Consider the following 72,089-nt stretch of genomic DNA (forward strand, 5'->3'; position numbering starts at 1 on the left):
ATCCTTGGCTGCTGTTTCTAACATTACTCTAACACAAAGCAAGCAGCAGTTTAGAGAAGCTCAGAGATAGCCATGCAAGCCTTCAATCCATAATACCCAGCTGAGAAGACATTCACACCATATAAACAGATTTTTGTTCATTAAAAAAAATCATGACCCATTTTCTTTACCTCCTATAGCATGGATAGGAGGACTCCAGTGAGAGAATACATGAGTCTAGTAGTCTTTACAGTTCTATCTGTAGAGTATGTACATGTAAATGAAGTGTTATACATTAAAGACTAAACAACTGTTAAGCAATCTTTTTGCATCTATCTCACCTGCAAACATGTAAATGACCAATTTCAAACAAAAGTCCTGTGTTGAACATTAATGGTTCACGCAATTCATTCAATCCTTGTCAGTAAATGCAATTACAATGCATTTTAAGCTTGTCTGAAATCATCTGATATCATGTTATATTAGAATATCATTGTTGAGAGAATAATCTGTACTGGAAGCAAAATGGGCATCCACACAAACTTTTCAGACACAAGACCAGGGCTTTATTCCTGTTCAATAGGTACAGTAATGGGGATATAGGTAGATGAGTCATTCATCCTTCATCATCATCATCTCCCACTCTCCCTGCAGATCTATGAACCCAAATCTGACCAATTGCAGGGAGTCTTTAGTCCCCAGATCCCTTTTAGTTCAGTGTGTTCATTCATTGGAGTCAGCAATGATAGATATACCGGTCATGGCAGATGGCCGCCCCTCACTAAGGCTAGTTCTGTCAGAGTTTTTTTCCTGTTAAAGGGAGTTTTTCCTTTCCACTGTCGCTAAGTGCTTGCTCAAAGGGGGTTGTTTGATTGTTGGGGTTTTCTGTGCATCATTGTAGGCAAGGCAAGGCAAGGCAAGGCAAGGCAAATTTATTTGTATAGCACAATTCAACAACAAGGTGATTCAAAGTGCTTTACAGAGACATTAGAAACAAAAACAAATAAAAAGCATGATTTAAAATTGTAAGGTAAGGTAATTGTAAGGTATTTATCTTACAATGTTAAACATCTTGAGGTGAAAATTGTGATTTGATGCTATAGAAATAAAATTCAATAGAAAAATTAAGTTGAGTCATTTGACTTTGTGTGCTTCAGTGTTTGAGCAGAATTGAAGGCATCATTAACTGAAATGTTACAAACATTTTTTGTCCAGGGCACATAAACTGATTTGATTAGTCATGATTTTCTTTTTCATTTCTTGCTTATTCTGTGTTGTGAGAGGCAGGTAGAGACCCTACTAGAGGGGTGAGAGTGAGCACACTGGGTCCAACAAAAACTCATATAAATACATGTATAGCTGACAATGCTTTTTAAAATTTCCTACATGTGTTCTTTTGGTTACATCTGGTATCCAGTCCTCTGAATTAAGTACTGTTTCTTTTTTAGTCAAATAATTGTGTTCTCATTTGTTGATGTCCTTGGAAGCATTCAGAAATCATGGTAGACATCACAGACCTATGTGACCACACTGGTCCACATTATTCAGAAATTCTTAATTATAGACCCTGACAGAGAGGAAGGATCTTTTAATATTAGAAATTTACAATTAAAAATTTCACCTAACAAATCATATCAAATCAGTGTCAATTAAGACAAATCCATAAAATTCCGATTACCTTCCTCACAGGATCTTAAAGATTTTTTCACAGTAATAATTAAGCTCTAGTTCAGAGACCATTTTAGATCCAGGAATCAGACTAGCCTACTACATGTATGTACACCTGAAGCACATCATAACGGAAGAGAAGAAAGTGCTAGAACGATGTATGAGTCGAAGTGTAAAGTAGTTTCAGAGGAGGGCTGGCTGAGAAACACAAAGCTCATATCCCACAGGAAAATTTATTAGTAGACCCAGCCTCATGTTCATTTTGTAAAGGCTTCTCCAGAGGCAAACATTACTTTCACTCTCCCGACACTGACATAGGTGTATGAGTGTGAGTGAGGTAGAGGAGGAGAGGGAGCGAAAGAGTGAGGATGTTCACATATTCAATATTCAGGCTGCAGATGAGTTCTGTTTTGCTCTTAGATTAAACATGGGGGAGTCTCAGGTCAGTTACTTATGACACGACTGCTCTATCCCTCACAACACACACACACACACACACACACACACACACACACACACACACACACACACACACACACACACACTCCATTCCCCTGATGCAACTATTTATAACGAGCAAACCAGGGAAGTGGAGCTTGTTGCTATCAAATCAATGATATCATGCAAGGGAAATACGTTTTCAAACAGCACATGAGAAATGTGTTTATGACAATGATGAAACCAGATAGCAGTGGTGATGGAGCAGCCTTATCCAGGCTGTAGTTTCTCTTGTGGAATTGTAATCACACTTTCCTAAAGGGTGTGCTGATGGGAGAACTTGTGATATCAGAACTATCAAAACTCCTTCCAAATTCATAGGCTGTATCCTATTGAGGCCGCATTTGTAGGCCGATTACGTCACAAATCAAATCAAATCAATTTATTTATATAGTCACAGCGACGCAACAAAGGCTGTCCAAATTCGTAGACTCCTCCAAGTGTGGCCAACAAATGCATCCTCTTTTTCCCCAGATTTGAAGGATGGGTTGGGTGTATCCTTCGTGGTCCACCATATCCCAGAATTCATAGCGTGGCCCAGCCAATTTCAGTTTCCAACAATGGCGGGAGCTACTTAGTTTTAATATTACTCTTTCTTGGTCACAAAATAAACTTTTAAGATATTTTCAGGTGAGAATGTAGCTGTATAAACTTCAAATATCTGCTCAATTTATCAAGACAAAACATATTTGCCAAAGTGCTCCGACGTTTTCGGAGACGTCTATTACCCACCAGCTCGATAGCTTACCAGGAGGTCAAGGCTCACTAGAGCTGGTGAGAACAGCCCATCGTTTTCAAACCCCTCGCGGTCTTTCGCTACTCAGGTTAACCCTCTGGGGTCGACAGACCCGCCAGCACGTCAAAAATCACATGACCAATTTAAGACAACACAGCAACCAGATGCAGTGACCCAGAATCTCCATTTCAACCTGGGTTGAAAGTGCGGACTTCAAACTATACACCAGTTTTTAAATTGTTTTGATAGGCCACGTATGACCAGAGTTTTGATAAAAAAATACACGCAATGTTTTTCTGAATAAAACTGATGTTTCCAGCGGGAAGAAATGCTAAAACGTCTTTTTCTATGGATAGCGCTAGCAAACACTCTCCACTTGCCAGTGAAATAAAGAAAAAGAAAAAACACCCCATCCCTATTAGTGGCAAAAGTGTACCATGTCGACCAATCAAAAAATGATATGGTAGTATATGGCATTTGGCCTCTGGTAGAGGACCCGAGCTTGAAGGATAAACGTGCTGGGTGTTTTATTTATATATATATATATATATATATATATAATGTTGCGTGGAGATCAGGGGCAGTACCTGTGGACTGGCAGACCGGGGTGGTGGTCCCCATCTTTAAGAAAGGGGACCGGAGGGTGTGTTCCAACTACAGGGGGATCACACTCCTCAGCCTCCCTGGGAAAGTCTATGCCAGGGTGCTGGAAAGGAGAGTTCGTCCGTTAGTCGAACCTCGGATACAGGAGGAACAATGCGGTTTTCGTCCTGGTCGCGGAACACTGGACCAGCTCTTTATCCTCTCCAGGATACTTGAGGGTGCATGGGAGTTTGCCCAACCAGTCTACATGTGTTTTGTGGACTTGGAGAAGGCATTCGACCGTGTCCCTCGGGGTGTCCTGTGGGAGGTGTTGCGGGAATATGGGGTGTCTGGCCCATTGCTACGGGCCATTCGATCCCTATACAACCGTTGCAAGAGCTTGGTTCGCATTGCCGGCAATAAGTCGGACTCGTTCCCGGTGGGTGATGGGCTCCGCCAGGGCTGCCCTTTGTCTCCGGTTCTGTTCATAATTTTTATGGACAGGATTTCTAGGCGCAGCCAAGTGGCGGAGGGCTTTCGCTTTGGTGGCCTCAGAATCTCATCTCTGATTTTTGCAGATGATGTGGTTCTGTTGGCTTCATCGGGTGAGGGCCTCCAGCTCGCACTGGAACGGTTCGCAGCCGAGTGTGAAGCAGCGGGAATGAGGATCAGCACCTCCAAATCTGAGGCCATGGTTCTCAGCCGGAAAAGGGTGGAGTGCCCACTCCGGGTCGGGGATGAGTTCCTGCCCCAAGTGGAGGAGTTCAAGTACAGTGGGGCAAAAAAGTATTTAGTCAGCCACCGATTGTGCAAGTTCCCCCACTTAAAATGATGACAGAGGTCAGTAATTTGCACCAGAGGTACACTTCAACTGTGAGAGACAGAATGTGAAAAAAAAAGCCATGAATCCACATGGTAGGATTTGTAAAGAATTTATTCGTAAATTAGGGTGGAAAATAAGTATTTGGTCACCTCAAACAAGGAAAATCTCTGGCTCTCACAGACCTGTAACGTCTTCTGTAAGAAGCTTTTCTGTCCCCTACTCGTTACCTGTATGAATGGCACCTGTTTGAACTCATCATCTGTATAAAAGAAACCTGTCCACAGCCTCAAACAGTCAGACTCCAAACTCCGCCATGGCCAAGACCAAAGAGCTTTCGAAGGACACCAGGAAAAGTATTGTAGACCTGCACCAGACTGGGAAGAGTGAATCTACAATAGGCAAGCAGCTTGGTGTGAAAAAATCAACTGTGGGAGCAATCATCAGAAAATGGAAGACATACAAGACCACTGATAATCTCCCTCAATCTGGGGCTCCACGCAAGATCTCATCCCGTGGGGTCAAAATGATCATGAGAACGGTGAGCAAAGATCCCAGAACCACACGGGGGGACCTGGTGAATGACCTGCAGAGAGCTGGGACCAAAGTAACAAAGGTCACCATCAGTAACACACTACAACGGCAGGGAATCAAATCCCGCAGTGCCAGACGTGTTCCGCTGCTGAAGCCAGTGCATGTCCAGGCCCGTCTGAAGTTTGCCAGAGAGCACATGGATGATACAGCAGAGGATTGGGAGAATGTCATGTGGTCAGATGACACCAAAGTAGAACTTTTTGGTATAAACTCAACTCGCCGTGTTTGGAGGAAGAAGAATACTGAGTTGCATCCCAAGAACACCATACCTACTGTGAAGCATGGGGGTGGAAACATCATGCTATGGGGCTGTTTTTCTGCCAAGGGGACAGGACGACTGATCCGTGTTAAGGACAGAATGAATGGGGCCATGTATCGTGAGATTTTGAGCCAAAACCTCCTTCCATCAGTGAGAACTTTGAAGATGAAACGAGGCTGGGTCTTCCAACATGACAATGATCCAAAACACACCGCCCGGGCAACAAAGGAGTGGCTCCGTAAGAAGCATTTGAAAGTCCTGGAGTGGCCTAGCCAGTCTCCAGACCTCAACCCCATAGAAAATCTGTGGCGGGAGTTGAAAGTCCGTGTTGCTCAGCGACAGCCCCAAAACATCACTGCTCTCGAGAAGATCTGCATGGAGGAATGGGCCAAAATACCAGCTACTGTGTGTGCAAACCTGGTAAAGACCTATAGTAAACGTTTGACCTCTGTTATTGCCAACAAAGGTTATGTTACAAAGTATTGAGTTGTATTTTTGTTATTGACCAAATACTTATTTTCCACCCTGATTTACGAATAAATTCTTTACAAATCCTACCATGTGGATTCATGGCTTTTTTTTTCACATTCTGTCTCTCACAGTTGAAGTGTACCTCTGGTGCAAATTACTGACCTCTGTCATCATTTTAGGTGGGGGAACTTGCACAATCGGTGGCTGACTAAATACTTTTTTGCCCCACTGTATCTCGGGGTCTTGTTTGCGAGTGATGGGAGAAGGGAGCCGGAGATCGACAGACGGATTGGGGCTGCAGCTGCAGTAATGCGGACGCTGCACCGGTCCGTCTTGGTGAAGAGGGAGCTGAGTGTAAAAGCGAAGCTCTCAATTTACCGGTCGATCTACGTCCCTACCCTCACCTATGGCCACGAGCTGTGGGTAGTGACCGAAAGAACGAGATTGCGGATAAAAGCGGCAGAAATGAGCTTCCTCCGAAGGGTGGCTGGCCTCTCCCTTAGAGATAGGGTGAGAAGTTCGGCCATCCGGGAGGGGCTCAGAGTAGAGCAGCTGCTGCTCCACATCTGATAAGGATGCCCCCTGGGCGCCTCCTGGGTGAGGTGTTCCACCGGGAGGAGGCCCCGGGGCAGACCCAGGACACGCTGGAGAGATTATATCTCTCGGCTGGCCTGGGAACGCCTTGGTATTCCCCCGGATAAGCTGGAGGAGGTGGCTGGGGAGAGGGAGGTCTGGGCCTCTTTGCTTAGGCTGCTGCCCCCGCGACCCGGCCCCGGACAAAGCGGATGAAGATGGATGGATGGATATATATACACATATATATATATATATATATATATATATATATATATATATATATATATATATAAAAAACACCCAGCACGTTTATCCTTCAAGCTCGGGTCCTCTACCAGAGGCCAAATGCCATATACTACCATATCATTTTTTGATTGGTCGACATGGTACACTTTTGCCACTAATAGGGATGGGGTGTTTTTTCTTTTTCTTTATTTCATTGGCAAGTGGAGAGTGTTTGCTAGCGGAACTCTACCTGCTGAGGTGGCTGAGGTCATTTGGAGTACAGGGAGCGCTTTTAAAGACCTTCTATGACTCTGTGGTGGCATCTGTCATTTTTTAGCGTTGTATGTTGAGGCAGCAGTTTATCGGCTGTTGAGAGGAAGAGGTTGGATAAACTCATCAGGAAGGCCAGCTCTGTTCTGGGATCCACCCTGGACCCAGTGCAGGTGGTGGGAGTGTTAGAGAGTTATCTCTGGGATGCTGGGATGATAGCTCCCTCAGGACTTAAACTCCGGTCAGAGAGTGGGGCACAGAGAGTGATGTCCAGATATACTTTAATGGAAGTTAACAGCAGCTCAACAGTACAGCAGTAGGCATACTTAACGAATGTGGGAGGGGTGGAGAGACGTGTGGTTCTGAATAACAAGAAACAAGGAGAAACAATTTTCGCATGTAAATATAACAATCGTCACTTCCCAACATCATGCCAATATAATGAACTGTAACACAAATAATCAGCTGAATGCTCTGACATAAGAAAGTCCCACAATCCCATTTGAACAGGCAGGAAACAAGAATATCTACATATCTCAGACAACAGAAAAGACCTAATGCCCCCAAATTAGGAAAGGTCAGCAATTACATGGTCTTCAGTGCCCTCTAGTGGCTAAATAACACAACCGTGGTACACAGATCCAACCCGCAACAAATGCTACGGTGGTAAGTCACATGCCTCTACCAATCTCGATATATCTCCTAGCATAAACCCCCTGTAATCAACGTCAAAGTACAACCCGTGTCTCTTCTTCACCCTGACCTGTCTTATTTGGCTCAGCAGAACTGAAATGCTTTTACACACGCACTCACATAAGCTCAGCGATTCTCTGCGCGATCAACCTCTCACATGTTTAAGCTTGCTGCGGGAGATTTCACTTGTCATGTTTGCATAGTAAGCTAACGATTAATAAGACGATGTCAGAGGAATTGGTGCACAAATTATCATCACTCACAGATCAGTGCTGTCGCTCTTTATACACAGTTCGCACGATTGCAAAGTGAAAGCAAAAAAAAACAAGCGCAAATTCAAACGCGATTTCAATATGTCACATATTGACAGTGGCTCACCGATGCCAATGACATAATTACCCAGCTACATTTCTGAAAGAATGCAACAGCATTGACATATATTTTTCCTTCCTACAATAGCCCGACGGGCAGGGAAGAGATAGATTTTGGTAGCCCGACTGAAAAAATCGCTAGCCCCAGGACGTCGGGCTAGCGATATTGCAAGCCCTGTATCTGATTGAGGAATCACTCATCTTTGGAAAAGAGAGTTTATTACAGAGAAATGTCTCTTTCCAAAATAAAAGCTATACTATCCGCTTCTTCTGGGCTATATTCTCAGCAGCATAAGGAGAATCCTGTGCTAACAGCTGTCTAAATGACTCGGCTAAAGTTAGTAGCATGCTTGTTGTTTTTGTCTTTGCACTAGGATGATGTCGGCGTAAATGTGCAGTCATATTCGTTGTGTTCCCACTAGTGCTTTCAGGTTAATCTCGTTGAAATGACCTTAACGCCTCAACACGGCAAATCTCCGTTAACGAGCTACCGCCGATCGCCCCGTGCATGGGGCTAGACGGCCAACACGTTAACGAGCTAACTGCGCTAACACACTAGTTCCCACCCATGTAATTGAGCATTGCATGGCACATCCAACATACTGTTTTACTTTAGTCCATGACTCGCTTACCTTCAGGATCATACGTCACATGAAAACCAAAATAATTCCAAACGCCAGATCTGAATGAGGGTGGGGGAGGTCCATGTCGCAAGGAGAGCTTAACTTCTGTCTTGCTAGCTTGCCCTGCGCTCTTCCTTCTGACTATGCTGTCTGTGTTGAGTGCTCAGTGGATCTGCGCTCGACAGTGCAGCCTAGGCGGAGTAGTCGAACGCAGATTCACTGAGCGCTCAACACAGACAGCATCGTCAGAAGGAAAGTTGATAAAATAAATTACAAATGTTGTATTGTTCGATACATATGCGTACCAAACCGAAAGCACTGTATCGAACGGTTCAATATCGATACGAATATCGTTGCACCCCTAACATATATATATATATATATATATATATATATATATATATATATATATATACACATATATCTTAGCCGATATATATAGCCTGTTCGGCTAAGATGAACAGGCACATGGGTCAATACATGAGCGGGACACAGAAAGGAATTGGCAAGAATACCAGAGGTGCAAAACACCAGCTACTGGTAGACAGAACAATCAGCCGAGACTGCAAGACCAGACTGACCAACCTGTGCACTGCCTGGATTGATTACAAGAAGGCCTATGACTCTATGCCCCACAGCTGGATACTGGAATGCCTAGAATTGTACAAGATCAATGGGACCCTAAGAGCCTTCATCAGGAACTCAATGGGGATGTGGCGTACAACACTAGAGGCCAACTCCAAGCCCATAGCACAAGTTACCATCAAGTGCGGGATCTACCAAGGAGATGCTCTGTCCCCACTGCTGTTCTGCATAGGCCTGAACCCCCTCAGTGAGATCATTAACAAGACTGGCTACGGATACCGACTACGGAACGGAGCAGTTGTCAGCCACCTCCTGTACATGGATGACATCAAGCTGTATGCCAAGAGTGAACGAGACATCGATTCACTGATCCACACTACCAGGCTATACAGCAATGACATTGGAATGTCGTTCGGACTGGAGAAGTGTAGTCGGATGGTAACAAAGAGAGGGAAGGTAGTCAGAACTGAGGGGATTGAACTACCAGAAGGCAACATTGCAGACATAGAGGACAGTTACAAGTACCTGGGGATCCCGCAGGCAAATGGGAACCATGAAGAGGCCGCTAGAAAGGCTGCAACCACCAAGTACCTGCAGAGGGTCAGGCAAGTCCTGAGGAGTCAGCTGAATGGTAAGAACAAGATCCGGGCCATCAACACGTACGCCCTGCCCGTGATCAGGTACCCTGCTGGGGTAATAGGCTGGCCAAAGGAGGAGATAGAAGCCACTGACATAAAGACAAGAAAGCTCCTTACCATGCATGGAGGGTTTCACCCCAAGTCCAGCACCCTGAGGCTGTACGCTAAGCGGAAGGAAGGGGGCCGGGGACTGGTGAGTGTCAGCACCACAGTCCAGGATGAGACAAGGAACATCCAAGAATACATTGGGAAGATGGCCCCAACTGACCGAGTGCTCAGTGAATACCTCAGGCAGCAGAAACCCAAGAAAGAGGAGGGAGACGAGGAACCATCATGGAAGGACAGGCCCCTGCACGGTATGTACCACCGGCAGATAGAGGAGGTGGCTGATATCCAGAAATCCTACCAGTGGCTGGACAAAGCTGGACTGAAAGACAGCACAGAGGCACTAATCATGGCAGCACAAGAACAAGCTCTGAGTACAAGATCCATAGAGGCTGGGGTCTATCACACCAGGCAAGACCCCAGGTGCAGGCTGTGTAAAGATGCCCCAGAGACAATCCAGCACATAACAGCAGGGTGCAAGATGCTAGCAGGCAAGGCATACATGGAACGCCATAACCAAGTGGCCGGCATAGTGTACAGGAACATCTGTGCCGAGTATAACCTAGAAGTCCCGAGGTCAAAATGGGAGATGCCCCCAAGGGTGGTGGAGAATGACCGAGCTAAGATCCTGTGGGACTTCCAGATACAGACGGACAAAATGGTGGTGGCTAACCAACCGGACATAGTGGTGGTAGACAAACAGAAGAAGACGGCCGTAGTGATCGATGTAGCGGTTCCCAATGACAGCAATATCAGGAAGAAGGAACACGAGAAGCTGGAGAAATACCAAGGGCTCAGAGAAGAGCTCGAGAGGATGTGGAGGGTGAAGGTAACGGTGGTCCCCGTGGTAATCGGAGCACTAGGTGCGGTGACTCCCAAGCTAGGCGAGTGGCTCCAGCAGATCCCGGGAATAACATCGGAGAGCTCTGTCCAGAAGAGCGCAGTCCTGGGAACAGCTAAGATACTGCGCAGGACCCTCAAGCTCCCAGGCCTCTGGTAGAGGACCCGAGCTTGAAGGATAAACCGCCCGCAGGGGCGCGCTGGGTGTTTTTTTTATATATATCGATCGACCGACCGACCGACCGACCGATCGATATAGATATATAGAGAGATATAGATATATCTATAACAGGGGTCAAGTGTTTCCTGGTCTTCCTGAAGTCCACGATCAGTTCCTTGGTCTTTGCCACGTTGAGCTGCAAATGATTCTGCTCACACCACGTGACAAAGGAGTCGACCACAGCCTGGTACTCTGTCTCATCATCCCTGCTGATGCATCCAACCACCGCAGAGTCATCAGAAAACTTCTGAAGATGGCAGGTCTCTGTGCAGTGGCTGAAGTCTGTGGTGTAGAGGGTGAAGAGGAAGGGGGAGAGGACAGTCCCCTGTGGTGCCCCTGTGTTGCTGATTACCTTGTCAGACACACACTTTGGGAGACGTACATATTGTGGTCTTCCTGTCAGGTAATCACCAATCCAGGACACCAGAGAAGCATCCACCTGTATCGCTGCTAACTTGTCACCCAGGAGGGTTGGCCTGATGGTATTGAAAGCACTAGAAAAGTCAAAAAACATGACCCTCACAGTGCTCGCCGGCTGGTCCAGATGGGTGTAGACACGATTGAGCAGGTAGATGATGGCGTCCTCAGTTCCGAGACGAGGCTGATAAGCGAATTGAAGGGGATCAAGATGTGGTCTTACTATGGGTCGCAGCTGGTCCAGGATAAGCCTTTCCAGGGTCTTCATGATGTGGGAGGTCAGTGCCACGGGCCTGTAATCCTGAGGGCCACTGGGACGTGGCGTCTTTGGTACAGGGACGAGGCATAATGTCTTCCACAGCACTGGTACCCTCTGCAGACTCAGACTCAGAGAGAGTCTACCTAGATCACTTAAATTACACAATTGAAAGCTTATGTGTATTGTTTGTGTATTTATACACAAGCACTCATATATATTCAAATAATTCAAAAAAACTTTCATTTACCTTTTACTACCACACACCAAATCCGGTCATTGGTACTTCCTGGCTTGTGTAGCCACTAGGTAACAAAAGCTCAACACTGCGCTTAGCATCCTGGAGCACTTCTGTTGTGTTTTGCACATGTTTTGGAGTTTGTACGTGCTTCGGAGTTTGTACGTGCTTCGGAGTTTGTACGTGCTTTGGAGTTTGTAAACGCTTCGGGGTTTGTATGTGCTTCGGGGTTTGTAGACGCTTCAGAGTTTGTATGTGCTTTGTCTCTAGCAGCCACCGTAAATATACTTTTTTTTATTCACTCCACATAGAATAGTAAATAATATAATACAAAAACCAACTATTTACTAGGGCTGGGTATCATTACTGATTTCTAGAATTGATTCGATTCCGATTCACAAGGTCCTGAATCGATTCGATCCACGATTCGATTCAATTCGATTCAATTCAATTCGATTTGAATCTGGGAAATTTTGCCTCAGACAGTCAGCAATATTATAATTCAGATCAGTACATTTACATATTTTCGTATCTATAAAAAGGGAGCTGACACTTTCCAGACTTTATCAAAGGTGTGAGCATCACAGCAGATGCCTTTGTGTCAAAGTAGCTGAAGATAAAACACAGAAAAACATGAAGGAGATTTTCCTGGCCTGGATTTTATAAAAATATTCTGCAGTACATCAAAAACGAAAGAAAACCATTAATCAACATATGAACGTTACCTCTGAAGTTACAGCGGTTTTATTACAGACACAGCATTTTGCATTTTGCATAGTTTTAAAAAGTTTACATTTGTTCAGAAGCCTGTTGAACAGCAGAAATGAGGCTTTCTTTTCAGAAGTAAGTAAAAGGGGAAAAAAAACAACTGCCGACAGCGCTCTAAACAACGGTAGACTTGTGCATAACAAGCAAGCGAATAATGCAGAAAACAGATTTTTAGACTGTTTAGAAACTGTTCTTGAAGTACAGAGACAGAGAGAGAGAGAGAGAGAGAGCTGTGCATGAAGTGTGATATTATTGTGGTGGAAGCAAAACAGCAAAAGTCAGAGTGAATTCATGTTTATGAGAAGCGTAGTTTGGATCTTATTCTGCTGGTTCAGTCAATATTGTTTGGAGAGAGATAAAACTAACAGCTTTAGAATCAGCGCAAAAAGGGCGTAAATACAAAGCGCGGACCCGCCGAAACATCAGAATCGGCGAGCTGTCGGCTTTCAGCCCCAACCGTGTCCGTGCCGTCGGGTGACAAAGGCGACATCTCACTGATTCTGATCCGCGGCTCCGCGCTTTGTGTTTACGTCTTTGTGCAGAAGCCGTGTACCTGCTCTCATTTACTGTTTTAGCTGTTTGGTGGTTGTTGAAATTTTGTGAAGTTTCACCTGAGATTCTGGAATTTTGGGCAAAATACATTTATATAAAAAAAAATTGATTCAGGATTTTAATGAATCAATATCAATCAATATCATCCAAGCCAGAATCGATTTTATTTTATTTATTTATTTATTTATTTGCGCCTGTCCCGTTTGGCTCTTTTGCCATCAGAATTGTTGTCTAAAGGCAAAGAAAGATGCCCAACGGATTTACTTTACCAAATTGACCATCCCAGCCTTGCCAGAATCGATTTTAATCGATGAATCGATTATTAAAACCCACCCCTACTATTTACATGTCAACTTTTAACTATTTAACCATCTGGGGTCCAGGGTATAACTGGCCATTTTTGAGTACTTTTGATTTTACCTCTATATTTCACCTTTATAAACTGTTTTTCTTGCCTTGGTTGGTATCATTTTTTTCAGCCCAACCTCAAATATCTGAAATTTGAGTTATTTTTTCATTTTGGAAAACTATATTAGCACAATTGAGAAATAAAAAAAAAAAGTAAGTAAAATTCAATAAAATTCAATAAAGTTCAACAACATTCAATAAAATTCCAAGAAAAATTAAAAATCAGTTAAAATGACAATCAATCTAATTGAAACAGTTGCATGTTGTGGACTTGGCCTCAAGGATTCTTAATTTAGATTTAAAAGCACTTAATGAAATGAATTCAGTCATTTTCCAGTCGTTCTGCAGTTTGTTCCAAGCCGAGGGTGTTAAATGGAAAAAAGCTCTTTTACCAAATTCAGTTCGGGCAAATGAAACAGAAGCAACAAGTAACCATGCAGACAAAGAGTATACCGACTAGCATGTTTCATTGCAAGCAGGGAACATATATAAGAAGGTAGCAACCCAAGTATTGCCTTATATATAAAACTGTATAGATGAGAGTTCCTCCGACTTTCCAAAGCAGGCCGTCCTACCTGAGAGTATAACGCACAGTGGCGAGTCTGAGATTTACAGTTAGTAATAAACCTCAGAGAAGCATGATACACAGTATCAACCATTCAAAGACATTGAGCAGAAGCACTCATATATAGAATATCTCTATAATCCAGCATAGGCAAAAATGTTGCAGCAACAAGCCACTTCTTTGTATTAAAAGAGAAACACAACTTATTTTGAAAATAAAATCTGAGATTTAATTTAGATTTTTTTCACAAGATTCTCTACAAAAAAATTTCATTTATTTATTTATTTATTTTACGTACTTGCCAGGTATGTGTATTCTCTCACAATCAAAACCTTTAACTGGACTGTTTTCATGCTTTTATAAATCCACGTTTTAACTTGGGCTGTAACTCCTGTTTAAATATGAATTGTTGGAAGTTAATTGATATGGTTTACCATTTAATGATAGATAAGAAGACCCTGAAAAGTGACACACCAGCCAGACGTTTAGGGTTCACGGCACGAGTTAAACGGTCTCGTTCGAATCCTTTAATGCTCAGTGCAGGCTGTGCATTTATTTTGCGCATCTGAGGCAGAGTTTGTAGCCCTTTCACTGAACCTGTCTCCACCTGAGTCAGGTGACATTTAGTGGCAGTAGAAGACCTATGTGGCTGACCAGTATTTTCTCTCGTGTGTGTGTGTGTATGTGTGTGAGTGTGTGAAATAAAAAATGTGGTGTATTCCCAGCCAGTCGGGTCACTCAGAGTATTACATGTGGCCTGCAGGGGCAATGGGCAGAGGAAATAAAGGGCTATTAGAGGGGGAGAAGGATAGAAAGAAAATACTGGAAGAACAGATCGACAGAGAAAGAGACGGCGACATTTAAGCTAGAGGCAATGTGACAGTGGAGACTGTCCAATAACCATGATGTGTTCCTATCAATCTAGCCATGGCTCCATGGCAGCACTGCAGCTCTCTGCCCTGCAAAGCTCAGTATGATATTAACTATAGTGTCACACCCAGAGCAAATAATTCTTACAGTCATGTTGGTAGTAAAGGGCGAGTTTACATTTAGCGATAAAGACTCGTATCACTCGGTTATGGATGATCTTTCTTTGTAATACTGTAAAAATAGTTCTCCCCAGAGAGAGAAGAGGTTTTCCAGTGCAGCCACATTTGCATGATGAGAAAGCACTGCTCAAATTCATCTTAGTAAAGTCACAGTAAATGACTCCAACAGCATTATCATCTGTTTTACGCAGGTGTGCGGCTGAGGAAAATCACTCACTTCAATCAAAAAAGCTGCAGCTTGCAGCGTAAGGAGCCTCATTTTTTACCATCACACTGGAGGACACAGGAATTAAAGAGAGAGAGAAGGTCATAATAACTTTGTTTCCTCTGCCATTTACAGATGTGATTTCACACACATAGCAGTGGGATGGGCTCGATTAGTGTGTGTGTAGATTTTAACTGACATTTAAAGCTTCATCAGCCTGAACCTGCAGCAGAGCAGCACAGACAAGCTTTCCAAAAGTGAGACTGAAAATCTAATGGGCACAAAGAGCCACATTTGAAGGAGCATGCAGACAAATAAAGAAGTATATTAATTTGTTTTATAACTGATGAGTACTCCCTGATATGTAAGTATGTGTAGTATCTATGTAATTGCCAAATACTTTACTATAATTTGTCTTCTGGCTCTGGGGTTTTTAGATTTGTAACATTTGGCTTTGATTTTTTGACAGTCATAAACAACCACTCTACAAACTATTTGTAACCCTGGGATGAAGGCAACTTTCAGGATATAAGGCCTAACCCTGGCTCAGTTACAGAGGTAACAGACTCTGGCAGGAAAAAACTGTGATTCCTGCCCTCCTGGAACCTTTACTGTATGACAATGCAGAAAGGCTGTTCAAATAAAACATATGTACAAATATATACTGCATTCATCAGTCTTAAAATATTTACCAAAGATTAGGCTAACAGGGCTACATGGCGGCGGCCTGTGTGTTTACATTAGTGGTGCAATGGATCACGGTTGATCCGTAATCCGAACCGATCCCACTCCACGGTTCGGCACGCACGTGATCCGAAGATTCATAAAAGAAGAAAAAAAAGTATGTGTATGGTGCGCGTGGTAGGTCTGTCAAGCGATAGTTTTTTGGGGGTTTTTTTTTTGCCTGTCCTTTTTGGCTCTTTTGCCATCAGAATTATTGTCTAAAGGCAAAGAAAGATGCCCAACGGATTTACTTTACCAAATTGACCATCCCAGCCTTGCCATAATGGTCCATTTGATTCACCTTTTATTGTTTATTTTATTTTCACTTGCTGAATACGGAACAGACTTGACTGGAGGAAAGAAGGGGAGAAAGAAAGAGGGAAAGAGGAACAGCTGAGAAGAGGGACGGGGGAGAAGGGCAAAAAACAAAAACCAACAGAATGGGCAGGGGGAAAAAAAATGCATATATCAATCACCTGGATCACCTGTTGAGAAAGAAAAAAGAAAACAAGCAGAAGAGAACAAGAGTAATAGACTAACCAACATCACAATGATATAGGGGAATATGACAGTAAATACTAAATATTAAACATTATTGTGCAGCACATAAGATCAACAGAACACAGTGTGCTTTGAGGTAGGAGCCAAAAAGGGTGTAGTTTGTGGGTGTGATCACCCGTGTGTACACCTGGGAGCATGGAAAAAGGTTCCTTCATGTAATGATCTGCAAGAGGGTGTGGGGGGGCCACAGCCCCGTCCTCCAGGGCATGAAGCAGGTATGGAGGAGATCAAAATTCCAGACATCCAGAGGCCCCCAGAACACAAGAGACCATGGAAGACCAACAGAGGGGCAGCTGCGCCACTGTTCCAGTAAGAGCTGAGGAGAGTCCCAGATGAGGGTTCACTCAGCAGCCACGGAGCAGAAGCCAGGGGGAGTTGCAGTGACGCGCCCGTGAGCTCCGCCGGCAGCCAACTGTGCCTGAGTGACCGAGCCCCAGGCCGAGAAGCCGGGGGCACCCCACCTCCGAAGTGGCCCGAGCGAGCCCCAGGCTCCAGGCCCCAGGCCCCGATAAGCGGCCGCCAAGGAGTGAGCCGGTGTGTACCTGGACGCCCATCCCCAGACACAAAGAACCACCAACGCACCAATGTCTGAGGGAGTCTGCCACTGGCAGGGGAAGTGGTGGTGGGTGGAGATAGGCCTCCAAACCTTGGAGGTTCTGAGATGTCCCCAGAGAGGTGGCGTCTGATACCCAACCTGACATATAGACACAGACATACAGGCACACACAGATACAAACATCCATTCCCACTCTCCTGCTCTCATATGCACTTACTCCACACTCAACCAACGTGGAGACAGTCATAAAGAGACGCTGTACACACACGATCACACTCCCCAAGCGTACTCTACAAACCGGGTCTAGGTACCCTTGCCCCTGGAGGGGGGAACTGCACCCAGACCCAGGTGGTGTTACCCTTTTCACTGCGGTGGGGAGAGACAGACTGCCCCGACTCCGCAGCAGCAGGGAGGCCCCACACTCCAGACCGCAGTCGGACGGCCAACTCCACCTCCTCCTAGCCCCCCCGCTCCAGCAGGTCGCAGAGAATGGGGGTGAGAGAAGACTTCAAACCTCCCTCCACCCGCTCATTGTAGTGTTGATGCATGTGTGTTCTAAGGTGCAATTAAAACCCAGGAGGGCATGGAGCTACCTGCCAGAGAGCTGCAGGTAAGCGCATAGTCCCTCCTGATAGCCCTCAATGTCTACGTGTATTTAAAATTGAGAGGTGGGCAACGATGCCAGGGGTGAGGTGTACACCCTGATGATCTTTTGGAGTCCGTGTAGCGTGCCCACCCCCAAGATCCTACATGTATGTGTAATGAGAGTGTGAGTAATGTGAATGTCTAAGTTGTGGGATAAAATTGAAGCAGAGGCAGCCAGAAGGGGACGGGGGGGGTAGCCTTCTCTGCACCCTGGTGACATACCCCTACTCCAAGGCCCTGCATGTGTGGGTGGTTGTGGTGGAGCGGGATGAGGGCGGCAGCTGGATATGGGGAGGGAAGGAAGGGAGGGGCAAGTGACCCCTCCCTGGGGCCAGCTCCCCCGCTGACCCCAGTAGGCAACCCCATACTCCGCGACCCGCCAGGGAAAGGGGGCCCAGGCCCATCCAGACCGGGGCCCAGTGCAGCAGCGCCTCCCGGCCCCCAGTGCAGCAGCGCCTCCCGGCCCCACAGAGCCCGGGACAGTCCACCCAACCCCACCACAGAAAAAACTGCACCCACCCCACCATCCACTTTGTTTGCTTGTTTTAATAAATTTTAAACCATGCATTTTATTTGTTTTTCTTTCTAATGTCTCTGTAAAGCACTTTGAATCACCTTGTTGTTGAATTGTGCTATACAAATAAATTTGCCTTGCCTTGCCTTGCCTTGCCACTCATCTTCCAGACTACATAAGACAATAGACGCCCAGGCTGAGATCTTCCTCCACCTCTCCTGTATCTCCCCTTCCTGCAGAGAGTTCCTGAAGAGAGGAAAGCTCCTGCAAGATGGGACAATCTCCCCCACCAGTTGAAGAGCCCCCCGGGTGGCTCGACGCACCGGTGGCACCCTGCGCCAGTAAGATTATTTTTATTTTTCCAGTTCATGAGGACTGTTTTCTTGGCTATGCATAGGGCAGTGAAAACCATATGGGCTATATTATTTTCTGAAGTGACATTATCTAAGCTGCCCAACAAACACACTAAGGGGGAAGTTGGAATGTTACATTTCAAACACTTTGATAAGTCTTCACATATCTCACGCCAAAACTTCTGAACTGGTGGACAGAACCAAAGAGCGTGGATATAATTGTCCGGTGAATTGGTTTGGCAGTGTAAGCAGTTGTTGGTAGACGTAAAGCCCATCTTGAACATCCGATGACCTGTATAGTGCACTCTATGTAATATTTTGTATTGAATTAATTGAAGACTGGGATTTCTAATTAGATGAAAGGTTTTTAAGCAAATCTGAGACCAGAAGTTTAGGTCTAAGTTAACTGATAAATCCGCTTCCCATTTTGCAATAGGAAAAGATATTGATTCATCTGTTTTAGAAAGCATTCTGTATATTTTGGATAGTAATTTGGGGGTTTTAAGAGTAAGAAATTGAACCACATTTGGTGGTGTTTGTAGTTCAACTTGACCCGGTTTAAATTTCTTTTTTACTATGGATTTAATTTGTTGATATTCTAAAAATCTTTTCTTGTTGATCCCATATTGTGTAACTAGTCCGTCAAATGAAATCAATTCTGTTCCTTCTAGTATATGTTCTAAATATTTGATTCCTTTACCACTCCAATCTGGAAAGTTTATCATATTATTGTTTTGTAATATGTCAGGGTTGTTCCAGATAGGTGTACGTTTGCATGGGATTAATGAAGATGCCGTCAATTTTAGAAACTCCCACCATGCTGTCAGAGAAGAGCTGATGTTGATGCTTTTAAAGCATTCATGTCGTTGGATGTTTGAGCTGATAAATGGTAGGTCTGAGATCTCTAGATTATTGCAAAGTGCTTGTTCTACATCTAGCCAAGGTTAATCTAAGACGGTATGTTTTACCCATCCTGAGATAAACTGAAGCCTGTTGGCTAAGAAGTAGTGCTGAAAGTTAGGTAGTTCTAATCCTCCTCTATCCTTGGTCTTTTGTAGTGTTTTTAAGCTTATACGTGGGGGTTTATTTTTCCAAAGGTATTTGGACATACATGCATCTAGAGATCTGAACCAATCTTGTGGCAGTTTAGTTGGGATCATTGAGAATAAATAATTTATTTTTGGTAAGACCATCATTTTTATAGCGGCAACCCTTCCCATGAGTGATATGGGTAGACATTTCCACCTAGCCAGATCATCTTCTACCTTCTTTAAAAGTGGGATATGGTTTAATTTAGTTAGATCTGCAAGCTTGGGAGAAACATTAATACCTAAATATTTTATATTTCCCGATTGCAGTGGTGTAGAAGAGGAATTATGTAGGGAGCAATTAATCGGTAGGACTGTAGATTTTGACCAGTTAATTGAGTAATCTGATATTCTTGCAAAAGAGTTTATCAATTCAATCACCCCAGAGATATTGGTTTGTGAATTTTGGAGAAAGAGTAACACATCATCCGCATAAAGGCTGATTTTATGTTCCACGTTCTTGCATTTTATGCCCTTAATTGTTGTAGCCTGTCTAATTGCTGCTGCTAGTGGCTCAATAAAAATTGCAAACAGTGAAGGGGAGAGTGGGCATCCCTGTCTGGTGCCCCTCAAGAGACAGAAGCTGGAGGATGTCTGGTCATTTGTTCTGACACAAGCTGTTGGGGAGTTATATAATATTTTTAACCAGTTTATGAAAGAGGATCCAAAACCAAATTTGTGTAAAGTTGCAAATAGAAATTTCCAGTTAACTCTGTCAAATGCTTTTTCTGCGTCTAAAGAGAATATTGTAGTTTCTAGGTTTTCACTGTATGAGTAGTCTATCAAATTAAGTAATCTATGTGTATTTGTTGATGAGTGCCTACCTTTTATGAAACCAGTTTGGTCAGGATGAATTAAGAGGGGGGTTATTTTCTCCAGTCTCTTTGAGAGAACTTTGCAGATTATTTTAAGGTCTACATATAAGGGATATTGGACGATAGCTTGAGGGATATACAGGGTCTTTGCCTGGTTTTAGCAGGAGATTAATGTTTGCAGAATTCATATTTGATGGAAGTCAAGCGATAGTTATGGCCAGCGCTAGCGGTCCAAGTGGTGGAGCAGAGGAGTTTGCGGTATTTAAGCAGCCCTTTGCTGCCCAGTCCGACCGGGCTAAAGCTATAACAAAAGCTTTTGGGGTGTTTAGCTGCAGACAGGAGGCCGTATTCCGTTGTGCAAAACAAGGGGCTTAAACTATGATGAACGTGCTTGAGCCACGCTATGATATCCCGTTGCGCGTCCACTTTAGTGGCAAGATCGTTCCAAGCATGTATGAGCAGGAAAAGTTTAAAGTTATGGCTGAACTGTCCCTGGCATCTTCTGTTGCCCAACTACTACAAATGGGTGGAGCTCCAGGGCAACGGAAAGCTACGTGACCGTGACCGCTCATTATATCACAGCAGAGTGCGATATAATGAGCGGTGTGTATTATTGTAGGGTCTACCTTACAATATAAATATACTGCTGAAGCCTGTGACAAAGCAGGTCAGAACATGGCCAGGGGAAGCTATTGAAGCCCTGCAGGACTGCACACAGAATGGAGCGTCTTCAGAGAAGTGGCGACCACTGACCATCAAAGAAAATCAGTGATCACTTTGACTTTAGCAAGAGTCCTTCTGGCACTGGCCATGGTCATGGACAGCACTTGGTTGTCTGGCGAGGGGGTGATTTTCCGTGCTAGCTCCTTGTTTGGGGCCTTCTAATCCATGTTGGTTTGGATTCCCAGCCACATTCGCAGAGAATCTCTTGAACAGGAAACCTACGCAAAGCTGCTGAAACATCTTTAAGATCTCCCTGAGCCAAGCTGTTGTGCCACAGTGCACAACATGGGTTGTTGACTCTCATATTTGAAGCCGGCATGTTAGCTGCACTGCCAATGCTAATTGTGTTAGCATGTCAATAGGAAATTCCATTATGTGTTAGCATCAAGCTAGCGGGATTTGGAGTTAACATGTTTTCATTTATTTTTCTTGGTTATACCAGCTATAATTCAAGTTGCTAAGCCTTCAGTCTGTACTTTGTAATGTGAGAAATATATTAAGATAAGATAAGATAAGATAAGATAACCTTTATTAGTCCCACACGTGGGAAATTTGTTTTGTCACAGCAGGAAGTGGACAGTGCAAAAGTTATGAGGCAAAAATTAGAATACAATAAGAATAAATACAGTACACAACTGTACAGAATAGAATAAAATAAAATACTATATACAGTAGAATAAAATAAAATAAATATACAATAAGATAAAAATAGAATACAAATACAAATACTATATACAACTGAGTAAAAATACAACGATGACAGAAAGGATTATTGCACTTAGTATTATTGCATATGTATGGATGTGTGTGCTTGATCAGTTAAAGTCTTTATTATGGAGTCTGACAGCAGTGGGGAGGAAAGACCTGCGAAATCTCTCCGTCCCACACCGTGGGTGCCGCAGTCTCCCACTGAAGGAGCTGCTCAGTGCTGTCACAGTCTGCTGCATGGGGTGGGAGATGTTGTCCATCAGGGATGACAGCTTAGCCGCCGTTCTCCTGTCACTCACCACCTCCACTGGGTCCAGAGGGCATCCTAGAACAGAGCTGGCCCTTCGGATCACCCTTTTATTTTTTTTCAAATGTATGTTTTAATATGCTTTTCTTATGTTTGTAGTTTTACAGTGCTTTCATTAGGGAGACAAATAAACCCTGCAATGAGAACTGGAAGCCTTTGCCTCTCCTTTTGAAGAACTGTTTATCTATCTGCCAAACTGGGCATCAACGTACAGGGAGGGCAGAATACTCTGTATTCAGAAAGCCACTAGCATCGTGGCTGACCCATATCACCCCTCCCACCAACTGTTTACTCCCCTTCCATCCAGAAGACGACTCTGCAGGAGCAGGTCGGCAAGGTTGTCCAATAGCTTCTTCCCCCAAGCAATCCAGCTCCTGAAAACCACGCTGCCCTCCGCCACACTGGAGTCTCTTCTCCACACACTTCTTGAACTACATAACACTCTCCTCTCACTTGCAATACTCGCACTATTCTGTATTGCACTGTTCAACTCTGTATTAGGCAGTGTACCAATGTATACTATTGTATTTATTTATTCTCATTCTCATTCTTTTCTATTCTTTCTCTATTTCTATTCAAGTACAATACTGTTGTACTTATTCTTAGTTTATCTTATTTCTGTATAGTTGTATACATGTATCTGATTTTTTCATTTTATTTTTACAGTTTGTACTTTTGATCCAGGAGGACGATATTTCCCACTGTATGCTTTCCACTGTATACTTGAGTGTATATTGCTGGGTTGATAGTAAAACTCGACTTGACTTGAAAAATTGCAGGTCCTCTGATGTCCAGCAGTGAGTCAGTCCCCATAGATTCCCATATTACAGTTTTTCTCAAATGCTAAAACACAAAAGCCAATCCTCTAAACCAAATGACCATTTGTCTAAACACAGTTTCTAAATCTAGCCATCATTTACCAATATCATAAACACGTCACATGAAGACACAATTCACAGAACACAATCCTCCATTGTCATAAATCTAAACACAGCTTTCCTTGCTAAAACACAAGTTGCAAAAGAACTCTGCTCATATTCTCAAATGAAAGATCATTTGATGCAAAATGCTTGCCACAGTCAGCAATATTTGAACACAATGAACACACCTGGCGTCATTCATTACACACAACGACTCAAAATTGAAGACACCTGTTGCTAATGCTGTGACCACATGTATAAAAGCAAGTTCAGAGTGCACAGCATGCTGAAGATTCCAAACAAACACAATGGATGAAGGCAGAGTCAGGGGAAGAGGAATTCGATGCAGAGGAGCGAGAAGAGCTGGCCCTGGAAGAAGAGGAGCAGGCCAACGAGGAAGAGGAGTTCAAATGAGAGGAGGAAGAGGAGCAGGCCAACGAGGAAGAGGAGTTCAAATGAGAGGAGGAAGAGGCCAACATGGGAGAGGAGAAGGTCCAGGAGGGAGAGCAAGACAACCTCGCACCGTCATTAAGGACGACATGCAAGCAACAGTCATTGACCGTGTCATTATCCATGGCATGACAATGGCTGAGTCCGTCCAAACCTGAGTAGGTTCACCGTGGCCACCATTATCAGGGCATTCAGACAACACAACAGGTATTGTACTCGATTGCTTTCTTTGTCACAATACAGTTTTACAAACCTGTGAAAGTAGTCTATTAGTTTCAAATCAGTTGTGACTGTATTGTAACACATGTCAATTGACAACACATGTTTCTTTCTTTAGAGTTGAAAGAATGCCACAAAGGGGGGGGGGGGGTTGCCATATTTACAGCGGCACAAGAAACCCTCATTGTGGATATGGTTCGTGGGAACAAACTCATCAGACTCCGGGAGATCAGAGACAAAGTCATTGCCGATAATGTCAACTTTGAGAGCATTGACGATGTCAGCTTGGCCACAATAGACCGAGTTCTCCGGTGCCAAAACACGCGGATGAAACAGGTCTATAGGGTTCCCTTTGAGCACAACTCTGCGCGAAACAAAGACGTACGTTATGAGTATGTGCAAGTAAGTATACATCCATGTTCACAGTACAGTTAGTGGACATACTGTGTTGCTCAGTGGCCTACATTACTTCTGGACAATCCTGTGCTACCTGATTGACTGTTGTTCTGAACACCTGTGCACTTTCACATTTTCACAGAGGATATTACAGTTGGATGCGATGGCCAGACCTCATGAGTACCTCTTCCTGGATGAGGCTGGCTTCAACCTGCAGAAACGAAGGCAAAGAGGCCATAACATCATTGGCCAAAGAGCCATCACTGAGGTCCCTGGCCAACGGGGGGGGGGGTAATATTACCCTTTGTGCGGCCATGGATTCGGAGGGGTTTGTCCACCGGCATGCTGTCCTTGGGTCTTACAACACCCAGCGTCTCCTCACCTTCCTAGAAGACATCCTCCTGGACCGCCAACAACACCATCCTGGGCCCGCACATCACATTTATGTGATCATTTGGGACAATGTCCGCTTCCACAGAACAAACCAAATCAGAGAGTGGTTCACCACCAACAGTGACCACTTTTTAAACGTCTGTCTGCCACCCTACTCACCTTTCCTGAACCCTATAGAGGAGTTCTTCTCATCGTGGAGATGGAAGGTTTATGACAGACAACCATACACAAGAGAGAACCTCCTAAGGGCAATGGAGCTGGCCTGTATTCACATCCCAGCGGAGGTCTTCCAAGGATGGATTCGCCATTCCAGGGCGTTTTTCCCGCAGTGCCTGGCAAGAGACAATATAGCCTGGGATGTGGATGAGGTGATGTGGCCCGATGCAGCTCAGCCACATGATGCCGCACAATGATTGTGGTGTGTGTGTGGTGTGAATAACTTAAAAAACTTCACACCCTGATCGTGTTGTCAAGAGTACTGATGTGTGCAATAGATTCTGTTGTTGTATTGAGCTGTGTTACAGTAGTGTACGTACATGCAGGATTTTCTATAGATTTATACTCTTCATATGAAACTCACAAATCGAAATGCCTAATCCTCTGCAGAGATCTACGACGATCCGTTACTGTATAGTTTCTAAAGATATGCATTGGCAGTTATGAAACAAAGAACCTTCTCACAAATTGAGCATTGTGTCTTCAATTGTTTTGCTGTAGTGTGTAATGATGTGTATAGTGTTTACATTTTTGAAAGCTTCGAGCTGCTCTTTTGGTGTGAAAGTTTGAGTTTTGCAGTGGGAAGGTGTTAGAAAAGGGTGTTGTGTTTAGACATTGGGGAACATGGTGGAAACGTTTGTGAAATGTGTTTTAGCATTTGAGAAAAACTGTAAAACATTACAGCAAAAACGAGCATGTTTACAGCTTGACACACAAACTTATTTGGTCTCTATAGATAATTTTTAGAAAGTTTTAAAACTCACCTTTTTAAACTGCATTGTGCTTCAAGTTTGCATTTTAAGGGTGTGGCCTCTGGTTTACAGGTGGCTGTAGCTTCTAGCTGTCTGCTAGGCTTCACCTCAGTCCCTGAACTGGATCTCGTGACCATGTTTGTGCTGTTGAAGCCTTTTGGAGCATTTTCAATGACATTATCTGACCAATAATATGGCTTCTGTGAGATTATTGTACTAACAGACTGTTCAAAAAGTTTGAGCTGCAGAATTTGGTAAAATACTATATTTTTTTAATTGGATGTTACTGAACTGAAGTAGCAGGTATCTAAAAACTCAACATTTTTGGAAAATGGGTCTTTATCAGCCATGTGATAAGAGGCAGAAATCTAGTCAGTGCTATTTATAAAATTACACTTCCTACCTAATTTGAAAAAGAAAGGGACACTATTTATTGTTTGGATGTTTATGGTCTGTATGGAACAATATTTTTTCAGTTATACACTCAGTAAGTCAAAAAAGGACAAATATGTTGATGCATCCTCAATCATCCAGGTAAGTAAATCTGCAAAAGTTGATGAGAATTTGCATAATTATGATGAAGGAACTGACCTCCCAGCCCAATGTTCCTTCAGTGGTGCTGGTTTCAGTCATTATGCAAATGTACTGTTTATAAGGTTGGGGAAACCTGCAGTCGGCTGAGACTGAAAAAGTCACTTGGATGAGTGGTGAAAAGTTTCTCCCACTGCATCAACTTTTGGAAAAAAGGACAAAGTTGACTTAATGAAAAATATAAACTTCTGCTATTTATATAATTCTGCTATAAATCAGAATTTAATTAGAACAAGTATTGTTCATTGATCATCTTCCTTTATTGAGATGTCCTTAACTACTCTAGTAATGCAGCCTTTAAAATTATTTTTGTTCGGAGCCGGGCTGGCTCGGATTTTTCGATTTCATTTTGTTGTAATTTTCTTTACGAGCAGATGGATTGCTGGGCTTGGCTGTGGCACGCAGGGTTTCCCCGGCACACCTGAGGATAATTGACTTGACTTGAGCGTGCAGCGGTAAACAGTTGGTCCTATGAGGCATGGTAACTCTGACAAAGTGATGTTCAATGTTTTTATTCTGTCCAAGTATTCATTTACCTCCATCTCCAAGTTAAGCGCGTTTCGGTCTCTCCTCAAGTTACTCAAAATCCTCAGGTAGATTTTCTCCTGTGCCTTCTTAACCTCTATTAATAAATGCTCTCCCTGCAGTGTGAGATTGAGTTGGTGATTTTGGGTCCACCTTTGTGACACATGACAAGTATTAGTTGATATTCTGATATCATATCTATTTCTCCACATTAAGCTCGTAGTATATTAATTATTTTTTTAACTTTATTTAACCAGAAACTGTGATTTGTGTGTGTTTGTTTCCTGAGATAAAATCAGTGTGTTGTGATATTTTATCAGACATCATGTCTCATGTTTTATACATCAGATCCAAGCACAAGCTCACCTCATTAAAATCCTCTCAGAATTAACACACTATTTAATCTCCTCACAAATCGTGGTTTAATGCAACATAACAAAAAAACAAAAGCCAGCTTTTATTATCCTCCTGATGTTGATTGCACTGACTTATGATGAAAACAGAGTTTTCTTCATAATGCCGATCACCACCCTCCACGAAAAACAAATCCAATGTTTGTCATCTGGTGCCGGTTTCTGAGAATGGTAACTAAATAGAAGGAAAATCTCAGGGGAGTCTGTCATCTAGTCGTGCTCTTTGTGTTGGTCTGACTGTTTTTCTGCATTTGTGCAGAGCAAACACTCAGGCATGTTTCACAAAACCAAAGCATGAGCAGTGCAATCGTCCCGATGAAACATAATTGGGTTTTAACGTGATAGAACAATATCCCTGCCTATAACTCTGTTTAACTTCTACTTTTGACATGCCTCTGAAAACCTATTACAGCAGGAGATGTGAGCCACTATCACTTCTCTTATTTTTTCTTTTTGCAATAAAACCATTGAGTTTCACCCTCCTTCGATCTTTCTTCATGGTCTCCTCATCCCTCCCCTTTTCTTTAGCTTCATTGCACCTCCTCCTCCTCTTCCTCTCTGCAGCAGGAGGAAGAAAGTAGTGGTAACACGTAGCATGTCTTCATTAAAGTGTCACTCCACATTATTTTCGTGCTATCTCAATTAGCAGCAGGTTTAATAAAGGGCCTCTTCTCTCTCCTCTTCTCTTTGCAACTCTAACTCCGTAACTCTGAACACAGTGAAAGACGCAGCTGATGATGAGGAGAAGCAGAAAGAGGGAGGACGGATAGGAAATAAGAAGGAAGGAGAAGAAACATGGAGCAAAGTGAACACACAAAGAGGAGGAACATAAGAAAGAAAGAAAAGAGCGAAAACAAAGAATACACAACTCAAAAAGACAAACTGAATGTTTTTCTCATTTCCCTTTAAGAACATTTAGCCCCAAGGAGATGGTCCTTACACTGATCTATGCTTGTGTGTGCATGCATGCACATATGTTTGCATTCAGTTCCTGCCATAATAACCTCAGAAGAGCATTTGTATCATATTTGATATGAGTTTCTGAGACCTCTGTCGTAGACATGATCAATACTTGCCATAATTTCAAAATGTTATGGACAAAACTCTTTTTTTGTCTAAAATTAACATGGTTGTTAACAAAAGTTGCCAAAAATGCCCAATGTATCGAATGTGATACAAAGAAATATATAATAAACATATAATAAAAATATATCATACACAACATGATGTAGCAAAAAAAACAAAAAAAACAAAAAACAAAACATTTGCATTTTGTTAAGGGCTAATAAACATCTCAGTTCCAAAAAATCAGAATTTTCGGGCTATTTGTTGATGTGTTGGGTCTTACAGGGTTAAAAATGGATCACTGTGGTAGCGTTCCTCTTTTTCACTTCTAAACCTCAAGTGGGTGTCCACTAGAGATGTGCATAGCAGCCGGTATTTGTATTTGTTGAGGGGGGAAATGTATTTGTATTTAATTAATTATATCCATTATAATAATTATGGATATGAAATATTAGTTGATGTTTTTGCATAAATCCAGCTATGAACATGTAACAAGGAACGTCATTGAAAAGAAAATAACAACAGCCATTGACTCATCCATGGTTAAACCAACAACTAATAAAATACCACTGTTAACATCATGAACCCCACCACCACCCGTCCTTGTTGGACGACACTGAACAGACATTTAAACTGACTTGCATGGGCAGAACATGGCTGTGATGATGTGTTGGTGCTTGTGAGGGAGTTGGCAGACAGTACCAGGAATAAGAGGCTATAAGTGCTGATCTGACTTTTGCACACATTACATATCAGTTTGGTTTCATCTGCAGCACTGAGTGTAAAATGCCTCCACACAGAACTTGATCAAGTTGTTTTGGCTGGTGGAGGACCAAGAGGTGGCTCAGCAGCAGCAACACTCTTTTCCATTTGGTTGACCAAATACATGTGGAGAATTTCAGCTAAGTTAATGAGTGAATGGGCAACGGGAAGCTCTGCTACCCTATAGCCCATATCTTGCTGTCTGCAAAAGAGAGTAACTTATATGTACCATCTAACTCCCACAAGTGCATACAATTTAGCACAACTGCACAAGCATTGTTTTATCATTTTAAACCGAATTTTAACATTATTCTGTTAACAGCCTTGTTACGTTCCCCTGAGGGGTCTAGGCGGTGAGGGGGCAGTAACAAAAAGTGACCGGGTTGGAAAAAGGAGTCGAGGCAAAAGGGTTAAATCAAAGAGTTTTATTAAAGTTCCCTTTCAAACTCAACTAAAAGAGACGGACAAGCCGCTATCACCATTCAAAAAACAAAAACAAAACTCAGGCGTGGTCAATAAAGTAAAACGTAAGCCAAAAAGAAAGAGCAGCTCACTAGCTGAAAACCACCAAAACCACACACACAGCTCACTAGCTACAAACACTCAGCTCACTAGCTGTAACCGCACTCTGGCCCAGAGCTCACCTTTCCCTGGGCTTAAATCTCCTTGATTACTGATGCGAGTCAGCTGTGTAAAAGGGAAAAGTGGCACCTCAGGCAGAAGAGGTAGTGGGACACGCCCACACAGGCACCTTCAGGAGGAGGCCCTGCTAGGGCCGTAACACCCCCTCCCATAAATACAAACCCATGGTTTGTCAAATTACGATAACCGAAATGATTACGATAACCAAACCAAAACGATTAAGTCCATAACCGTTTCATGACAAAATTGCAGGCTTTCCACCTACCAAACCCCATAGCAACGGGTAGGCATTTCCTGCGGAAGCTGCCAATCCCATCTCAGTGGGTTCACAACATTGCCAGAGAGTGGCCCCAGACCCTCGAAACAGTGTCCCATGTGATAGCCAGGGCTTCGAACCATCACATGTGGAGAACCCAGCAGGCAGCTAGCAGGTTTTACTTGTTAAGTTGAAATGTTAAATGTTTGTCATTTTTATGTTTACCATTTGTACATAGTATTAAAGAATTCTTTCTGTCCTCCCCTCCCCAGATCCTTAAGATTCTGGGAGGGGGGTGGTAGTGTTTTTATCACAGGAACACCCTTGTTTGATGTTGGCAAACTTCCTCCCTTTTGTATGGCTTCACTGTGTTATCTAGGGTGAACCATCTAGGGTGTGGGGAGACTACCCTCTTTATGACCAAGGATGTTCCTACTGTGCTTTTATGTTATATGACCAGTGCCTTGTCTTTGTAACCAAGGGGGTTACGGGGGAAGGTATGTGTTGTAAACTATTGTTTATTGTGTGAACGTTGTCAATAAAAGGGAGCGAGTGCGGGCCGTCGGGGAGGTCATTTGTGATGAGCTGAGATACCGAAAAGGCCTCCCTTGCAAGTAAAATGATCGATTGCCGTTGCCTTGTTTTTCTTTCACGGGAATAAGTTCTGGGATCAGCGGGGTCTGACTTTAGACCCAAAATTACTGAAACAAAGACATGTTTGTTAGCAAGGGGTGCAGGTCTGAGTGGTGGTTTTATACAAGATCTGTCTCCCTGCAACTCATTTTGAGGACCTGAGAAATGGTCAACCAGCGGCAGCTCAGGGTTAGTTGACCCCTTACACTGATTACAGGGCGCTACTGAGCAATTGTGCTCCAAGTTTAGCCTTTTACTAGGCCTGGCAACCTGGTCGGTTTGAGAACCCTGACTGACTTTTCTCAAAGCAGGCCCTTTTTGCTTGGAGTGTGCTTTCTGTTTGAGTTTCAGCCTCAAACAGTTAGCAACAAGGTGTCCAGGTTTGTGGCAGAAGAAACAAAGCTTCGTTCTGAGTCTCGAAACCACAACTTTTTCAACCTTGTTAGCTGGCCCACTCTTACCCCGCCAAGATGTACTATGGCACAGAGGGGTATCACATTCTACAGCATTTGTTTTATGAGTTAGGGTAAACTCATCTGCCAGTATGGCAGCCTGCTGTAAAGTGGAAACCCTCTGTTCACTTAAATAACAAGCAACACACTCAGGCACTGTGTTCTTAAAGTCCTCTACCAGCACAAGCTCACGTAACGACCCCAAGTCGTTAACCTGGCTTGCAGAGCACCACCTATCAAAAAGCTTCGCCTTGTCCCTAGCGAAGTCAAGATAGGACTGACCCTGTGCCAACTCCAAACCTCGAAAATGCTGCCTATAGGCCTCAGGTACAAGTTCATAGGCTTGGAGGACAGCACTTTTAATCTTCTCATAAACTAGGCCGTCCTGCCTAGACAGACCAGAACAAGCTTCCTGAGCCTTACCCGTGAATTTACACAGCAACATCACCCCCCACACGTCTTCAGGCCACTGTAATGCAGTTGCTATGCTTTCAAACACACTGAAGAAGCTCTCAACACTGGATTCACAGAAAACAGGAACCAGGTGGATGTTATTACTCACAAACGAGCTTCTAGACACCTGTGCACTGATGGCTGCATCAGCCATTTTGGGGGCCGGAGAAGGGTTAGAAAACACACCCTAATTAAGACACAACCACACCTCTCTGCCAACTCACTCAGAGACTACCCAATAATTAACCCATTAATGGAAAACTACACAACTTAGTTTAACTGACCAACTTACCTCTTGCAGTATACACATTAAATAAACACAACTTACCCAGTTCCTAACCACAACAAACTTTACCTACCTATCTTCTGGAGCGTGCCGGGCTCAAGGCAACTTTAAAGGCAAAACTTCAGCGACCGGAGCCATGAATTGCCTACCCCCAACAGGGAACTAATCCCCACCCAGGATTACTCCGAAAATAAAAAAGGCAAAATAACAAAAGAGTGCCCGAAGGAAGAACTTAATAAGCTCAGCTGGACACTCACCTAACTTAAACTGCGAAGTTGAATCTCTAAAGGTGAAAAAAGCAAGACAATCAAAAACCAAATTCCAACATCACAACTCCCTGTTCAACAATCCCGGACGAGCCCCCACTTGTTACGTTCCCCTGAGGGGTCTAGGCGGTGAGGGCGGAGTAACAAAAAGTGACCGGGTTAGAAAAAGGAGTCAAGGAGGCAAAAGGGTTAAATCAAAGAGTTTTATTAAAGTTCCCTTTCAAACTCAACTAAAAGAGACGGACAAGCCGCTATGCAAAGAAAAGCGTCTGGACTTCTTTAAGTTGCTTGAAGACGTTTCACCTCTCATCCGAGAAGCTTCTTCAGTTCTAAGGTCAAATGGTGGAGAGTCCCAGATATAAACCTAGTGGGAGTGACCCCCCACAGAGGGACAAAAGGACCCCCTGATGATCCTCTAATCGCCTGAGCCAAGGTGGGAAACTGGGTGTGGGTCCCAATCAGCCAGAGTTTCGGGTGAGTTCATTGTGAAACCTGGCCCCACCTTATCATGCGAATTCCTGAGGTCAGATGGCCCAGGATGTGAGTGGGCGTTAAGGCGTCTGGGAAGGGAACTCAAAACTGGATTATAGATGGCAGAGAGTTGGTGTCGTAAACCCCCGCCTCTGTTCAAAGATGGTCGCTCACAGTGGACATAGATGGCTTCTTTCACTCCTCTTTCAAACCATCTGTCCTCTCTGTCCAAAATGTGAACATTGGCATCCTCGAAAGAGTGTCCTTTATCCTTAAGATGCAGATGGACTGCTGAGTCTTGTCCTGTGGAGGTGGCTCTTCTGTGTTGTGCCATGCGCTTGTGAAGTGGCTGTTTGGTCTCTCCAATGTAGAGGTCTGGGCATTCCTCGCTGCTCTGTACAGCATACACCACATTGTTAAGTTTGTGTTTTGGCGTTTTGTCTTTCGGGTGAACCAGTTTCTGTCTGAGCGTGTTGCTGGGTCTGAAATACACTGGGATGTCATGCTTGGAGAAAACTCTCCTGAGTTTCTCTGATACACCGGCTACATAGGGGATGACAATGTTGTTGCGTCTGTCCTTCTTATCCTCCCTCGCTGGTGTCTGGTCTTCTTTTCTGTGCCTCTTTGCTGACTTTAAGAACGCCCATTTAGGATAGCCGCACGTTTTGAGTGCTTCCTTTACATGTGTGTGTTCCTTCTTTTTCCCTTCAGGCTTAGAGGGAACATGTTCTGCCCGGTGGTGTAGGGTCCTGATTACTCCAAGTTTTTGTTCCAAAGGGTGATGGGAGTCAAAGAGGAGGTACTGGTCCGTGTGTGTGGGCTTCCGGTAAACTTCGATGTTGAGTTTGCCGTTCTCTTCAATGTGCACAGCGCAGTCCAGAAAAGGCAGACAGTTGTCCTTTGTGTCTTCCCTGGTGAACTTGATGTTTTTATCCAGTACCTCCTCTTTGACTCCCATCACCCTTTGGAACACAAACTTGGAGTAATCAGGACCCTACACCACCGGGCAGAACATGTTCCCTCTAAGCCTGAAGGGAAAAAGAAGGAACAGGGGCCAGGTTTCACAATGAACACACCCGAAACTCTGGCTGATTGGGACCCACGCCCAGTTTCCCACCTTGGCTCAGGCGATTAGAGGATCATCAGGGGGTCCTTTTGTCCCTCTGTGGGGGGTCACTCCCACTAGGTTTATATCTGGGACTCTCCACCATTTGACCTTAGAACTGAAGAAGCTTCTCGGATGAGAGGTGAAACGTCTTCAAGCAACTTAAAGAAGTCCAGATGCTTTTCTTTGCAAGCTCCTTTGACTACGATGACCTGGATGACTGAGAACCTTCACAGACATACCGACAAGCCGCTATCACCATTTAAAAAAAACCAACCAAAACTCAGGCGTGGTCAATAAAGTAAAAAGTAAGCCAAAAAGAAAGAGCAGCTCACTAGCTGAAAACCACCAAAAACACACACACACAGCTCACTAGCTACACACACACAGCTCACTAGCTACACACACACAGCTCACTAGCTACACAGCTCACTAGCTACACACACACACACACACACACACACACACACACACACACACACACACACACACACACACACACACACACACACACACACACACACACACACACACACACAGCTCACTAGCTGTAACCGCACTCTGCCCCAGAGCTCACCTTTCCCTGGGCTTAAATCTCCTTGATTACTGACGCGAGTCAGCTGTGTAAAAGGGAAAGGTGGCACCTCAGGCAGAAGAGGTAGTGGGACACGCCCGCACAGGCACCTTCAGGAGGAGGCACTGCTAGGGCCGTAACAGCCTATTGTCTAGATTCAGTCCCCAACCTTTTTTGCACCACGGACCGGTTTATGTCTGACAATATTTTTACGGACCGGCCTTTAAGGTGTCGTGGATAAATACAACAAAATAAAACCAGTACCGGTACCAAATAAAATTGATTGACAACACATGGGAAAAACCCTGAAAATTGTAAATTTCACACCCGAACCTCAACACTCGCGGCCCGGTATCAAACGACTCACGGACTGGTACCGGTCCATGGCCTTGGGTTTGGGACCCCTGGTCTAAATTACTGAGCTAACAGAGCTACATAAACAGCGCGAACATGAGAGCACCCGACTGCAGACGTCAATAATGCAGCTTAATTGATTAATCTCCCAATTTTTGCAAAAGTTAGAGACTGCCTCTGGAACCCAATTAAGGTACAAAAAAATCTATTCAACAAAAATAGTGATGCAGTTCAGCTTTTTATCGCTCAGCCGAGCCTTCTCTGTTGCTGTGTGGAGCAGCCTTTGTCATTCACCTTTTACACGTCACTCACTTACTCATCCAGGCATGCACTGCGGTCTAATAAGGAAACTCAGCTTTTTGATATAAAGTTTTTCTTGTTTCTGAATACAAATATTTTTTAAAGTATTTGTTCGAAATAATTATTCATAAAAAACGCAATATTCGTGCCTTTCCGAATACCATATTCGGGTTCGGCTCCACCCCTAGTGTCCACTAATGTGTTCACATCTATCTCTTTGTAAGGAATGTTTTACCTGTTTGATGTATTCAAATATAAAACTGAAGAACCAAAGGCTAAAATGTGTGTATGACACCTGGTTTCAAATGGAGGCTTTACTTGGTTAGCATGGGGCTCAAATACAGCCTGACTAGAAGTGCTGGATGTTCACAAGTTAAATGAACTGCCAGCACTCTGCAGGGAGGTTGTTTTACAGTCTCCTGCAGTTTATGGATGTTTACTTAGGCATGGTACACAAACCTGAAACTTCATAGGCTGTACAACTCCCAAAATCTGGAAACACAAGTCATACCAACAACACCGCATACCGCCACAACAGGTCCACTGATGATGCCATAGCCCTGACACTACACACTGCCCTGTCACACCTGGAGAAGAGAGACACGTATGTGAGAATGCTATTTGTAGATTACAGCTCAGCATTCAATACCATCGTTCCCTCGAAGCTGGATAGGAAACTGCAGGATCTAGGACTGAGCAGCTCCCTCTGCAGCTGGATCCTTAGCTTCCTGTCTGACAGACGCCAAGTGGTCAGACTGGGCAGCATCACCTCATCCCCCGTCACACTGAACACTGGTGCTCCACAGGGGTGTGTACTGAGCCCTCTCCTGTACTCACTCTACACCTACGACTGCACAGCCACTAACAACTCCAACATCATTGTGAAGTTTGCGGACGACACTACAGTGGTGGGTCTTATCACCAACAGTGATGAGACAGCTTACAGGGAGGAGGTCAGCGCCCTGACCCACTGGTGTCAAGACAACCATCTCACCCTCAACATCGCAAAGACAAAGGAGTTGATAGTGGACTTCCGGAGGTGCAGAGAAGTACACACCCCCATCACCATCAACGGCGCTGCTGTGGAGAGAGTGAGCAGCTTCCGGTTCCTTGGTGTACACCTGGCTGAGGATCTTACGTGGTCAGTACACACAAACAAAACAGTGAAGAAGGCGCAGCAGCGCCTCTTCTTTCTCAGGAGACTGAAAAGATTCGGCATGAGCCCCCGCATCCTCAGGACCTTCTATCACTGTGCCATTGAGAGCATCCTCACTGGATGCATCACCACCTGGTATGGCAACAGCACCGCCTACAACTGCAAAGCTCTCCAGCGAGTAGTGCGGTGCTCTGAACGGATAATTGGAGGTGAGCTTCCCTCCCTCCAAGACATCTACAGGAAGCGGTGCTTGAGGAAAGCGGGGAGGATCATCAAGGACTTCAGTCACCCCAGCCATAAACTGTTCAGACTACTTCCATCAGGAAGGAGGTTCTGCAGCATCCGGTCCCGTACCAGGAGACTGAGAGACAGCTTTTTCCATCAGGCCATCAGACTGCTGAACACTTCATAGACACCTCAGCTTCACTACTGGAACTTTAACATTATGCACTCCATACTGTACAGTAATGCCACTGTTTTGCACGTCTCACTCTGTATATTTTATTTTATTTATTTTATATATTCTATTCATTGTTTACTCTATTTAATTTGTAAAATATGTGTACACACACACACACACACACACACACACACACACACACACACGTAGAAAAATATTTAGTATACACATCCAGAAATGCATATACTATTATATATTGTACATATATTTATTAGTTTCAGATGTAGCCATTCTTGTATTTTGCTTGTTTGCATTATTGTATTTTGCACAACTCTGTTGCTTGTGAAGCTCGCACACAAGAATTTCACTCACATGTGCTGTACCAATGTACCTGCACATGTGATGTGACAATAAAAGTGATTTGATTTGATTTGATTTGACCTGTCAACACAACAGTAAGGGATGATAATCTGAGTGGACCACAAACTCCTCTGTATACCAAAGTATTCTACAGTCAAATGCGAGGCCACAGCTAAAGCTTGGATCAAAACAGGTAATCAGCAGGACAGTGATCTCAAGCATATAGCATCAAATCTGCAACAGACTGGCTGAAAAAGAAAAGAATTAAGCTGCTGCAATGTTCCAGTAAAAGTCCAGGCCTCAACCTGACTGAGATGCATTGGTGAGATCTTAGGGACTGATTAGTGATAAGAAAAAGATAAGGAAAAATGCAAGATAAGAAGACAAGTTTAGCATTTTCAAACGTACTTACAAAATATTGACTTCTTTTATTAAACTGAATAGTTAATGAATAAATGTGTCAGTAACTGAATCCTCAGAAGTATACTTTATGGAATGAAATCAATTCATACAGTTTTCATACACATAACATCAGCCTTGTCCAAAAAAAGTCTTCGATGTCACCCAGCTGACACATTATTTAGAAATTTTATTTTAATTTATGCAAATAATGGATTCGGATGGAAAGGTTCAAAAATTAATGGACGGCTTTGGAAAGCTCGATAAGTTATTGAGTACTCCCCTGATTAATTCTTAATAGCCATTGTCAAAAAAATCACTGTCTTCTTGTTATTTCTCATTAAACCGATTTTAAAGCATTTTGCCTTTGTTTCTTCATCCAAAACATGTCCTTCACCTCATTATACTGTCACCTATCCATCCATCTATCTAAAAATCTTTACAGTAGTTTTCAGTATTTCTTTTTTAAGAGGATATATTTTAAAGAGTTTTAACATGGGGAAGTATAAAGCAAAGACACTGTGTCTTGCCTAGTCCCATCCTGATAGAAAATTGTTCTTTTTTTGAGGATATGTTCTAATGACACGCTAGCAGAAACACTGCAGTGCATTTCTAAGAATAATTATGCTAAAAATATTTCCCATTCAGCAGCGTTGTGTCAAAGTTATCATTTCATAACCTACCTACTCATAAAACGATCTCTCATAATGTAGCTCAGTCGTTTGAATCCCTTCACAGAGAATAAACAAGAAACAGAAAAATGGAGAACACGTTTCAAAATACAGCTTATTTTGAATAATAATTTGAAAACATGTTCTCATGAATTATATATAAAAGATATCAATATGTTAATGAGTACACAACATATGGTTAAGTCCCACGGTTATGGTTTTACACCAGCAGGGGGAAGAGTGCACAAGGAAACAGATCTGTGTTATAAAAGCAACAACTGAGCTGGTTTCACGTAATACCTGGAGACCTACAGTTCCTATAGTTACTGACATTTAAAGGACACATCAGCACTGTCTCTGAACTTTTCTCCTTTTCTCTATTTTGAAACAGACTGAAAGTCTAGTGGCCAAACACTAGGAGACATGAATCTGAATGCTACACACAGTAAAATACCAGCGACAGTCTTTTTCCAGGATCTTCACCTTCAAATAAATAAAAGTAGTTTTATATATGAAATATTGAATGCTTCAATTTAGAAAAACCATGAAAAACAAAGAAGCACAAAGAACGTAAATCAAAAAATCAAAAACGACGAAAAAGCCTGTGTAAATGCTGCTTTTGTGATTGAAATTCTGCTGTAAATATGTTGAAATGTAAAAATTTACTTTATTAGCTAGTTATTTGGGAAAGTTATGAAATAATTAAAATGGTAAATTCAGTCTCTTAAAATAAAAAAAAAAAACAAAAAAAAATATAAGTATATAAGTATATATATATACTCACACAGCACCAGACACAACACCGGGATGCCGCGCTTATTGTGACGGGGGACTTTAATACTGCCAACCTCAAACGCGCAGCGCCGAACTTTCATCAACACATCACCTGCCCCACCAGGGGTGAAAGGACACTGGATCACTGCTACACTACGGTCAAGGACGGCTACAAGGCACAATCTCGCCCTCCGTTTGGCAAATCCGATCACGCCGCCATCTTCCTCATGCCAAAATACAAACAAAGGCTGGAACAGGAAGTTCCGGTTCATAGGAAGGTCGCGCGCTGGACGGACCAATCGGTGGCCGCGTTACAGGAAGCACTTGACGACGCAGACAGCTCCGATGATGACATCAACGTGTTTACCGAGGTGGTTGTGGGATTATTCGGGAAACTAGCGGATGATACCGTGGAGACAAAGACTATCACAACGTTTCCCAACCAGAAGCCGTGGGTGGATAAAACCATCCGCGACGCTCTGAGATCCCGCACCGCTGCCTACAACACGGGACTCGCTACGGGGGACATGGACCCGTACAAAGCCGTGTCATATGACGTGCGGAAGGCGGTGAAAGAGACGAAGCAGCGCTACGGGAGGAAACTAGAGTCACAACTGCAACAGAGTGACTCTAGGAGCCTGTGGCAGGGACTAAGGACAATAACGGATTATAAAGCACCAACAACCGGTATGACGAACGCGGACGTGACTCTGGCAGACGAGCTGAGCACCTTCTATGCTCGCTTCGAGGCTGCAGCTAAGGACTCCAACGATGCTAGTGCTATCGGCGCTAATGGCTGCAGACAGGAAGATACTGCCAGCCCTGGAAACGTGCTCGTCATCTCAGAGCATGACGTGAGGAGAGCCTTCAAGAGAGTGAACACCAGGAAAGCAGCAGGACCAGACAGCATCCCAGGTCGTATCCTAAGAGACTGCGCATACCAGCTAGCTCCTGTGTTCACTGAGATATTCAGCATCTCTTTATCTCAGTCGGTGATCCCCACATGCTTCAAAGAGTCCATCATTGTTCCTGTCCCGAAGAAACCCCACCCTGCTTCTCTCAATGACTATCGCCCTGTAGCCCTCACCTCAGTAGTGATGAAGTGCTTTGAACGCCTGGTCAGAGACGTCATCATTTCTTCACTACCAGACACACTGGACCCACTACAGTTCGCTTCCGGTAAACTTCGATGTTGAGTTTGCCGTTCTCTTCAATGTGCACAGCGCAGTCCAGAAAAGGCAGACAGTTGTCCTTTGTGTCTTCCCTGGTGAACTTGATGTTTTTATCCAGTACCTCCTCTTTGACTCCCATCACCCTTTGGAACACAAACTTGGAGTAATCAGGACCCTACACCACCGGGCAGAACATGTTCCCTCTAAGCCTGAAGGGAATCGTTCCACAGACGATGCTATCTCTCATCTCCTCCACACATCGCTTACTCACTTGGACACTAGAAGGGGGAATTATGTTAAAATGCTCTTCATAGACTACAGCTCTGCATTTAATACCATAATTCCCTCCACACTCACCACCAAACGGGAGCACCTGGGACTCAGCTCATGTAGGCAAGGTGTGTGTCTATCTATGTGTCAGTGGATCTCCAACTTCCTAACTGGCAGACCACAGGCAGTAAGGATGGGCGGACATGTCTCAGCCTCCACCACTCTCAGCACTGGAGCCCCCCAGGGGTGTGTTCTGAGCCCCCTGCTGTACTCTTTGTACACATATGACTGTGTGGCCACTACCAGCTCCACCACCATCATCAAGTTTGCTGACGACACCGTCGTGGTGGGCCTGATCTCTGATAACAACGAGAGGGCCTACCTGAAGGAGATTAGGAATCTGGAGAACTGGTGCCAGAGGAACAACCTCCTTCTAAACGTCAGTAAGACAAAGGAGCTGATAGTGGACTTCAGCACTAAGCAGGAGAGGAACTACCAGACCCCCGTCATCAACGAGTGCCCAGTGGAGAGAGTGGACAGCTTCAAATACCTCGGAGTTCACATCACGCAGGACCTGTCATGGTCCTGTCACATCAACACCGTGGTGAAAAAGGCCCGACAGCGTCTCTACCACCTCAGACGCTTGAGAGACTTCTGACTGCCCTCCAAGGTGCTCAGGAACTTTTACTTGTGCACCATAGAAAACATCCTGACGGGAAACATCTCAACCTGGTTCAGGAACAGCACCATGCAGGACAGATGAGCTCTACAGAGGGTTGTGCGATCAGCTGAGCGCACCATCCACTCCGAGCTCCCTGACCTGCACTCAATCTACAGCAGGTGGTGCTGGACCAAGGCCAGGAAGATCGTGAAGGACCTCAGCCATCCCAACAATGCACTGTTCTCACTACTGAGGTCAGGAAAGCGATTCCGCTCCCTGAAGACCAACACAGAGAGAATGAGGAGGAGCTTCTTCCCGCAGGTGATACGGTCTCTCAATCACATATTGTCTATACTGTGTATTGTGTATTTTGTTGTACAGTTATTTTTTTTCAACTTTAATTTATATATTTTATCTTATTCTTTCCCAGTTAAATTTACCCTTCATTCTAATTTGTTGTTGTACAGTTATTTTATTTTTAACTTTCATTTTTATATTTTATTTTATTCCTTCCTAGTTAAATTTACCCTTTTTAATTTTCATATTTATTTCCTGTCTTATTCATAGCCTTTTTTTCTTTAGGTCACGAGCAGTTGTGTAAGCATTTCACTGCATATCGTACTGTGTATGACTGTGTATGTGACAAATAAAATTTGAATTTGAATATACATATATACATATGTGTGAGTGTGTGTGTTTCATTGTTTAATTCTCAGAATTTACAGATATTAGTCTTTCACATTGTGAATGAAACTGATCCCACACACACGTTCTGCTGACGGGTAATACTTGGTTCAGTACTTGTTCTTGATTTGGTCCGATTTTAAGCAGATCTCACATTCCACTCATTCCTGTCTCCGATGTCACTAAAGAAAGGGAGAGACTTCATTAGGCAAATTACCTCCGCGTGCATCATCAGTCTCCCTGCCCCATCCCATTGAGCCCGCTGCACCACCCTTCAAAGACCACACCCCTGACACACATATGAATATATTTATTGTTGTTAGTCTGATTTTGATGGACTGTGGATGAGTAATGTTCAGATATGGCATATTTATGTTAAGGTTCAATGCAGGGGACTCAAACGCGGGACTCCTGAAGCAGCTGAACACAAGGATTTATTTACAGAGTTCACCAAAGTGTATATACAGAGAGTGCGGGGTAGTGCTATATACAGAAATGTGAGGGACGGGCTCCAGGGAAATCCAAGGGGGGAATCACTCGCTCTCCAACTCTCCACATACATGACGGCAGTCCTCTTCTTTCACACTTGTGACACAGATTCACACGGGAAGGGTAATCCAGGGGGTCTGTAGATAAGGAGACAGGAATGAGAACGATATTCACAAAAGGCACTTGACTTATCTTGAGCTGAAGTTCGACTTTCACTAACGTGTGGCAGACAATGATCCAGCGAAGACCAGCAGTCATCTCCTGGCTTAAATGTCGTTCACCTTCATGGGCATCAGGTGTGTTCTGTTCCGTGGGCGTGGGCCGAGGGTGTGAACCCACAAAAGAGAGCACGAAAGAGAGAAAAAGACAGAAACGGCCGATCAGCGTCTCGCCGATCCCTCAGGCCGTGACAGTACCCACCCCCCCAACGGGAGCCTCCCGGCGACCCCCAGGCTTGTCAAGATGGGCCTCGTGGAATGCCCGCACCATGCCATGGTCCAGCAGGGCAGCCCGCGGAATCCAGGACCACTCCTCCATCCCGTAGCCCTCCCAGTCCACCAAATACTGCAGGCCACAACCCCGGCGCCTGAAGTCCATGATCCGAGAGACAATGAAAGCCGGGTGGCCATCGATGACCCGGGTGGGTGGCGGGGGCCTGGAAGAAGGGCACAAAGGACTGGACAGGCAGGGTTTCACTTGAGACACATGAAACACGTTATGGATCCGCATATTTCGGGGCAATTTGAGACGGACAGAAACTGGGTTAACCTGAGAGTCTATAACAAACGGACCAATGAAGGTGGGAGCGGAGCGGAACAAATCGGGTCAACAGCCAAACCTTTTGTCCCGGGGTGTAGGCAGGTGCGGGGGTCCGGTGACGGTCCGCCAGGCGTTCATTGCGATCAGCTGTGCGAAGAAGGGCTGCCAGGGTGGATCTCCAGGCACATCGACACCTCCGTAGATGCTGCTGGACAGAAGGGACAAAGTGTTCACCTTCAACGGCCGGAAAGAGAGGTGGTTGGTAGCCCAGAGATGCTTCGAAGGGGGACACCCCGGTGGCTGAGGAGGTAAGACTATTGTGGGCATACTCAATCCACGGGAGTTGCTCACTCCAAGTTGTCTGATTGGTGGATGCCAAGCACCGAAGGGCCGCCTCGAGTTCCTGATTGGCCTGTTCTGTCTGGCCATTAGTCTGAGGGTGGAAACCAGAGGAGAGACCGACCTGCCCTCCGAGGGCATTGCAGAATTCTTTCCAGACCTGTGATGTGAACTGCGGCCCCCTATAGGAGATGATGTCCGTGGGGATTCCGTGAAGGCGAAAGACATGGTTAGTCAGGAGTCGAGCTGTTTCTGAAGCAGTGGGGAGCTTGGGGAGGGCGACAAAGTGAGCAGCTTTCGAAAAACAATCAATGATAGTAAGGATGACTGAGTTACCTGATGAGGAAGGGAGGCCTGTGATGAAGTCCATTGCAATGTGTGACCACGGGCGGCCAGGGGTCGGTAGAGGTTGGAGAAGGCCGGAAGATGGCTGATTGCTGCTCTTGTTTTGAGCGCATGTAGGACAGGCAGCAATGTATTCACGGACGTCCTTAGCTAAAGATGGCCAAGAGGCAAAGCGTTGGAGGAAGGTAATGGTGCAGTGGACCCCAGGGTGGCAGGTGAAGTTGGCGGTGTGAGCCCGATGCAAAGCTCGTGATCTGACAGTAGCGGGAACAAAGAGTAGGCCCGGGGGACCCATACCAGGGTCGGTTCCGTTCGTTGGGCCTCTCGAATAGCTGATTCAATCTCCCAGGTTAGGGCCCCGACAACACACGTGGAAGGAAGAATGGGGGCGTCCTGGGCAGCGTCTTCGGAAGCGGCAACTTGGCGTGAGAGGGCATCGGGTTTGACATTACAAGAGCCGGGTCTGTATGTGATTGTGAATTGGAATCTGGTGAGAAACAGAGCCCACCTAGCTTGCCTGACGTTGAGTCGTTTCGCAGACCGGATGTATTCCAAGTGTTTGTGGTCCGTCCAAACCACGAACGGTTGGCAGCTCCCTCCAACCAGTGACGCCACTCTTCAAGGGCCAGCTTGATGGCCAATAGCTCTCGGTTCCCCATATCATAATTCTTCTCTGCAGGAGAGAGACGACGAGAGAAGTAAGCACAAGGATGAAGCTTACCGCCTTGTCGCTGGGAGAGCACTGCCCCCACTCCTGCGTCCGAGGTGTCCACCTCCACGACGAAGGGTTGACTGAAATCGGGTTTGATGAGGATGGGTGCAGAAATCTCTCATGTACTTACTTTATTTGGGTATGTATGTATGTAAAATGGACAGACAGACAGACACACACACATTAGATGGAGTTGTACAGAGAGATGGCCACAGGCAGGAATGATTTCCTGTGTCGCTCAGTGGTGCATTATGGGTAATCTCAGTCTCTCACTGAGTGTGATCCTGTGGTTAGCCAGCATGTTTTGGAGTGGGTGGGAGGTATTATCTAACATTGTCTTTATCTTGGACAACATTTGCCTCTCCAACACCACCTTAACCCTCTGGGGTCCAGGGTATAATTGGCCGTTTTTGACTACTTTTGATTTTACCTCTATATTTCACCTTTAAAATATGTTTTTCTTGCCTTGTTTGGTATCATAATTTTCACTACAACCTCAAATATCTGAAATTGGAGTTATTTTTTTTCATTTTGGTAAACTATATTAGCACAGTTGATCTAAATTCAGACAAAAAATTATATTTTTTACTGTAAAACCCACAAACATGTTTAACAAATCATTTTCATAACTTGAAATGCAAATAAAAATTGTACATTTCTAAAAAATATGCACAAGTTTTGCAAACAACAAAGTTATATGGTACTATTTACCTAAAAATGCAGCCAAAGGCCTCAGGCGTTTTTTTATATAACCATTTAAATCTACTTACAGAACAATCAGGTGTGCTGCATCAAATAAGACGGCACACAAATTATTTGTGCCAGTCCAAAAAAATAGTTTGTTTCCACTATAAGACAGAGGAGAACACCACAGGCCTAAACCCTGCAGGTCTGACAGCAGGAGGTGGATCAGTCCTGTTTTCCATGTGGGAACAGCGTTTACACTGGAATTTGCCTTTGACGGCTTTTTTAGAGCAGATATGAAATTCAGCAGTATAACTGACACACAATACAAAACAATAACTACACAACAAACTAACTAGAGCCTCCAAACACGCTAAACGTCACTAATGTCTCACATATGAAAACTCGCTCTCTCTCTTTCTTTCGCTTTCCGTCGCGGGTGTCACCACTAAAACTTCTTCTTCTCCCTAAACCAGCGGTCCCCAACCCCCGGGCCTCGGACCGGTACCGGTCCGTGAGTCGCTTGGTACCGGGCCGCGAGAGTTGAGGCTCAGGTGTGAAATGTATAGTTTTCAGGGTTTTTATCGGTTTCCAGCGTTATTTTGTTATTGTTTTTATCGTTAACTCGGTTTTCCTGGGTCTTTTCACGTGTGTTATGAATAAATCTTCTTTTTTTCGGTACTGGTACTAGTTTTATTTTGTTGTATTTATCCACGACACCTTAAAGGCCGGTCCGTGAAAATATTGTCGGGCATAAACCGGTCCGTGGCGCAAAAAAGGTTGGAGACCGCTGCCCTAAACAACCAAATGTCACATGTTGCCATATAATTTTTTTGATTGGCTGACATGGTAAACTCTAACACCAATAGGGAAGGGGTGTTTTTTCTTTTTCTTTTTTCACTCGCAAGCGGAGAGTGTTTGCTAGCGCTGTCTGTAGAAAACGCCATTTTTATCGTTCTTCCCGCTGTAAACGCCACTGTTTTGTTCAGAAAAAAACATCGCGTGTATTTTTTATCATAACTCTGGTTTTATGTGGCCCATCGACACAATTCAAAAACTGGTATATAGTTTGAAGTCCCCACTTTCGACTCAAGTCAAAAAAACTCTGACATGCTGCATCTTGTAGCTGTGTCCTCTTAAATTAGTCATGTGATTTTGACGCACCGGCGCGTCCGAGACGGGGCTGGTAAGCAAATTGAAGGGGATTCTGATGTGGTCTGATTATGGGTCGGAGCTGGTGCAGGATGAGTCTTTCCAGGGTCTTCATGATGTCGGAGGTTAGTGCCACAGGCCTGTAATCCTGGGGGCCACTGGGCATTTGGTACAGGGACGAGACAGTACTGGGACCCTCTGCAGACTAATGATGAACAGTTTATGAAAAACTCCACAAAGCTTGGGGGGCACAGGCCTTGAGGACGCGGGGACTCATCCCATCTGGTCCAGCAGACGTGCCTGTGTGGAGTCTCTTCATTTGCCTCTGAACCTGGTCTTGAGTGGAAGTGATAGGTGGGGGAGGAGTGTCAGTACTTTCACCGGAGGCAGCAGTGCTATGTGAAGAGAGAGGGAGACAGTGGTGTGGCTCTAGATTTCAGGCTGACTAAAGCTGAGGTTGTAGGGGCGTGAACATTCACTGTAGTGTCAAATCTGTTGAAAAACAAATTCACCTCATTAGCTCTATCCTCACCGTCCCCAGCTCCCCTACTGTTGGTTGGCATGAATCCAGTGATGGAATCCAGCTGCAGCTACTGCTCAAGCACAAAGGAAGGTTGTGCTCTAGCAGTAGCTGCCCTTGCTTTCCTCTTAGTTCTCCTGTCAACAAGCTGCATATTTCTGGTGTTCTCTGCCCTTTTGATTCACTCCTTGATGATAATAATACTCTGTCCTGCAACTTAATGTGCAGAATACCTCTAAGACAACAGAGGTAGAAGCTGTTCTCTCCTGGCTGGCATATGTGGTCCAGGACTCACTGCTGTATAATAATGTATTGAGTATGCAAGCTTGACAGATGCGTATCGTGTTCACAGTCAGCTTTCTATTGCTCCACATGCACTTGTTCAGTCTAGCCATCATGGCTGAAGCTTTGGCGATCCTGATACTGACTTCTATGTCCACAAAGAGGGAGTTAGACATGGTGAATACAAGTAGGTGAAAGTGTCTTGCACCTCAAGATTTGTGTTGTCGATGCTGATGTCTGGGCCATGATGTTTATCTTTTTCAGGCTGATTATTAAGTCAAACTTCTTGGAGGTGCGCATCAAACAACTGAATAACTGCTGCAGACTAGCCTCACTGTGTGACATAAATGCTGGATTGTCCGCAAACAGCAACTTGCGGATGAGTTTTCCCTCATCTCTAGTGTGAAATCAGATCCCTTCAGAACAATCAGTGAAAGTGAACTGCAGTAGTATGGAGAACAAAATTGCGAAGACACAGCCTTGGCTCACTCCACTACTCAGCTCAGCAAGGTTTATCAGGTTTGTAAAGGCGATATACAATGGTACTTGCTGCTCTCTACACTTCTCCTGCAGCTGACGTAAGGAGAAGCTCATGTCAATGGTAGCCCTGCCAGCTCTGAAGCCATGCTGAGACTCTAGGTAAACTCTAAATAAATGCTGCGATAGCTGTTACAGTCACTGCGATTCACTTCATTCTTATACAGAGTGATGATGTTTGCATTCCTCATGTCTTGTGGGCACCAGTGCTTGTTTTCAAATTTTCAAAACTTCTGGTGGAATTCCATCTTTCCCAGGAGCCTTCCCACTGGTGAGGCTTTGGTGGCTTTGCTGAATCCTTGATAGTAGGTAGGTTGTCTAGCACCTTCATAGCTGAGAGCCTTAGTAAGGCTTCTACAACAGGATCGGTCACCATGTTCTGGGTAGAGCTGTAGGTGGTGTTTGCTCTGGTCAGTGAAAACGCCCCCTGTCTTGGACCTGAGTGGAAAGGTCTTGATGTCTATGGGGTCTGGTTCAGCTAGTAGACATTAGTGCGGTGGCAGTTGTGGATACTATATTGTTAGTTCTTCATGATATTCTTATGTTTAAAACATTTTTTGCTGATTTTTTTATTTGTTTTTTGTCTGTTTGGGTGCTGACACAGTCTAGAAGTGGATGGGGTTTTAGGGGGGATAAAATGAGGAGAGAAGCTGCAGATAGGTGTGTGCTACGTGTCTGCAGGCTGCATGTTTTGTTTGCCATTCCCTTAGGTACACAGACTGCAGGCTGGTGTCAATTTGGGGATCTCCAGCTAATTAGAGGAAGGAGGCTTTGATTGGACAAACCAGGAGTGCACACCTTGATAAGGAGACTCACTTGAGGCTGCTTGGGGTGCTCTCTTCCTTGCTTAGAATTGTTTGGCACATGGCTCCTCTGGTGTATTTCTTTTGTTTGAAGGTTGTGGTGGGAGTAAAGAGGACTAGGTACGTTTGGGGACCCCATACACTTGCTCGCGTAGAGTCCTTTCTGTTAGAAACACTAGGTAAGTAGGTTGGTGCCACCCATGTAATTTTTTTGAGTTGAGGATTAGGGACTTTTTATCCTGTTTTTGTTTTTCTACGGTAAGAGGTCAGTTAAGTTTTGTTTTTTTTCTTTTTGGTGTTTTGTTGGGTTAGGGTTAGGGTTATTATCATCATCACTTGTCATGGCTATGTATGCAGCAACAGTAGAAAATAATTTGGGGTTAATCATGAGTTTTAGACATGGCAGTATACACGTTACAAAGACACAAAATAAAAGTAAAAATATTTCAACTCCGATAAGTAGTCCTTTTAGCACCTGTAACCAGGAGCCAGTGTGAAGCCAAGAAAACCAGTCACTTGTATCACTTACATAGTCCTGATTTTGGGCCTGCTGGATCTGTCTCAAAGCATTCAGGGCGTTAGTCATGTTTAATGAGTGTACATCGTCCAGTATGTAAGTGCACCATGTGTTGTTGAAAAGGACGCAAAATCCCTCTCTCTCAGCTAATATCATAGAGTAGTTCTTCCCTGGGAGTTGGTCCAGGAACACATATAGTGTGGGGTATATTGACGTACTGGGTATATGGGAACAGACATAATAGTCTTTATTTGTCGATTCTGCTTTTGTTCTGTCGTAGATATAACTGTACCAGGCATTGTTCATCCACGGATGGATGTGGTCTTGCGTCACGTCTCTTAGGTGAGAGTTGTCATGTGTCCATCTTTTCTGCCTGCCTCCTGGTTCAGCTGCTGTTGGCATCAGCTGGGGTCCTGTAAGGGTGAGCGTCGCAGTCAAGGTAACCAAGAGGGTCCACCTTCCCATGGTTGCACACAGGTCCGTCACGCCTCGCACTTGGTTGCCCTAGAGTTGATCAGAGGCTGGAGGTTGAAGTGCGAGCTTACCCTACGAGGGCTCAATCAGCACTCCCCCCTCACCACTGAAACAACCAAGTGTGAGATTTCCCTAATGTGCTGTCTTGGGGTGCCGGGGTTTCCTGGGACCTCAACCTTTTTGCAGTGGCTCTGATGTATCCAGGAGGGTCTCTCCGCTATTTTGCAGGCAGTTGGAGTGGTCAGAAGCACTTGAATTGGCCTCTATCAACCCCTATCACCCCACTTTAGGCCTTCATCCTGCGATAGGAATACTTATGACTCTTCTACTGTCCATCCTCTGCAGAAAAACCCCTCTGTGGAAAGGGTGCTGGGTCCAGTTATCTTACTGCCGTTATGATCCCAGCAGTCTTCAGTGTGCCATCGTATGCACAGTATAGTGACACAGCATTAGGTGATGTTCATAGGAAACTGCTGTCATCACCACCATAGCTTCCGGTTCCTGTGCTTTTACAGAATCATGATGCCATCCTTAGACTCCCTCTGCGCTGTCGATGGAGATTGGCACGCTCCCCTCATCCTTCAGGTGCCCGTCTGTTGTCCACAATCTCCTCTGTTGGCCTCTGGAAATCCCCCTTGGCACAGCTCTCATTCCAACGCAGTTTCATGGTCCTTGCTGTGGCTCCAAAGTCTGATCTCATGATGGGCCCCAACCAGCTTGACCTTTGACCTCAACCACTGCCTGGGCTGTCAGCTATGCCTGGAATGGTTCTCGCTTCTCACTGGGCCTCTGAAGATTTCTCAGGAGATTACTGCTGCAATATTCTGACTGCTGCACCTGTATTTCCTTGCTAGGAGGAAAAACTTCTATTTGGAGAGCATGTCAAGAATCATCAAACCACATTCTTTTGTTCAGTGAACTTCACTTATAGGCCATCAAAGCCTCATCTGAACATGGATGCACCACTTGCATAGGTTTAATACCCGTTGAATGAACTGTTAATCACACAAATCGCTGCAAAATCATAAAAATCATATAAAACAAAATTTAATGTTAATTCATTGTTTCATGTTAATCCTGGATCCCTCCTCTTGACACATGGACACTCCCATGAGTCAACTCATCAAAACCAGATTCCTGTCTTAAAGAAAAAGGTTAGCTAGATCACATCCCAGGCGACATCAGGGCATCTTCTCCTCTGGAGCAGCACCACCCTGGACCTATAATCCTGCAATAAAAGATGTTAGTGTGTTTTGAATATTAAGTTTGCTTAAAAACTGGCTCCGCCAGGAGCCTGCATACACACCATCATGGCCTGGAAAACAAGATCTGGAAGTGAAATCAAACTTCACACCTATAAACAATTATATCATAAGAGTAATAAGCATTCAGCACTAGCAAGACAAGTGTCATGTGCAGGTTTTCTCAAATCAGTAAACTACAATTATTTCCATAATTTGCCTCAGACATCGATCATCCCATGTACTCAGTCAACATTAATGTAATCGGTGACTTCTCTTAAGCAAAGTCACTCCACTCATCAATCACTATGAGCTCAAAAGTGGTGAGCTAATGAGCCCATATTAAACTATTCCATAAACACTGCATCTCTTATTTGTTTTTCACATGTCACTTGTCCGCTTCTGCTGAATCCTCTACATGTACTCTTAGAAAAACAAACATTAGCAACACACATTGACCATCGGTGGTCAGGCGCAGGTCGACAGGTTCCAGAGGTGCCATAAAAAGACCATAAAGTTAGCCATCCATAGCTGTGGAAAGAATGTTATTCACATCATCAAAGTAACCTTCACATTTCCCAACAACACAGTGTAACAGCATCACCAACTCATAACCTGTAAACACAGTTTTCTTCACACATAAACCCAGAAATCCTGTCGTAGAGAAACATTAACTAGTCCTCTTATAAATCACATGATCAAACACATGAAGAACTTTAATGCTGTAGAAAAGAAAATGCAAATGTTAGCGTTGCGCAGGCGTATGCATACTTTGTCGCAGTTACCTCTGTAAGCAACACAAGATAGTGAATAACACCCCCTGGTAGATGCACAGACACAGAAAATGGCATTTGAAAGGTAAAACCATCACGCAACCTTGAATGTTGCTGTCATCTTTCTGCTCCTGTAAAAAGAAGCACATAAATTTGTCTGCACCTTTGTCAGGTTGGGGTTAACCTTGAGTCGTGGTCAAGTTTTGTCAGCTTTTACCAATCAGTCAGTTTGTTTTTTATTTCCATTCATTCAATCATCCATTCTTTCTTTCTTTGCTGATAGTGGAACCCATCGTCGCATTTAGTTTCCACTATCAGCAAAATGACGTCATTTCAAAAGAAAAAGAAAAACTTTAGATCGGATTTCAGTTTCAGGGGCCTGAAAGTTTTCAGGCCCCTCTTCTGTGGAACCAGCTTCCAGTTTGGATTCAGGAGACAGACACTATCTCTACTTTCAAGATTAGGCTTAAAACTTTCCTTTTTGCTAAAGCATATAGTTAGGGCTGTTATTAGATATGAGTTTAATCCCCAGGTCTGTGCTTTTCACTCATTTAGGCCACAGATCTATTTTATCCAGTTTTTCTTTTTTCCCGTCATCATAAAACGTGTGACATGTTGTCATGCACTTCACAAAAGAAGTTTGTTCTGATGTATTCAGAGTTGTGTATTTAGGTACAGGATTCACTCGCACAACAAAAACAGGAAACTCAGTGTTTTAGAGTCTCCACTCAACACACAACAAACTCCAACACGTCCCATTCACTCGTGCTAGAATTCAGTCACCTTTCATTAATCTAAGAACGATCAACGATCAACTAATTTGCATAACGGCTATTAACCCACTAAGTTGACAGGACAACAGAAATGCATGTTCAAAATCTTATCACAAAAATAGAATTTCCCTTATACAGTAAATCACTTGTGCTGCATCAATCAAGCAGGAAGCATCTCCCAATTTACTATATTAACAACTAAATTTATTGTCTGATCACTGGTTGGTCAAACCAGAATCTTTTTCCCACAAAAAATAAACTGTTGTCCTGCAACCTAGAGAGCCAATTTTTTTGCATTGGATAAATTCAGTATTTGATAACAAGTGTCTGTTAAATTTACACTATTTTAACACTGATGAGAGAGAACAAGCTGATTTTCATTGTATGTGTGTTTGTGTTATTAGGCAGGTTTAATGCATGTCTGTGGAGCTGCATATCCAGCAGAGCATGTTCTTAAAGCTGCCTTTCCTACACATTTCTCTGCTGTTATTTGATCATTTCTTAACTGATGTGCTATGAGTCCACTAATCTTTGTCTTTTATCCATGTCTTTTATCCATGTCTTTTATCCTGTCTTCCTTCTCTCACCCCAACCGGTCGCAGCAGATGGCCGCCCCTCCCTGAGCCTGGTTCAGCCGGAGGTTTCTTCCTGTTAAAAGGGAGTTTTTCCTTCCCACTGTTGCCAAAGTGCTTGCTCATAGGGGTTCATATGATTGTTGGGTTTTTCTCTGTATCTATGAAGCGCCTTGAGGCGACTTATGTTGTGATTTGGCGCTATATAAAAAAAATTGAATTGAATTGAATTGAATTAATCTTTGCATCACACTAAGTGACTTGGACAAGATGATAAACAGACTCAAATGCTCAAGATGTTGTCTAATCTTCATGAGCTCTCTTGTGTTTGGAAGTGTTAGTAGGATCTTCCTGGACCAAGGCCAGGAAGATCGTGAAGGACCTCAGCCATCCCAACAACAGACTGTTCTCTCTGTTGAGGTCAGGAAAGCGATTCCGCTCCCTGAAGACCAACACAGAGAGACTGAGGAGGAGCTTCTTCCCGCAGGCGATACGGTCTCTCAATCACACCACCACACAGTACTGACCCACACATACAGTTCTTACACACACACACTGGACTTTCTGGACATTGTTTTCACTTCATCACTTAAATCACTTTAAGCATATTTGCACTGCACAAGACATAATGTGGATTGCACAACACTGGACATTATATTCTTCATTTCCAGTTAATACTTGTACAGCTGCTGTTATTGTGTATATATTTATTTATATTTCTCATACATTCTTATATAGTTCTATATTGTGTATTTTGTTGTACAGTTATTTTATTTTCAACTTTAATTTATATATTTTATCTTATTCTTTCCCAGTTAAATTTACCCTTCATTCTAATTTGTGTTGTACAGTTATTTCATTTTTAACCTTAATTTATATTTTATTCCTTCCTAGTTAAATTTACCCTTTTTAATTTTTCATATTTATTTCCTATCTTATTCATAGCCTTTTCCTTTTTTGTTTTCTTTAGGTCACGAGCAGTTGTCCAAGCATTTCACTACATATCGTACTGTGTATGACTGTGTACGTGACAAATAAAATTTGAATTTGAATTTGAAAGGGTTAATGCATGTTCTGCTTGTGTGTATGATTTTGTATGTTTCTTTTTGCAGTGTTTCAGACTCCTTCACAATTTTCCCACTTAAGCAGTCAGTTTTGTTTTTCCCAGGTTTGCTAACCCGAATTTTGATTTCCCACATTTAACACCAGCACTCCTCTGTGTTCTACTTACTCTCACTCTGCGTCCTCTCACACTTCAACAGTCCAATAGCCGGCAGTTCTCCTTCAGCTTTGTCCTGTGTTCCACTGTCTCTTCTTGCCATTTTCTCCAAAGGTGGCAAATGTCAAACTCCAACAGTCTCCTCAGTTCTCCTCAAAAGTTTTCTTCACATGCATAGTGAATTTGCAGCTTGTTGGAAACACAGTGCCATTCATTCAATCAGGCAGGATGATGGGTTTGCTCTTCTTCTCTGATGCTGTTTGTCCACACTGCTGCTGCTTGCTGGGACTCTTTGCTCAGGACTTTGCTGCTGTCTCTTTATCTGCCATGTTATTGCTCTTTGGAGCTGCATTCCTTGTCTTCAGGGAGGAGTGAGAGCTCGCTTGTGAGTTTGAGAGACACATGGTGCTGTAAATAAGTTAGCCAGAAACTTGGCCTGAATGTTTCCAATGATGTTAAACTATAACTTTCTTCTGACCGCTGCATGTGGAAAATTGATTTAGGTCTGCTTTTCACCTGAAAGTGACAAACTAAGACATTTTCATTATTATCATCACTACTTAATCAACACACATCTCTCTCTCTCTCTCTCTCTCTCTCTCTCTCTCTCTCTCTCTCTCTCTCTCTCTCTCTGTTTTTGTGAACAGTCCTTTCTTAAAAGCAGAAAATGAGATTGTAGTTGTTCTTGGCTGATCAACACAAAACCTTTTTCCTATGATTATTTTTCATCTACAACGTAAATTTTGTCTCCTTTTCACTCTTTTTTTTTTTTTTTTTTTTTTTAAATAGCTGGTGACCTGCAGAATCACCACTCTCACAATCAGAGGCAATTACTTTTACACAGCGCACAAAAACACGGTGACGTCAGACACATTCACACTCACTTTTTTTCATCTGCGTAGATAAATCATTTGGCCAGTGGCATGTGCCATGGTGATCCATAAATATGATCACAAGTTCATTTAACTATTTTTCAACCCAACAAAACAAATAAACAAAAACATGATGCTGATGCTATGAACACTCTACACATAAGTCAAGATGCAGAAAAACTGCTCACAGAAACTCTGCATACTCCAGTTATCACAGTTATCTGAGTTCTCAGCCAGATCTCGATCTGATAATGTGTAGCTTGCTCATCAGCTCAGAAGAGAACCTCACATCATAACTGACTCAGGTGCCTCTTCATATTAATATTATTTCATCATTAATGCTATTATATTTTATATAACAGCAATGGTATTTTACAATATGTTATTTATATTTTACTTTGTATCCACCAAGGGCTGTGGGTGATCTGCAATTTCACTCTTTCTCAAGCTGGAGACATTTTCCTTTTCACACACTTTCCTTGGCTGAACAATGACACAACCTTAATATACCTTATGCATCTCTCTATTTCATTTAATATATGTTTGTGTGAATTATCTGCTTTCATTCATTCTATTCTGGGCATGATCTTCATCCCAACTATGTTTCATTATTAATACCAGTTTATAGGTTGTTATCTTTGCTCTTATTAGTTTGAATACATTAAAGTTAAGTTGTAATTTAGCCTTTTGTTTATTTTACTTTATTCCTCTTGTATTTATATCTATTCAGTCGGGTCTGTTTCCAACCCTTTTTGAACTACTTTACACTACTGTGGTCTCTAATTTTCACTGGGTGAGGGATTATTACGTTCTTCCCAGTCTGAGCTGCTCTCTTCACCTGAGCTGCTATCGTATTCTGAGTTACTGTCTTCTTTGTTTCTTACAGTCACGTACAAAATGTCCCTCTTTTCCACACCTCCAGCATGTAGTACTAAAGCCACTGTTTGGTGTGTGTGTAGCTCTGCCTCTACCTCTTGCTCTTCCACTATGCATTCCTCTCTCTTTCTTTTGGATTAGTCCTGCTCCGGCTTGCTGTTTTTCTAAACATTTCTCATCAGGTGTTAATTTTGCTTGTTTATCCCCCATTTTCAAAGATTTTGCTGGGCCGTCGCTGGCACGCTTGACTTTAGAGTGGTTTACTGATACGGCCTTCAACTTCACCCTAACGGTGAAGCGGTATCAGTTTTATGAGATGAAACTCAACCGTTCTCTTTTGTCACCAGTACGTGAGCCTCAGCAAAGAAAACAAAAATGGAAGTAGTTCAGCAGCGTATTGTGCTGTAAAATCAACTTACTTCCAGACACATACACACACATATAGACGTTTGCGCGCTAATTTGTCACGAAGTAATTTCGGCTACCTCTAAAACCCAAGTCTAATTCAGCTCCTTTCGGCGAACTCAACCTATTTTAATTTCTCTGTCTCAACGTGTTTTCATTTGCCTAAACGTATTTTAATTTGTCACAAAGTAATTTCAGCTACCTCTAAAACTTAAGTCTAATTCAGCTCCTTTCGGCGAACCCAACCTAATTTATCACGTTTCTTTAAACCTTTGCGGCCGTTTTATATACCAAAATAGTGTTTCTCACTCTCCGACGTCTCACTGGTGATTCAGATCATCGGACTGAATCCCACCGCCATGGACCAGATTAAAAACACCGGCCCAGACCCGAATTTAACGTCCTGGGGCTCTCTCCTCGTCCAAGAGGGCTGTGCACAGGCTTCGGTGCTGGCTCCCCACGGCATCAGGAATCAGTTCTGGAACAGAGTCACAGATAACAGTTCTGATATTTTCTGCTCCGGCTACGAAGGACCAAATAATGTTAAGAAATATACTCTAAAACACTTCTTCAGTAGAGAATCAGAGAAGAGAAACACACAGAACTTCTTGCTAGCAAGGGCAGCCTCCAGCACTGAGGCTCGCACTGAGAAACTGCCCCGGTCTTTATTTATACTTCAGTGAGCGTTTGTTCCTTACATTGGAATGTGGAGGTGTGTGTGTGTGTGTGTGTGGGGGGGGGGGGGGGGGGGGGGGTCAGAGTGTGGCCCCATAAACTACTTCCCTTAACCTGCTGGTCTGGAAAATCCAACAGTTCATCTATATGTAAAAAAGCACTTAAACTAAAACTGACATAGCTACGTTAATCCTACCGTAAAACAATAAGACAAGGTACGACCTCTCCCAGGATGTGGGGGTGAACACCCTAGAATGTTATAGACCTCCTAGGATGAGACATTCTTTCAATATGCCACCAACTATATACTTCTACACACAAATGATTACATGCAGCATTCTACCATATGCAAACTTATATCATTAAAAGATTACACCCACTACTAAGTACAATTTTCCTATTAACAGCAGGTAACCCTTGTAATCCAAAGGGGATATTCTGATAGTTGGAGTTTTCTCTCTATTATTGTTGGGGTTTTTTTTTTTACCTTACAATATAAAGTGCCTTGAGGCAACTACTGTTGTGATTTGAGGCTATATAAATGATACTAAAATGAATAATTCCCTAATCCCTATACATGTGTCAAGATGGCAGTTGTTGTCTTTCTCCTGAGAGTATTTTTTTTTTTGTGATGTTTAACTGAAATGTTAACTGGATTTTTTTGATGTAATTGCATTGTATTCTTAATTAATTAGTATTATGAATTTCATTTAAAACATCAGAAGGGATTTAAAGTGCTCTTCTGTTCGAACTGATATTTTAATCCCATCAGGTAACAGTCCACACCAGCCCACTTGTGTTGAAGAGTGTTGAAGAGCCCACTTGTGTTGAGGGACTGATGTCCTTTGGGTCATAGTCCCTTTCATTTAAGTTCCATTTTAAAGAGTAAAATATACTCAAATGGATTCAGATCCTCTGAGGAAGTTAGGGTTAGGGTTTTGTGTCAAAACAGTCAAAAGGAAGGCTTTCTTATTTCTTCGTATTGGTACATATACTCTTTTAAGATTACTTTTTTGATAAAGCCCATTAGCTTTTGTTGAATTTGAAATGGTTACTATTTTCAAGTTGACAGTTGACAAAAGAGAAAAAATCGTCCATCCCCCCCCAATTTTTAGTGTCAAATCATTTATGTTCAACCATGTAGAAGTCAACTCTAGAAGTAGGAAATTATTATAAAAGAAAAAAAATTCAAACAGGGATGTGGGGTGTAGTAATACCCATGAGGTCCTTCAATTTCCCCGCATTATTTTCCTTTAATTGTGATTGGCCATAATAATCAAAGTACATAATGAATTTAATTTAATTTATTAAACCCTGCAAAATATGACAATCCAGAGTTGGGACCAGGAAGCAGAGTTGCAGTCTTACACGCCTCTCTGCAGCTTCTCTCCTCCTGCTACCCCCCCAAAAACCCATCTCCATAGAGACTGTGTCAGCTCCCAAACAGACAAAAAACAAACTAAAAACCAGCAACAAACAACTTAAACATAAACAATTACAAAGAAAGAACAATACAGTATCCACATCTGAACCAAAGAGTAAAACAGTGAAATGTGGATTATTAAATATTAGGTCTCTCTCCTCCAAGTCTCTGTTAGTACATGACTTAATAATTCATCAACAAATCTATTTACTCTGCCTTACAGAAACCTGGTTGCAGCAGGATGATTATGTTAGTTTAAATGAATCAACACCCCAGAGTCATTCTAACTACCAGAAATTTCGAAGCACAGGCCGAGGGGGCGGTGTGGCAGCAATTTTCACACCAGCCTATTAATCAACCAAAGACCAAGACAGACTTTTAATTCATTTGAAAGCCTGATGCTTAGCCTTGCCCACCCCAGCTGTAAAACTCTGAAACCAGTCTTACTTGTTATCATCTATTGTCCACCTGGGCCTTACACAGAGTTTCTCTCTGATTTCTCAGACTTTTTATCTGATTTCGTTCTCAGCTCAGATAAAATAATTATTGTGGGTGATTTTAACATCCATGTAGATGCTAAAACTGACATCCTCAACGTGGCATTTAATCTGTTATTAGACTCAATTGGCTTCTCTCAAAATGTAAAAGAACCCACTCACCACTTTAATCACACTCTAGATCTTGTTTTTAACATATGGCATAGAAAGTGAACATTTAAGTGTTTCCTGAAAACCCTCTCCTGTCTGATCATTTCCTGATAACATTTACATTTACAATAATTGATTACACAGCGGTGGAGAGTAGACTTTATCAAAGTAGATGTCTTTCTGAAAGCGCTGTAACTAATTTTAAGAATGTAATCCACCCACTGTTATCATCTTCAAAGCCCTGTACCAACACAGACAGAGCAGCTATCTGAACGCTGCTCCAACAGAGGTCGATTATCTTGTTAATAATTTCACCTCCTCACTACGTACGACTCTGGATACTGTAGCTCCTGTGAAAACTAAGGCCTCAAATCAGAAGTACCTGACTCCGTGGTATAATTTTCAAACACGTACCCTAAAGCAGATGACTCGTAAGGTGGAGAGGAAATGGCGTGTCACAAATTTAGAGGATCATCATTTAGCCTGGAGAAATAGTTTGCTGCTTTATAAGAAAGCCCTCCGCAAAGCCAGAACATCTTACTATTCGTCACTGATTGAAGAAAATAAGAACAACCCCAGGTTTCTCTTCAGCTCTGTAGCCAGGCTGACAAACAGTCAGAGCTCTGTTGAGCCAACCATCCCTTTAACCTTAATTAGTAATGACTTCATGAACTTCTTCACAAATAAAATTTTTATCATTAGAGAAAAAATTACCAATAATCATCCCACAGATGTAATATTATCTACAGCTACTCTTAGTACCATTGATGTTAAGTTTGACTCTTTTTCTACACCTGATCTTTTTCAGTTAACTTCAATAATTACTTCCTCCAAGCCATCAACGTGTCTTTTAGACCCCAGCAATTTGTGAAAATTGGGGAATATCAATCAGAGTGTATGGACATTGTTTGTGGAGTTCCGCAGGGGTCAGTATTGGGACCAAAGCTGTTTATCCTCTATATCAATGATATATGTAGAACATCAGATATACTACAGTTTATTCTATTTGCAGATGATAGAAATATTTTTTGTGCTGGAGAGAATTTACAGCAGCTTTTGGAAATTGTCACACAAGAAATGATTAAACTGAAAACATGGTTTGATAGAAATAAGTTATCATTAAATTTGGAAAAAACTACATTTATGTTATTCGGATATTGTAAAAAAGATGCAGGAGCAAAATTATTAGTAAACAATGTTGAAATAGAGCAAGTTTCGGATACAAAATTTCTGGGTGTGATAATAGATAACAAAATCTGCTGGAAACCTCACATAAAGCATATACAAGCCAAACTGTCAAGAAGCATCTCCGTACTGAGTAAAGTTAAATATTTTTTGCCTTCCAAATCACTCCGGGTACTTTATTGTTCACTTATATTGCCATATTTGGAATACTGTGTGTAAATTTGGGGAAACACATATAAAACTGCACTTCAACCAATATGTAAAATTAAAAAAAAAATCAATCAGGATGATTAATAAAGCAGGATTTAGAGACCATACTAACATCATGTTTTTGAAATTAAAAATACTGAAGTTTATGGATCTTATAAAATATAAAACTGCAAAAATTATGTACAAGGCCAGATACAATATGTTACCAGGAAATATACAGAGGATGTTCTATGACAGAGAAGGAGACTATGAATTGAGGGGGAAATTGAATCTAAGGATTCTTAAAGCACGGTCAAAGGTTAAAACCTTTTGTGTCACTATTTATGGGGTAAAACTGTGGAATAGTTTTACTATAGATCTACAGCAATGCTCAGGAATTAGTAAGTTCATGAAAATACTTCGAAAACTGATTTTGGAAGAATATGATACCGATAAAGATGATCACCCATCGTATGTATAAAAATATCAAATTATATCCAAATTATATCAATCACGGTAGCCATGTTTATATAGGTTCTCCTCGTGTATTGTGTGGAGTATGTGATGATGGGAATTAGGTGAATTATGTGGGATCAATAAGATGTTGAGCAGGGGTAGGAAGGGTTAGGTAAGTATGTTCATACTTCTTCCTACTCCTTTTCAGACCAAAGATTGTTACATTATGTCAGACGATTTTGTTTTATTTCATTATATATATTTTTTTGTTTATCTGAACACATACGTGTGTGTGTGTGTGTGTGTGTGTGTGTGTGTGTGTGTGTGTGTGTGTGTGTGTGTGTGTGTGTGTGTGTGTGTGTATCTACATATATATTCGTATCTGTAAATGAAAATATATGTAGTGTGTATATATTGTTTTTTTGTTTTATATGTCTGAAACAAATAAAGATACAATACAATACAATACAATTCCTACAAAACTGCTCAAAGAAGTCCTGCCATTAATTAATTCTTCGATCTTAAATATGATCAACCTATCTCTAATAATCGGCTATGTATCACAGGCCTTCAAGCTGGCTGTAGTTAAACCTTTACTCAAAAAGCCATCTCTAGACCCAGTAGTCTTAGCTAATTATAGGCCAATCTCCAACCTTCCTTTCATATCAAAAATCCTTGAAAGAGTAGTTGTCAAACAGCTAACAGATCATCTGCAGAGGAATGGCTTATTTGAAGAGTTTCAGTCATGTTTCAGAGCTCTTCACATCACAGAAATAGCTTTAGTGAAGGTTACAAATGATCTTATTATGGCCTCTAACAGTGGACTCATCTCTGTGCTTGTCCTGCTAGACCTCAGTGCAGCGTTCGATACTGTTGACCATAATATCCTATTAGAGCGATTAGAACATGCTGTAGGTATTACTGGTACTGTGCTGCAATGGTTTCTATCATATCTATCTAATAGACTCCAGTTTGTACGTGTAAATGGAGAGTCCTCTTCACACACTGAGGTTAATTATGGAGTTCGACAGGGCTCAGTGCTAGGACCAATTCTGTTTACATTATACATGCTTCTCTTAGGCAGCATCAGTAGAAGACATAGCATACATTTACACTGCTATGCAGATGACACCCAGCTCTATCTGTCCATGAAGCCAGATAACACACACCAGTTAGTTAAACTGCAGGAATGTCTTAAAGACATAAAGACTTGGATGGCCACTAACTTTCTGCTTCTTCATTCAGATAAAACTGAGGTTATTGTACTCGGCCCTGAAAATCTTAGAAATATGGTGTCTAACCAGATTCTTACTCTGGATGGCATTACCTTGTCCTCCAGTAACGCTGTGAGGAACCTTGGAGTCATTTTTGACCAGGACATGTCCTTCAACGCACATATTAAACAAATATGTAAGACTGCTTTCTTCCATTTGCACAACATCTCTAAAGTTAGAAATATCCTGTCTCAGAGTGACGCTGAAAAACTAGTTCATGCATTTATTACTTCCAGGCTGGACTACTGCAATTCATTATTATCAGGAAGTCCTAAAAACTCCTTGAAAAGCCTTCAGTTAATCCAAAATGCTGCAGCAAGAGTCATGACAGGGACTAGAAAGAGAGAGCAGATTTATCCTGTATTGGCTTCCCTTCATTGGCTCCCTGTTAAATCCAGAATTCAAAATCCTGCTCCTCACATACAAGGTCTTAAATAATCAGGCCCCATCTTATCTTAATGACCTTGTAGTACCATATCACCCTATTAGAGCACTTCGCTCTCACACTGCACGCCTACTTGTTGTTCCTAGAGTATTTAAAAGTAGAATGGGAGGCAGAGCCTTCAGTTTTCAGGCCCCTCTTCTGTGGAACCAGCTTCCATTTTGGATTCAGAAGACAGACACTATCTCTACTTTTAGGATTAGGCTTCAAACTTTCCTTTTTGTTAAAGCATATAGTTAGGGCTGGATCAGGTGACCCTGAATCCTCCCTTAGTTATGCTGCAATAGACGTAGGCTGCCGGGGATTCCCATGATGCATTGAGTTTTTCTTTTCCAGTCACCTTTCTCACTCACTATGTGTTAACAGACCTCTCTGCACTGAATCATATCTGTTATTAATCTCTGTCTCTCTTCCACAGAATGTCTTTATCCTGTCTTCCTTCTCTCACCCCAACCGGTCGCAGCAGATGGCCGCCCCTCCCTGAGCCTGGTTCTGCCGGAGGTTTCTTCCTGTTAAAAGGGAGTTTTTCCTTCCCACTGTCGCCAAAGTGCTTGCTCATAGGGGTCTGTTAAAGGTTCAAAATTGAGGAAGGAGAGTACAAACCACCCATGGTCCAGAAGCTCTTGGTCAAACAATGATTTTAATGACTACACACGTGTGGGAAGACAACTCTGTACGCAGACAGCAATTGATCTTCGACTTCCTCAAAGCATACACAGATTTTATACCGTCAGGGCTTGATTTACTGACGCCCCTTTATGCGTCACAGACAGGATATATACACATACGTCAATATCAAAACCACAACGACTTTTAACACAGTTTAAAAAGAACATCGTCTTCTATCTTCATGGCTGGCACTTCCTGTCTACCTTTCAGTTCTTGTCTTGTTCCTCTTTCTTGCCGAGACAACAAGGAACGGTTCCTCTTTTACCGAGACAATTTTGCAGTTACAACCAGACATGACGAACCTTTTTCCTATAAATAATTCTAACTCATGTGTGTGTGTCACGACCTCACTCAGCCTCTATGTCACCTCTCGCACTTCTGACCTTTTACCAGACCAGAGGCTCACTGAGACTATGTGTATGTCTTCTACTAAATAAATGTTTTAACCAAGAACCTCTACTAAAAGCTTAATACAAGAATGTGAACATATAAAAGATATTAAAATGAACTGTTGTGTAAGCATGTATTGCAATTCCTTCTATGTTCTAGTTTTCCCTCAGCATGGATCATCTAGACACTCTCACTAGTGAAGCTTTAGACCATTAATGAACCTGAACATCAACTCAAATAAGCACAGATATGCATTGTGTATAAAATAGTTATAACTGCATCTGGAATACAAGGTTAACATCATCATAAACATCTTAAGGCCTTCTTAAAGCTATCTGTTACATTGTTAAAGCAATGATCATACTGCAGATTATATTATTAATGCAATGGTAATAATGATGATTATTTAACAATAGCAGTAAAATAATTTCCCTGCTCCACAGGTCATATGATTGTTGGGTTTTTCTCTGTATCTATGAAGGGCCTTGAGGGAACTTTTGTTGTGATTTGGCTCTATATAAATAAAATTGAATTGAATTGAATTGAACATGCTCCAGCATCCTTGACTCTGTTGCTCCACTAAGGACTAAACGCACCAAATCTTCATGTCAACCTTGGCTGAATGAAACCAACCGCGCTCTCAGACGCGAATGTCAACTTGCGGCGAGAAAATGGAAAAAAGACAAGCTCCAGGTGGGTATCCTGCATAGGATGGGTATCGAAAACCGGTTCTTGTTGAGAACCGGTTCCCACTGTTTCAATTCCTTGGAAATGTTTGTCATTTTTGCAAACGATTCCCTTATCGATTCTAGTCGCCCCGAATGACGTCACCACGTTGCCGAACGTCATTTACCTGGCAGGAAACATGGTTGCTCAAACGCTCAAAAGTTTGATTATACTTTACGAGAACGGATGACAACAGGGCAACTTGCGATACTTGCAAAGTAGATATTTCATTTAAGGGAGGAAACACTACGAATATGCAAAAGCATTTGCTCACAAAACACGCGATGACCTTAAATCAATGTCGTTTTGTTAATTCCGCTCCGGACTCGTGAATCTCAACCCAGCAGCAGCGATAAAGTTTGCACGTCCTCTCCCGTTAATGCGGCAGGTAAATAATCATCTAACAATGCATATTATGCTAGCGCGATCTGCCTTTACTGTGCATTTAGGTGACCATGATGAGAGAGATGAGTGTGGCTCAGATGCTGGCAGTTCTCGCTGCAGTCTACCGGTAGCGTCTCCTTTCAGGCCAGGATAGACGAATGTCACCGAGCAGTGACTAAGTTTGTGGCCAAAGGCTTGAACCCATTTGCCACAGCAGATGCCCCCGATTTTCGGTAAGTGAATGTGTTTAATTGTAGGCAGGGACATTACTGGATATTCTTGTGTAATTGCTACAGAATAATTTATGTTATACTTTGTTATTGCTACAGAAGAATATTTATTTTATTATTTTACATTTACATTTTTTCCTGGGGACCCTGTGACACCCCATTGAAGAGCCGTAGGCTGTGGATCTCTTAAGATCTCACTGTTGGGTTTGTAAGGCCATGTTACTTCTAAATTTCTATCTGTCACAGTCTGGCGAGGGCAGACTGTATGAATTGAAAAAGGACCCAAAATGCAGACTCCAAGGAACAGGGAACAAAACTTGAATGTTAACAAAAAGCGAGCCGTTTAATATGGCTGGAAAAAAAGGTACAAACAAAGGGCAAGGCAAACTGAAGCAAAATTAACACAAACCTAAACTGGGAAATCTAAACAAACAATAAGAAAAACCTAGACAAGAAACTTGGAAGCATGGCATAGGAAACATGGCGTGGACAACAGACGACCTGACAATCACACACTGAAAACAGAGGACTTAAATACACAGGAGGTGATTAGGGGAAGTGGAGACACATGAGGAAACAGCTGGCACACATGAACATAATGACGTCACAGTGGGAGAGTAAAACTGAACATGATGAACACAGAACACCAGACCTCTTCACAATAAAACAGGAAACATAATGAGACATAGACATGACAACCCGAACTTGACAACGTAAGACACAGACATGAAACGCATGAAGAGCAGGGGAGATTTAACATGGTTGGAAACACGAGGGGAAAATAATAACTAGAAACACTTAGGCATAATATTACAAACTTGATAACATAAGACACGCAGCATGAAACACGAAGGGTGAGGGGAAGCTTAAATACAGGGGAAGAAAACACAAGGAGTCTAATAACCAAATGAACTTAGATAACCTAATGAACAAAATAAACTCAAACTTAAAACGCTGGGTCAAAAGACCCAGGACCATGACAGAGCCCCCCCTTCAAGGGCGGATTCCAGACGCCCAAAACCATGAACAAAGAAACGCAGCAGCAAGAAAACAAACATGAAACAAAACCAAAACAACCCACCCAGGGCGGGCGGCGGGGGTCCAGGACGGAGGGCCAGAAACAAGGCCACAAAACAAAACGTCCAACAAGAGCACAGGAAACAGTTCGCAACTCCTCAGGGGGCCGACCCGGAGGGTGACGGTCCAGAAGTCCATAGTTCATTTGATCAGGGGGCCGTCCGTGCGGACGGCAACGGCGGCGACACGGAAACGGTTCAGGGGGTCGACCTCGACGGCGGTGACGTGGAAACAGTTCAGGGGGCCGGCCGTGCGGAAGGCGACGGGGCGGAAACAGTTCAGGGGGCCGGCCGTGCGGAAGGCGACGGCGGCGGCGTGGAAACAGTTCAGGGGGCCGGCCGTGCGGAAGGCGACGGCGGCGGCGTGGAAACAGTTCAGGGGGCCGGCAACAGTTCAGGGGGCCGGCCGTGCGGAAGGTGACGGCGGCGACTCAGGTGATGGCGATCCGGGGGCCGGCCGCGCGGAAGGCAGCGGCGGCGCCCAAGTGTCAGGCGTACCGGCCGAGGCTTGGAGGGCACAGGACCAGGTGACGCTGAAGCAGAGGCTGGCCCAGGCGACGCTGAAGCAGAGGCTGGACCAGGCGTAGCAGAAGCACAGGCAGAGGCCGGACCAGGCGTAGCAGAAGCACAGGCAGAGGCTGGACCAGGCGTAGCAGAAGCACAGGCAGAGGCCGGACCAGGCGTAGCAGAAGCAGAGGCTGGACCAGACGAGGACGAAGACTCGGATGCAGCTGGACCAGGCGATGACGAAGACTCGGATGAAGCCGGACCAGGCGAAGCACAGGCTGAAGCCGGACCAGGCGAGGATGAAGACTCGGATGAAGCTGGACCAGGTGACGACGAGGCGGCCGCAGGTGGCGGCTGAACGGTCCCCTCGGACCCTCCAGCTGACGAGGCATGAGGCTGGACGGGCTCCTCGGGCCCTCCAGCTGACGAGGCAGGTTGCTTTTCAAGTTGCAGCAACACACAGTCTATAGTGGGTAGAAGGAAGTAATTGATCAGTTAAGACCGCCTAATTCCCCACAAGATATTCTTCCTTCTCGCCTCCTTAAAGAAACTCTTCATGTCATTGGGCCTAGTATTGTATTTTTATTAAATACTTCATTGTCATCAGGTTGTGTACCAGCTGTTTTCAAACATGCTGTTGTGCAACCCATTATTAAGAAGAAAAATCTTGATCCAAATTTGCTTTCCAACTTCAGGCCAATTTCTTAACTGTCTTTCATGTCCAAAATTTTTGAAACAGTTGTTTTCAAGCAACCTCAGACCTTTTTAGACACTCATGCCATTTCTGAAGTGTTACAGTCTGTGTTTAAATCTCATCACACTACTGAGACTGCACTTTTATGAGTTTTTAATGATCTTCTTTTAACTGTCGACTCAGGTTGCTCTGTTGTTTTACTCCTTTTAGATTTGACTGCCGTCCTTGACACAGTTGATCACAACATTCTTGTATTGAGACTTGAACACGTTGTTAGTTTAAATGGCACGGTTTTATCCTGGTTTAAATCATATTTATCAGAGAGGTCTTTTTCTGTTAAAATTGAGCAATACTCCTCTTCCTCCGCCCTTATGTGTTGTGGTGTGCCACAGGGGTCTGTTTTGGGTCTCCTTGTACATGCTGCCTTTGGATTCTATTTTTAGGAAAAACAACATTCCCTTTCGTTGTTTTGCTGATGACATCCAAATTTACTTCCCCTTGAAACTGGACATCTCTGTCCCACTACAGCCTTTGCTTAACTGTTTACATGATGTTAAAGACTGGTTAACACAGAATTTTCTTATACTAAATGAAAATGAGACTGAAGTTATGGTTTTTGGAACTCTGATACCCCCAGTCCTCTTGCTTATCATCTTTCTCATGCTGTAAGGAATCTCGGAGTGTTTTTAGATAGCTCCTTTAAATTAGAGAAGCAAGTGTCCATAGTTGTGAAAACAAGTTTTTATCAGTTACATGAAATTTCCAAAGCTAAGCCTTATCTTCCTCCAAGAGACCTAGAAACACTTATTCATGCCTTCATCACCTCTAGACTGGACTACTGCAGTTCTCTCTATTTGGGTCTTCAACACTCATCTCTTCATCGCTTGCAGTTAGTCCAAAATACCACTGCACATCTTTTAACAGGTGTTAGAATGTATGAACACTTCACTACAGTTTTAGCAAATTTACACTGGCTCCCTGACAAATATCGTATTGATTTTAAGATTCTTTTACTTACTTTTAAAGTTTTAAATAATATGGCGCCTAGTTATTTAAACAAACTCCTCAACGTGTATGACCCCAAAAGAGCACTGAGATCTTCTAGCCAGATGCTCTTAGCACAACCAAGGTTTCGATTGAAGCATAGACGAGATCGGGCCTTCGCAGTAGCAGCACCCAGACTCGGGAATAATCTGCCAGAGGAGATTTGTACTTCAGAGTCTATTCAGTCTTTTAAAACGCATCTTAAAACTCACTTTTTTACTTTGGCTTTTAATTCGAGTTTAGTATGAGTACCATCAGGCCTAATTCTTCTTACATGTATTTACCTGTATTTGTTTCTAATTTATCTATATTTGTTTCTCTATTGTTTTCTCTTGTTTTTAACCTATTGTGAAGCACTTAGGTCAACTCTGTTGTTTTCAAATGTGCTATACAAATAAATTTTGAATTGAATATGAATTAAATTGTTTAACCAGGGATCTGTTTTAAGTCTAAAACACTTATGAAGAACAGTTGAACAAGTGCCATTGAATAAAGTGAGCAGATGATCAGCACTTGACTTAAGGGAGTAATTGTCCAAGGGAGTACCAAAGTTCTTATAAACAGCAGAGAAATGTCCAGCAGTAGGAGGAGTGATGATGTGGAATTCATGCACAGGTAAAAGATTTTTAACTGGTGGACATGGCACAGAAATTTGGATTATAACAAGCATGTGATCAGAAAAGTTGAGCATGCAAATTTGAATATCATATAGCTGCAGACCACAAGACAAAACTAAATCCAAAGTATGTCCATGCTCCTCGGTGGGACCCCTGACTGATTGAACAAGATTAAAAGAGTCAATAAGATTCAGGAAGTCTTTCACAAGAGGTTTTTGGGGGCAGCAAACGTGAATATTAAAATCCCCAAGGATTTGAATGCTTTCAAGTCTTGCCAAAATCCCAGATAATTAGACAGAAAAGTCTTGAATAAAATTCTTGTTAAACTTGGGAGGATAATAAACAAGGGCATACAGCACAGGAGAATACAGATCCATTAGAAATAATCATACTTCCAAACTGCCATAAATATCAGCAGTGGGCTGAGTTTTTAACAGTTTTTAAAAAACAGCTGCAAGAACTCTGCGCAACCAGTTTCCCACGGGGAGTTGAAAAACTTCCAGTTAGAGGGGATGAGTTCAGAAAAAAGGGTTAACTCACCAGGATTAAGCCAAGTTTCAGTCAAGAATAAAACATCCAAGTCCTCGGAGGTGAAGAAACCATGGAAGATGAAGTTCTTGTTAGCTAGCGATCTGGTGTTCACCAGAGCCAAGCTAGTTGAAATCAGGCCAGAGATCGGCTGGGATGCATTACCCAGTGGGCTGAGATTCTCTGAGACAACACTACCTCTACAGAGGCGAGGCACGCAATGCTGTGGAAGTTGGTCACGGAGGTTTAGTATTTCCTCACATATAGGGTCTTGAATAATCAGGCCCTATCTTATCTTTGTCTCCTCGGACCTGGGGTCCACATATGTGGTCATAACAGTTTGGGTTGTTTAGACCACAATGTCTGTGAAGGTTCTCAGTCATCCAGGTCATCGTAGTCTAAGGAGCTTGGAAAGAAAAGCGTCTGGACTTCTTTAAGTTGCTTGAAGACTTTTCACCTCTCATCCGAGAAGCTTCTTCAGTTCTAAGGTCAAATGGTTCAGGGGGTTGGGAAGCGCATCTGTAACTGGAAGGTCGCCGGTTCAATCCCCGGGCTCTCTGCCCTGGTCGTTGTGTCCTACCCCAGGGCAGCTGTGGCTACAACTGTAGCTTGCCTCCACCAGTGTGTGAGAGTGAGTGAATAGTGGCATTGTAAAGAGCTTTGGGTGCCTTGAAAAGCGCTATATAAATCCAATCCGTTATTCGTATTATTTAACCCTGTGGGAGTATACCCCCAAAGAGGGACAAAGGACCCCGTTGAAGATCCTCTACCTAATCACAAGAGCCAAGGCGTGAAAACGGGTGTAGATCACAATCAGCCAAGGTTTCGGGTGAGCTCATGTGATTTCCTGAGGTCAGGTGGCCCAGGGTGTGAGTGGGCATTAAGGCGTCTGGGAGGGGATCTCAAAACTTGATTATAGATGGCAGACACATGTCTGATCTTCTTTTCTGTGCATGTTTGCTGACTTTATAAACGTCCAATTAGGATAACCACATATTTGCTCAGTCTTCTTCCCAGATGTAAATGGCCTGGCCTGTATTTATATAGCGCTTTACTAGTCCCTAAGGACCCCAAAGCGCTTTACATATCCAGTCATCCACCCATTCACACACACATTCACACACTGGTGATGGCAAGCTACATTGTAGCCACAGCTGCCCTGGGGCGCACTGACAGAGGCGAGGCTGCCGGACACTGGCGCCACCGGGCCCTCTGACCACCACCAGTAGGCCCGGTGAAGTGTCTTGCCCAAGGACACAACGACCGAGACTGTCCAAGCCGGGGCTCGAACCGGCAACCTTCCGATTACAAGGCGAACTCCCAACTCTTGAGCCACGATCATCCCCACGATCATGTTTGGGAGCAAGGGTTATAATACCTTTGCAATACAAAGGACACCTCTATATTTAGTCAGATCTTACATCACCCAACTTGTCTTTCCCGACAGCTATTTTTAGGTTTTAACAGCATACTGGTAATATTGGTAAAACTTAAGTCTGTTGTTCCTCTCTGGCCTTATTGAAACTCTTGGCCACTTTCCTCTCTGTACTCTGTTGCTCACACACTTCCTTCTCGCTGTCTGACCTAATGGAGGATAAGTCATGAGGGAGGATCTCATCTGAAAGTTCAGCCAAATGCTAGTAACAGAGGGAGGGATATTCCAGATGAGAACTCACTCTTTGTCAAACACGTCGTTCTCCCTGTGGCCTCCTCTTTTTCAGTTTACAGTTTCTCCAGGCAAAGCTTTCAGTCTGGCTTCTAGAGAGTGACAGATGATAACAGTGTCTCATGCTATCAGATGCCAGAGGGAGTGGAGCAGTTGTCTGGCAAACCCAAACACCTGTATTCTGTCATTTATTTGACTGTTATCCCTTATACCTCCACCCTTCTTCGCTCTGCCTCCCTCTCCATCATTCACCTCACTCTGATCTCGCTGACTGTCTGTCAGAGAGAATCTACCAAGATTTCTGCAGCCTAGAGAAGAGTAGGTACACAATCAGTGTGCGCTGCTTTGATGGAGTGAACATGGAGGTGATTTATAAGCTGAAAAAAATTGTTTTCTTATGATGTCCTGGAGATGGACAATAAGAGGATAAAAAAGAAATGAGAAGAAAATAATTTATGTTGTGAAGAAGGAGAAAATTCAAATTTGAAATATGTAGCAGATGGTTTTGAAGGAAAGGTGGGGGATGGTTGCAGAGTAGATTTTCCACAAATATCAACATAAAGAGCTGAAGTCCTAACTTCACTCCAGACCAGCTGCAGGTACAGTAGTACCTGCACAAAGCGTGTCTTTGTCCTGCCTTCTTCCCTTCACTCCCGACCAGTCATGACAGATGGCTGCCCTTAAGGTTGGTTCTATCAGAGGATTTTTTTATGTGTCAAAAGGAAGTTTTTCCTGACTACTGTCGCCAAGTTCTTACTCATTTGGAGCTGCCTGACTGTTGGGGTGTTACTGTAGGGTCTTTACCCTTTTTTGTTGTGATTTGACAGTTTAAATAAAACATATCTGATTTGAAGTTTATACCTTCTTTAGTTATGAGTGAGTGCTATATTTTGTGGTCTCTATATCTGTTACACAAGAATAAATCAGCAATGACACACCAGTCTCCAGAAGTCAGTTTGAAAGCTGTCACTTCCTGCTAACCAACACATCAAAATTAAGAACTTCAGTTGATGAAAACGGTTGTCTCAAGCTGCTTTATATCACAAAGGAGAGACTGTTTTTTGTTACAGAGGAAGGTTTTTGTAACCTAGCAACAACAAACACTTGCAAATGATGTCAGAGCTGTTTACAGCACAAGAAATTCTGCTTGTTGATCCAGACATTGTGTACTCATTTGTAAGGTTATTCATATATTCATATATTTTATCATATGTTATTATCTTTAACCATATACTAGCTTATAATTGTACAGTTTTCTAGTCATCTTTCAAAGCACTTCTTTGGGCATGCATAAAGTCAGCTGTGAAATCCGATATTAAAAAACCCCCAAAACAAAACAAATAAAAAAACAATATTAAAGAAACCCCAAACAATCCAGCTCAGTTTTAAAATGAAGGGTAATTTTTAGGCCCCAACCAAAAAGGAAAAAAATGAGGACTCACAGAAATATGTCAAATCAAGTTTATTACAAAAACATAATAACAGAAAGGAAACGTGACAGCAGGCAGCTATGAAAGCAAAGGATAGAAGCTATGAAATGTGACCTCTGAAACGTAAACCTTTTACCATGAGGTCATATGGTGACATGGAGGGGGACAAAGAGAGTACCTGGAGAAAAGCTTAATAATTATTTTATTTGAGAACGAATAGATTTCTTCATTTTCAGTCTCAAAAGACC

The 72,089-nt window shown here is 43.2% G+C and overlaps 1 pseudogene; it reads left to right on the forward strand.

Annotated features, from left to right (window-relative positions):
• Window positions 1-23,985: 23,985 nt before the first annotated feature.
• Window positions 23,986-24,796, forward strand: LOC146718028 (uncharacterized; annotated as a pseudogene).
• The last annotated feature ends 47,293 nt before the right edge of the window (window positions 24,797-72,089 follow it).

Source organism: Copadichromis virginalis, linkage group LG1 (assembly GCF_057382275.1).
Source record: "Copadichromis virginalis isolate Kocher_CV1m ecotype Utaka linkage group LG1, C_Virginalis_male_GT1.1, whole genome shotgun sequence".
Lineage (NCBI taxonomy): Eukaryota > Metazoa > Chordata > Actinopteri > Cichliformes > Cichlidae > Copadichromis > Copadichromis virginalis.